At 48.9% G+C, this 72,089-nt stretch overlaps 2 protein-coding genes across 2 annotated transcripts; both read right to left on the reverse strand.

Annotated features, from left to right (window-relative positions):
• Window positions 1-6,206: 6,206 nt before the first annotated feature.
• LOC120844417 lies at window positions 6,207-37,774 on the reverse strand. The gene is made up of 5 exons (XM_040216207.1): window positions 37,759-37,774; window positions 37,429-37,651; window positions 34,740-34,905; window positions 21,653-21,780; window positions 6,207-6,390 (listed from the first exon to the last, which is right to left on the reverse strand). Exons 1-5 carry the CDS (start codon window positions 37,772-37,774, stop codon window positions 6,207-6,209), a joined length of 717 nt encoding a protein of 238 aa, XP_040072141.1.
• Window positions 37,775-53,157: 15,383 nt separating this feature from the next.
• LOC115308523 lies at window positions 53,158-54,105 on the reverse strand (the record flags this gene model as incomplete). The annotated part of the gene is made up of 1 exon (XM_029966470.2): window positions 53,158-54,105. A coding segment is annotated over one exon (948 nt), but the record flags the coding sequence as incomplete, so codon positions are not given.
• Between the last annotated feature and the right edge of the window lie 17,984 nt (window positions 54,106-72,089).

A 72,089-nucleotide genomic window follows, 5' to 3' on the forward strand; every position in this document is an offset into this window, starting at 1 on the left:
AAGACATTGCACTGTTTTCTTCAAACCAAGAAAGTTTTGGCGAGGTTCTCAATAGTGTTAAGCGTTTTTTTACGATTTCATTCGAAGTGTAGTAAACTGGGACAAATGCCTCGCTTTCTGGCATGGGGAGTGGTTTTCAACTAAACAGCGCGTTCGCGAATGTGACGCGGGTAACCGCTCCAGTAAAGTATTTCGGAAAAAGCTGACAAATGGAAAGGAAACGGTCTATCAATTGTTTTGCGTGGCACGGTTTCCAACTTTTTTTTTCCTTGAATGTCCCCGCGTAATTACCCACAAAATCGTACCGAGTGCTTGCCGCGTCTGTTGGTGACTCATCTTGGAAACGCATGACAACAACAAATTTTTTTCTAAGAGTTCGCGAGGGACGATGAAGCTTGTCAGACCTCTTTTTGCGTCAAATAGGTGATCGTTTGCTTTTTTTTTCGCTATGCTAATTAGCTTTTTCTGCGCACAGTGTGCAACGTGAAAATGGGGCGGGCTTTGCCCGAGTTTGTTATTTCTTCCTCGTGTGTGAAAGGGGGCATTCACGCGGTTACCTTCGAGAGGTGGTAGCATGGGGTCACCTTCTTGCAGCTTGTTTCCCTTCAAAATATTTAAATGGAGCGATACGTAGATACAATTCTCGAAGGATTTGTGCGACGTTGATTTTCCTGCGCCCATGTATAAGGCGCTGTTTAGCACGGGCCATGAACATGGTGTCCTTAAAAGCGCAAGAAAAATACTCGTGCTTCCCGGTGTTAACACATTTTTTTTTTAAACTACGCACACCTACGACACCGGTAAAAATATCCCTGGAAGAGAGGTAACTGCTCGTTCCGCGTGGCGTCCATTGTATCCTCTGGAAAAAAACGGGGACTCTTGAGCATGTCTTTCTAGAGTACTGGGACGGCGTTCGTCTTTGCGGCGTCTCCTAATGTACCCTAAAAAGTGACTTGCCGCTAATCTTCAAACGATTAGGTTTTGGACGATTGATAACAAGGATGTCATGCCTTTTGACCTGATCATGTTATTATGTTTACATAGTGTTACGTAGTCCAACTCAGTTTGTTTCAACACGTTTATTGCCAGACAACATCTGCTCTACATAAAGTTCGCTTATCTCTTTATGTAGGTAAAAACGAATGAAAGATTAGCCGGCGGCGCTGGTTATCACGGCAGGCGATAACGTGCGCTCCCCAATGGTGATACATGGCAAGGCCAGCGTAGAATACGAAATCGCTGATACACCCCCCCCCCCCACACACACACACACACTCACACAATTCTACAGTTTTTCGCACACCAACCGTTCTGGCTTCCGTCTCACGCGCGTGCTTCGCCTAGGCACCGGCGCGTCATCACATAGTCCTGACGATGGAGCTCTTTCAGGAAATGCAACATGAAATTCAGTCTCACACATATCACTGGCATGAGGCAACTCAGTGTCACCACGCGCTTCATCATCATGCTCATGCTTGAGTGAGGAATGCCGACGGTGGTCCTCGTGTAATTACCAAGCACGTCATTGCGGACTTTAACAATTTTTCCTGGGCGCCACTTCATGATCTCACCGCAGACAGTACGTACAAGAACATAATAACCAGCGCAAAACACACGTGGCAGGTCACGACACTTATTTGCTTGACACACCACCCTCTCCAATTTGGCCATAATTTAGGCTTCAAGACTTGGTTCCAAGATGGATAACCTTGTGCGAAACTTACGCTTCAAAAATAATTCTACTGGTGTTTTCCCAGTAAAGTTATGTCGAGTCGTTCGGTACCCAAAAATAAAGTTATCAACTTCGTGTTGAAGGCTCCTGTAACCTGTTTCTTTTGTCTTCTAACGACTGCTTCAGCAGCGACTGCTTTACAGTTTATACTGCGCGTTCTCCTGAACCATTAGACCGCGGATGATACGGCGGCGTGAGGGTGTGCTTAACACCGTTAGCTGACAAAAAATCTTCAAATTATTTTGCTCGGACTTGCGGCCCATTAGCTGTTACTACCTCACATGGTAAACCATGACTTGCAAACAATGACCGCACTGTTTCCACCGTCCTTTGAGCCGTGGTAGAGCTCATGATCTTTACCTCTACCGATTTCGAGTAGGAATCTACAGCCACAAAAAACATGTTGTGCTCTTTTTGAGCAAAGTCGAGATGTACTCTCTCCCAGCTGTTCGTACACCACCTCCAAGGGATCAAGGGTGCTGGTTGCCCCACTGATCTAACACTTTAACAGATGTCCCACTGTCTCACACTCTGTTTACGACAGCTGTCAATTCCTGGCCACCAGACCATGGAGCTGGCTAGTGCCTTCATTTTGGTAATACCAATATGCTGTTCGTGCAGCAAAGACACAACTTCCTTTTGCAAAGGCTGTGATACCACCACTCTGTTGGCCCAACTTAAGCAACCGTCATCTACAGAAAAATCAAAGCGCCTAACAAAGAAAGGCTGAAGCTGTTCGTTAACAGATCGGGGCCAACCGTTCCACGTCGTTTCGCGCACTGCACTTAAGATCGCGTCTTTCGGGGTTTCTCGTTCAATAACTTTGGCGGTTATCGGCAGTTCCCTAACAGTTAAAAAGTAAAAAAAATTCCTCATTGTCATCGGCGGTTTCAGACATCGGAAAACGGGACAAGCCATCGGCGTTGGTAATTTTTTTTTCCAGCTTTGTGCCGAATGCGGAACCGATAGTTGGACAAGTATATGACCCAACGGTGCACTCTAGCAGCCGCTACTGCACTGGTATGGTGTTTTGCACCGAAGATCACCGCAAGTGGCTGACTTTCTGTTACTACGGTGAAGGTTCGTTCAGACAGATACTTATGCAATTTTATTCAAAAGAGGATGACCAGCGCTTTCTTTTCAATGTGTGCATAGTTACGCTCTGCTAGAGTCATAGATCATGACGTAAACGCTATCGGCTTTTCTACGCCATCGACCACGTGTGACAAAACCGCACCTAAACCATACACAGAGGGGTCACACGTCATGTGTATTTCTTTTTTCACGTCATACAGCTCTAGAACCAAGTCGCGGCTGAGCAGCTCTTTACATCGTATAAAACACTCGTCACACTGGATCGACCAGTTCCATACGTTGCCCTTTCGGAGCAGCTGGTGGAGAGGCTCTAGCAAATTTGCGAGATTTGGCAAAAATTTTGCGTAGAAGTTTACGCGTCCTAAAGATGCATTCAGCCATGTCAGATTACTGGGTTTTGGCGCACCTCCAATGGCCTTCACCTTGTCTGCTGTAGGATGCAGACCCTGGTTATCTGGCTCGTGTCCCAGCTACTGAACGTGTTCTTGAAAACAATTGCATTTCGTTGCGTTCACCCTGACGCCGTGTTCACTCAGCGCCTTTACCACTTCCTCTGTGCGACTGTAGCACTCTGTTTGGTCTACGCCAGCAATCAGCACGTCGTCCAAGTAACAGGCAGCACCAGGAATGCATTGTAAAACCTTGTCCATCACGGCCTGTAACATGGCGGGTGCACCTTGCTACGCTATATGGTAACCGCTGGAACCTAGAAAAACCTAAAAAGGCCGGTGTGCGTGTTTACCGGGGGCAGCTGTTGCGCTCCCTCGTCCAACTCGAGCTGTAGGTAGGCCCTAGAGAGGTCCAAAACTGTAAACACGGTTCCACCAGCCAGGGTCGTAAAGATGTTCTCAGGAAGTCGTAAAGAAGAGTGGTTCACTTCAATGGCCTGGCTCACCGTTACTCTGTAGTCCCCACACATCCTTATTTCTTTGCAACCACTTTTCGGCACAATTACTAGAGCCCACGTCCTGTGCCTGACCCGGTAAATGACACCCGCCTTTCCTAAGTCTGCCAATTATTTTCCCCCTGCTCGCGCAAAGCATATGAAACTCGTCTCGCCTTTCGAAAAAACGGTATTTGCGTCGGCTTTTAACCTAAGGCTACCTTTGAAGCCCTTGATAGCTCCATACCCGGGTTCACACATGTCAGCATACTGCTCTTTTAGGCATTTTTGTGCCTTCACTGTTTCTGTGTTTCTTGCCGCTTGTACTATCGCGTGCAATATGAGTTGAAACAGTGATCCGGCCTGTACACGGTACTACCTGGGCCGCCTGCCGCATCGCTCCGTAAACACGGCGCACCTGAAGGCCAAGATAAATTCTCACTTGCGCTCACTGCGCCGCTGAGCTCTTCCGGCCGTCTGCTAGCGAAAATATTGGCCGACGGAACTACCATCACGATGCGCGTGCCGTGTAGCTCAATGTTCACGTTTTCAGCTGACATGCATCTCAGTGAATTTCAAGAAAGCGCCGAAGTAGAAAATGCGTTGTCACGCTCGTATCTCTTTGAGGGACGCTGCCTGACGAAGCTGCCTTGGCCTCCAAAAGGAGCCGATCTGAATATCATCAAACACATTTGGAGGCGCATCAAGGTAGCCATGTCACGGCGTCCCCTCCACCGCGCCACTGACCACAAATTGTGGAAAGCAATGAGAGGTGAATGGGAGTGGCTTCGGGCTGAGCCAGAGTTCGTTGCCGCGCCTTATGATTTCTTATCAAACATGATGAGAGCCGCAATCACATGTCAGGGGAAAATGACGCCGTATTAAATTATTTTGTAAGTTTCACTGAGCCTCAGGACCCCCTGAATCGAACTTCTGCCGATTGGAACAAAGCTGGATGCTACGGTTGCGACACACTGTTTCACTGGTGCCTCCTTGATCCCGACCTTCTTGTATATTGCACTTGAACTGCCACGCCGACTAATAACCTTTGGTGTCTTACCTTGTCCTCTGCAAATATTCTTTCGATGAAGTTTCAGGCTCCTTCTCCTAGCAAATATATGACTGGTTGTCCCACTATATTAAGACTAGGAATTTGTAAACAAAAAACTGGTGTCTTGTCAGCAACTTGTTTTGTTTGAAACAAACACGTGGGCCCATTAATAAACAAATCGTATTTTTGAACGATTTAATATTAATCAAAATGGCAACACCTTCTCAGTAACTTGTATGGTTACCGTTTTTCTAAAGAGCTGTGGACAATAAAAAAGGAAAAAAAAAAGTAAATCCCTTGGAGCCGGACTAAATCCGGCATACAGATTTTAGCCTATATATAACTATGTCTTACTTTGGGCTTGCACTTAATCAAACAAAAACAACCTGCAAGGTATTTTGATGTGGCTTTCAAAAACGGTAGTCGCAGCTGCAATTTAGGAAACTTCAACAATTTTTCTTCCCCAGTCAGCGTTTTTTCTACGTGATTCTGGGCGATAGAGTAAAATAGATCAATTCCAAAAGAGGGACAACAAGTGTAATCTTTAGCCCCCCCCCCCCCCCCCCCCCCCTTTTCCCCGCCCTACTACACACATGCCCGCTGTCGCACCCGCCGTCTCACTTGCAGACTGCCGGATGAGCGCAGTGGCGCAGCGAGCGCAAGGGAGATTTTATCTCGGCCCCAGTCTGTGCCGTGTGCGCGGAGCAAGGCGACAGGCGGCGCAGGTAGCACAGTGCGCTGGGCGGAGCGCTGTTTCAGCTCATATTGTCCGCGATGGTACTTTAAGCGCAACTTCGGTTAGATTCTGCACAGCGTCATGCAGGTCTATCTTAATTTTCGCGAGCCAGCCACGACCCAGAAGAGCCGGCATACTAGCACCGTTTTCCTGTCTAGCAACTACGAGTGGCAAGTGATACGTTTCATTTCCATAGCTAACTTCGACCTGCGCAACTCCCTTTACGCCAATGGAAGTACCATTGTACACTCCGAGATTAACATCTTCGTTCCGGCATGCCTTATTTGGGAAATGCTCGGCAACGCCTTTTTCTGACATTATAACATTATAATAATAACAGACGGTATCTAATTCCATCGCAGTTTCTTTACCGTTGAACGTAAGCCTAACAACGATGGGAGGCGGACTTCTAGCATTGTTCGCTTTACAATTCGCAAGCAAGTCTTTCTCTTCGAGTCTCTCCTGAACCTTGGGCACGACCTTTGTCTTGCACATTCCGGTTACGTGCCCTGGTTTGGAACACACAAAGCAGCGGCTATTCAAGAAAGGGCAACTTACAGGCGCATGTTGTCGGCCGCATCTATGACAAGCGTGAACATTTTGGTTGGTCTTTCTTGGCAGGTACCTTTCTGGCGGCTGACGTCTCGCTGCTTATTCCTAGTTGCTTTGTCGCGGCCGGCTTGCGTGACTTGCCGAAGCCCCGGTGCCTCTACACGACCTCGGAGCTTGTTGTGGCGGTGTCATCCAGCATGTCCTTGGTGTCCTTTTGTGCTGCTTCCATGGCAGTGACGATGTTGCAGGCTCGCTCGCATTGACCTCGTTGTCCGGCTGCGCAAGAAGACGGCACCAGATGGTGTCCGTCTTCCGGCAATCGGCCGGTCTCAAAGAGTGTCCTAATGGAAGTTTCCAAAGGAACACGTCGAAGCCTGTCTTTTCAGTGCCACGGTAAATTGTGGGATGCTTTCACTTGGCTCCTGGTGTCGCCGATAGAAGTGGTCCCTCTCGGTAACCACGGACGGTTTCGGAGCGTAGTGCTGCTGCAGTACCTTCGCCGCATCTTCGTACCTCACCTCGGTGGGCGTCTTCGGCAACAGCAGACTGCGTAGCGTCACGTAAGCCTTTTCTCCTAGTACTGTCAAGAAGACAGTCAACTTCTTACTGGCGTCAATTCTGTTGGCACTTGAAAACAGCTCGAACTTTTCGAGATAGATGTCGATGTTGCCTGTGTCCTGGCAGAACTCTGCCAGCTTTCCTAGGGAGGACGTCATTGCGTCTGGCTGGTCTGGCTTCACAATACCATCCTCGTCGCCATTTGTTACATAGGCCAACGCAGTCTGTTTCAACAAGTTTATTTCCAGACAGCATCTGCTGTACATACAGTTCGCGTATCTTTTTATATAGGTAAAAACGAATAAAAGATTACCCGGCGTCGCTGGTTATCACAGCAGGCGCTAAAGTGCGCTCCCCAATGCTGATACATGGCTAGGCCAGCGTACAATAGGAAATCGCTGATACAACACATAGTATCTGGAGTATTCCAATGGCCGTGCGCTATGCCGACAGCGATGCATGTGAGGCACGGGAGTACTTCCACGAAGGTGTAATAACAAACGTCGAAGATAGGAACACACAGCACTGCGTTTCTGAGTGACTCCTGAACATCCAAGTGCTGCTGTCGATGAGGCAATTTTAGAACTTGAGAGCTAGCCAAACGTTGGCTCGACTTTTTAACTTCCATTTACTTTTAGCTTGCCTCGCTTTATGCTTGTGTCCTTGCGTTTGATTTTACATGTTAAGAAACCGGTAGTAAAGAAAAAAAGAGTGTCGTGACATGCTGGAAAGACACTCGCTTAACGATCGAAATGGTTTGGGCTCGATTCCCATGCGGCGGAAGTGCTTTTTTACAGCGATGCCCTTTTTCTTGCAGTCAGAATCAATCAGAGCCGAGCCTCGCGGCCACGCTTTTATCCAGGCTTCATTTTTGGGCTTAACGAAATGCCGAAAACCCAGTGAAAGAACGTTTCACGTTAAAAAAAGAAAAAAATTCTGCTGTCAGACTTAGTTTTGTACTTTTTTTATGCCTTGTACAGATTAGTCATGACTGCAATTTACTTCAAGGAGAGTTAGTTTTAATTCCAGAGGGTGCTGTTTTTACGGAACGATACAAACTTGCGTTCAAGTATAAAGTTTGTATGTTGTTCTTCTCTTTGCTTTTTTTAAATTGTTTCTTCTACGCACTTGTTTATGTGACCCCCCCCCCCCCACACACACACACACACTTCCGTTGCATAATGCCTAAATGCGCAGTAGGCAGGATGTAAATGAGAATAAACGAAGAGAAAATAATAAAAGTAATTGACCGGGAACTTATAATGGAACGGTAAGGAGTGCCTACAGAAGTATCTCTTTAACACAACTACACTCCTCGTAAACTTTTTCTGGATCTGTTGCAAGGCTAGCGTGACTTTCGCAGTGCTCGAAAACGTCCACTTCGCACGCGAGCGGTGACAATGAGACGAGAGACGAAGCAACGTCCATTGCTCTGGCAGCAGCCGGGCTGAATCACTTTGGAGGCGGCGCTAGCCTTGGCAACGTAGCTTAAAACAGTATACATAGGGTTGAGCTTCTTGAGGACAACCAAGTGTGAAAGTCACTTTGGCGTACTCGAAGAAGCGCTCCGTGCATCCCGAAATAATAGGGTTGAATATAAATTTTGAAATCGTAGAACACGTGAAGGAGGTTTGGCGGTTTTTCGTGGGAAACCCACTGGACAAACCCTGAAGTTAGATCACCACACGTTAAACGTCAAGAAGAGACAGAAAGAGTTTTAGCTGAGTTGGAGTCAGGAAGCAAAGCGATACAGTATTATATTCTGCCTCGTGACATGTGGTGTACTTCCAACTGTTATATGACAAAAAACGAAAATTATATTTCCTTGAAGCGAGACAACTTCATTTCTCGACCGCAGAAAAGATCGGTAATCTAGAATACGCTGTCAACACCACCTCGATCAATCAAGGCCTGCGAGCGACCTCCCCCTCCGCCATAGAACGTCACCACTGTTTGATGGCACAAGTGAACCCGAGCCCGGTGCCAGAGGTCCTTCAATGCATTGATTGGACACGAGGCTTCGCCGAGCGCTGACGCAGCACCCGTTTCCAATTTGTGTTTTCTCTCAATCTCACCGTGATGACGTCAGAGGTTTAGTGCACAGGCTGTGATTATTCTAGATGGTGTCGGCCCTGTAGAGTATAGTCTTGCATATACAGGGTATTCCATATAAGTTGAGCCAAGATTTAGAAATATTCCGGTGCATTTTAGGAAGACCAAAGCAAACATATAATTTTGTTCATTGTTTCTAACGAGTCAATATATTTGTTGTGTTTTTTCCAATGAACTAATTAATTAAGACCAAGCAATTAACTTTTGAAATATTCAATTTTAAGCTAAAGCTCAAATGACAAAGTTGTAGAGCGTCCCCAGAAACATCGAATTCAGTGGTTTTATTTAAGAAACCTCTAACAAGGTTCGTTCTTCCGGGCTTCAAAAAAAAATGTCCGAATTATAAAAAAATGCGAATTTCTCAAACAGCTTTCAGTCAACAGGGCTCTATTTAGCATTCATGCATGGTATATTGAAGCCACGGCTGAGAGCACTGCAATACAACGTGCACATGCTCAAAGTAACACTTTTTTTATAATTAAAAAAAATATTTCGAAGCTCATAAAGGAAAGAAAAATTCTAGGTATCTTGATAAAAAAAACACACTTAATTGAATGCTTCTGGGGACGCTCTGCATATTTGTCACTGGAACGTTTGCTCTAAAGTAAATATTAAAAAGGTTAATTCATTAAGAAAAACTAATTATTTAATTGGCAAAAATAAAAAAATAGCCTGACGCTCCAAACAATGAAAATATTTATTCGCTTGGTTTCGTATTTCTAAAATGCACCAAAGATATGTGAACCTTAGCTCAAGTTACGTGGAATACCTTGTGTATTTGGTTACCAACACATGGGTTGCTCCTGTAACATTTTAGTGATTCTCTTCAAGATAACACATTTTCTTACCATTGATGTTTCGTACAAGTTCCATGACTGCAGGAAGACGTTTGGGCCCGTGATTTTGCACGTTGTACCAGAAATGCTATCTTCTATGTGTGTCCTAATTATGATGGCGTCGATGGGAGCAGTGCTGAAGACATGGACAAACGGGCCTTAGTATTAGAGACGGGAATCACAGATGGGTTAAGTGTTTAATGCTCCGTCACCTAGCGCTGTGTGGAACGGTTTTCGATTGTTCTTGAAAGGCTGACTAATCCTCACTAGGATACCTTATATTTATTGTGAAGGAGACAGAGGCTTGACGACCGGTTTTAATTATGCTTATATTTAAACTGACCCGGGCGCTGCCCCGAGGGGGCAGCGCGAGCTATCGGGGACGGTGGTGATGATGGCGATAATCAGGGTGATGGCTGCACGGGCCGATGGATAGGTCACATTGTATACGGAATCCCGCCCTTAATGTTACTCCCATTTATCATCCAAAAAGGTGACTGAAGCGCAACCGGCTGTTCAAGACGTGCGCGCGCGAGCTCCGCCGGCTACAACAATGAAACAAAAAGAAGAAAACAAGAGAAGCAGAACGGAGAACATCATGACGCGTCTATATTCTGTTCACTCTTAGGTTGAGAATGCAGCCGATGCCACAAGCACGAGAGCTCGAGGTTGCTGCTTTAAAGCGTTCTTCCGCAGAATGAACACTCGCGCTAGAAATGCACGTCTCAAAGCCAGGAGCGTGGGATACTTCGCGCTTGTAGGTATGGCGGCAGTCTCAGCTTAAGAGTGAACAGAATATAGAAAGCTTCGCCATCTGCAAAAAACTTCAGAAACAAGGCGAAAAAAAAAAACGGGTACAAAGAGCGAATATGTTGAAGCCGTGTCAATTTTACCATGCCGTATGGTGAATGCCGATGGTAGCTTTCAAACGCTTTCCAAAATCTGCGAGGGAGATAGTAATCAGCTCCGTTTGCCCCTAACCACACTCTTAAAAAAAAAAAAAAAAGGTGCTGTAGTACCCTTTTTAAGGGGGTAAGCGATTTGCACACAGGGCTAACCCTTTTTGGAGGTAACGCTAACCCCTGCAACGAGGGTGCGAACTTACCCCCTGGGTTAGGGTGCAACATTGCCTCCTTTTGGAGGTAACCTTAGTTCCTTTTGGGGTTAAAAGTGCATCCTTTCAAGGTCAGCCTTTACGTCGTTTAGGGGGCAACTTCAATCATATTGAGAGGTAAGACGACATAATTGAGGGCGCTGATTTTACCTATTTTTGGAGACAACAGCACCTGCTATAGAGGGCTGGCTTTCGCTCCATATATAGGGAACAGTTATCCCATATGGGGGGCAATAGTACACGCCCCTAGTTTCAACTTTACCCCATTATGGAGGGAACTATGATCCACCTTGGGGTTAAATGTACACGATGAAAAAAACAGCTCAGAAAACGCGGACTACCAAAAACAAACACGACAGGACAGGGCTGTTCTGTCGTGTTTGTTCTTCCTAGTCCGCGCTTTCAAAGGTGTTTTCCCCATCATGTATAACAGCGACCAACTGGCCCAGTTGACCACTTTATTACAGGTTAAATGTAGACTTGATGGAATCAATTTTACCCCCTAAAGAAAGGTACTATGGCCCTTTGCGGGCGTGATAGTACATGCTTCAATGGTGGGCCTTATAATAGATGAAGACGGCCTAGTTCTGAAAATAAATGGCAATGTTTTATTGTGGCTGTCACAAACAAAATGGCATAAAAATCAATGGCATGGCTAGACATCTTATAAAAGTTACAAGATGAAACCACTAAGCGCATTAAAGACATTTGGACCAACACTTTCGGGGCTCTATAGTTCGCGACAGTCAATAAAATTATCACAAAAAAGTACATAATCAATGTCTACCCGGAAAGTAACAGTGAATGCTTGGAACACCGCTTGAAATAGCGAAGCTTCACCGGGGTGAACTCAAATCACTGAGTATTGTACAAACCAGAATCAAAACGAAAGCACTGTGACATAACATAGATTCTGTGTCACACATATTGCAAACATCAATGCAAGCCGAGACACGACTAGCAATGACTTGTGTGTTGCAACTCAAGGACAGCAGTACCCCATGACCGTCCTATCCACAGTAGTCGAATGAAGGCTGGTGTAGAGAAAAACAGAGTCCGGGATTTGCTTTTCTAAGGGGGAAAGAAGAAAGGGCTTGTCTTTCCTGCTGCTAACGAGCTGCAACAAACTACAGCGAAGGCCAAAGAGATCTAACCCCCATCAAATGAATCGCAAAAATTGGTTTTGACTATCTTGTATTTAAACCGTGCAAGCCATTAAAAACCATCTCGTATTTTAACCTTGCAATCACAAATCAATGTGAACATGGAGCCACAACCCTCGAATGCTTTCAGGCACCGAGTATGAAGTAGACTGAAATAAATTAAGTATGCCAATGATGCACAAAGCAAAAAGCTGTGATTTTGGAAATTACAAAAAATGTGTCTATAAAGCAATATCATTCGCCTTCGGCAACGCTCAGAATAAACCATCCTGCCTTATGTGAAAAAAAGCTTTAAACAAACGACATAAAAAAAATTTCCTAAACCTGCATAAAAAGGCTTTTAAAAAAAAGAAACACTTTTTGGAATTTCTTTTAGGTTTGAAAGCAATGTGTTGCACGTAACTCCACATTTGAGTGTTTTAGATCAAATAAGTACTCTAATGCAATGAATCTGCGGCTGAACTGGTGATGGTAGTCATAGTTAAATATGAAGTAGAGGCAGAATGCAACCAGGACTGCCTCAGCAGGTGACGCGGCTTCGAGGTCTCCCTTTACTGCCACATAACTGGGCGCCACAGGATTAAGTATTCTTGAGCTGACAGCCACCGGGTAGATTCCGCTGCCTGCCTGGAACCAAAAAAAAGGTGAAAATCATGTGATGTGAACTTGAAAACTATCATCCCTAATTTAAAGAAACTCTGGAGAAATATTAGAATTTTCTAAGACGCATTTAGAGCATTTGATGGCCCACTGATTCCAGCATTATGAAGCATCAACCATACATACCAGACGTGAGCAGTTTAACTGTTGACTAACCACCATTGACTAAAATTATCACATGCCGGGTGGTAATCGTAGATTAGTAAGCACTTTGTATTCACTGGTAATGTTTAAATTTTTCACCACGATTTACTTAGGTGACTAAAAATCTTAGTCAAAGGGGTACAACTACTGTAGCAGGTTATTATATACAAGTGCTGATTGTTGGGCGAGTTGGTATCGCACGTTAAAAAAACATGATTACGCTTTAGGACAAGGACAGAGGAAGAACATACTTGAACACCCATGAGCGCCAACCCTAACTGCCGAAGTTCGGCAAATATGCAAATATTTTTGCCGAAGTGCTCTGCCAGATTAAAATTGAATGTATGTTTTATTTAGACATGAGAAGAACAGCACACAAGGAGAAAAACACAAAAAAAGAGCACACCGGAAAAGCGGCTTCTGTGTCTTACTCTACTTTATTTACTCAAAGTATACCCTCGATTTTCTCTGGAAAATGAACGAACACCACGCACACACACACACAAAAAAAGATAAAAATCAAGAACTTCATTTCAAGTGCCCAAATGCGAACCAGAACATCAAAATAATATATCTTACTACGCTTACCTGCAGTAAAGAGTGTTAAGAACTGTCACGAGATGCGTCCAAGGTAGCAGGCATGCAGTACCCTCGACGAAATAACCCTACAACGTTGACGCAGGAAAAAAGAAATATATTCAACCAACTTCAAATAATGCAAACTCGAGCTATCAGACTCGCCTACTGAATGATGAGACTTTTAAAAATGCCTGATCACACGCAAAAAAAAAAAAAAAGCCAGGACAACAATATACTTGCTAGTTTCTTTGCCGGCAATAGATTATTGATCTTATTCCGTAATATACTAGTATTGATGTTTGCGAAGCGCACGAATAATTTCTAACCGCCAAATGTCGAACTTCAGCAAATATGTAAATTCTTTTTGCCGAATTTATTTGCAAGATTAAAATCGAATGTATGTTTTATTTAGGCATGAGAAGAACAGCACACAAGGACGAAAACACAAAAAAGAACACCGGAAACGACACACTCAAGCGCCTTGTGTGTCTTAGTGTAATTGATTTACTCGAAGTATACCCTCAATTTTCTTTCGGAAATAAACAAATAGCACAACACAAAATAAACATAAAGATCAAGAGCCCCATCTCAAGTGCACAGGTGGGAAGAAAATCAAAATAAAATGTCGGACTACGGTTATGAGGTATCCACACGAAGGAGAAATCCGCCTCTTTCCTCCGCGGAGCGCGCGTCACGTGAGACATACGTCATCCCTTTTTGACGCCTCGCGGCGCCGTCCTCCTCCGTAACCGCTCATTCACACTGGAAGCGGATCCGCGTTCGCAACCGCTTTGCGAACGCGGATCCGCTTCCAGTGTGAATGAGCGGTAACGGAGGCGCGGAGGCTTCGTGCTGTCAGCACGAAAGCTCCGCCGGTGCACGCGGCGGAGCCGGGGACGGAATTTCCCGGGTTGTTGACGTCACGAGCTCCGTCCGCGGAGTTCTCCTTCGTGTGGATACCCCTTTACCGGCAATAAACAGTGTTAAGAACTGTCACGAGATGCGTCCAATGTAGCAGGCATCCAGTATTTTCGACGAAATTACCCTACAACGTTGCCGCAGGACGAAAGAAATATATTCAATCAACTTCAAATAATCCAAACTTGAGCCATATCTAACTCGCCTACTGAATGATCAGACATTTAGAAGTGCCTGATCACACGCAAAGAAAATGCCAAGGCAATAAATAGTCTTGCTGCCGGTAACAACTTCTTGACCTTATTCCGTAATATACTACTATTAATGTTTTTGAAGCGCACGAATAGTTAGCTTCGACATTTATATTCGGTATTTCAAGATAACGTGACATTTTACCAAAATATTCATTAAACTTCTTTAAATTAAAAAAATGGTGGTATTAAAGATCAGTGTTTAACACTGACTTTTACAAATATCAACGACGTTGAGAATTAATCGCGCCGGTTGGCCAGTGCCGCCAATGAATGCCTCATCGACTACTGCTCTGCGAAAAAACAAACAAAAAAGAACGCAACAACCACCTTATGAGATTTTCAAATATTTGATCAGACCGTCAAATTAACGTCCGATGCGACACACCAACAGCCCCAAAAAGAGAAAACCACCTACCCCCTCACGCCTTAAATGTAGGCGACCCCCGATTCACAAGGCGTCTTGACGCCCGGCTCCAGGCTCGCCGGGCCGCCGCTCTCCCCGTTCCTCCACCCGCACACAGATACACCGGGAAAAGCTCCTGGCTACGCCACTGGTTAGCGTATGTCAACCTTCTAAATATGAGCTAGTGCAAGCGACAGTCATTCCTGTTCTTGCTCTTTATGAACTTCGATGGTCTAAACCGTGTCTGCGTTCACGCCACACACAAATTTTATCGAACGCTCGATGCCTTCAAACGTGCCAACATGTCCGCCAACCCTTTGTCTAAGGAAGACGGGGGTCGCCATTCCGGGGCGGTCATAACCGGTGCCAACTGCCGCCCGCGCAGAACATTTCCTTACCTGCATACGATGCACACGACTTAGATCTTCGACTGAAGTCAATGCCGCGCTCTCGGTGACTTCGTAAGAAGAGACTGAGCCGATCAGAACAATAAAGAACGTCCCTGCGCTGGCACGCCTCCGTCGAACGTTCGAGAAGAAAGACCGTTATGATCGGAGCGGAGCGTCGGCGGGGAACGCGCTTGGCACCGGGCAGGCGCTCTCCCACGCCTGCACGAAGAATGACGCGTCATACGAGGAGACCAATTAGCGAACTCGTTTGCGCCTTTCCACGGCCAATCGCGGCGCCCAGGCTCTGGCAGCGCCCAAACAGATGCACCTTTTGTGAGGTAATATTTACCTCGTTGCTGCTCCTTCGAAGGGAACTTCACGTTGTAGCAACGCATTCTTAGTGTCTGCTGCGCCTGAGGAGGTAACCAGGGGAGCGCTCCCCCCCCTGTCCCGGAGGAGGGCGGTAAAGGCGGTCTGTTACCTCCTTTTGGTCCCCTTTTTTCTACGAGTGCAAATCGACCAGCGAAGATGGCATTTTTGGAACGACCCGGTGGAGGCGGTCCACAGTTCAATATGGCAGCTGCTACAAGTTGACTAGACGAGTGATCTTTCCGCGGACGACTCACTACTTTCACTGTCCAGCTGCGGAAGGAGCAGGCGACACAGGCTGGGCATAGGTAAGACTTTTTAAAACACAAAAAGGAAGCAAACTGTCGCTTGCATGGCCATTGCCTTGCCTTTTTTGCTTTGTTGTACAAAGAAATGACGGCAGTTTGCAGTGGTAAGAAGTAAACAACCAGTTGCGAAAAAAAAGACACGCCACCTGCTTCCATCAGGTTTTTTTGTCGTTCATTATTACAGCGAAGCTGTCTATAGTAAGGTTCTGGCAGGTCGTGTCCGGGGTTAGAACGAGCGCAGACTAACAATTTTGTGAAGTTAATTTGGCCTTCCTCGAATAAAAAACTCGAAGTAAATAACAAAAATAAAGCGTTGGACGCGCGTGCAAAATGGATTTTGTTTAGGCTTTCGCATTGGAAAAGTTAATGCTGCTGACACCGGCGCCGCACGCGCGCGCCTTCCCCACGCGTGACGTCTCTCTCCCCCTGACATTGTGCAATGTCGCGCGCACTTCGGCGGCCACCTGCTGAAGATCGCGCCACTGTTCTTATCAGTTGGACTTCAGACTTTACATGGGTCGCACTCGTGTCGTACGTTCCAAAGAGGGTCAGTCGGAGTACGAGGAGCGTCGGCGCGCCCAGAAACGATAATGGGCGTGCCTGCAACGTGAAATCGCCGTTGCCACTGCTCCCAGCCCGACGTAGCAAATCCCACCAGAGCGCCAGCTTCGCTGGACTTCCCTCTTCACGGGTTAGAAGGGCTCTCAATTTGTTTATGTTCTTCCTCTGAGATCACGAATGTTAGCGCTTACAATTTTTCTCGCTCCAGACCAACCTCGGTACTACGTAGGGGTCCTACCTAGCACCGGGATTATTACTGCTCTAAGGGTCTTAGAGCAGTAATAATCCCGCGTAAAGAACCGATGCGTTCGAACAGATGTGACTCGATGGTCCGCACGGTACGGCGACCTGAACCCTCATACGGATCGCCGAGTTAAAGGAACTGACGTAGCGATCATCTGTGTACTTCTTGCTGCTCCGTCGAATTCCGTGGATCAGTTTCGACGGCGTTGGAGTGCTCCACTGGGCGGGCGCTGAAACAAATTTAGCGGGAGGAGAAGGCCAACTTGAATTGGATCAGCAGCGCAAGACGAGCGCTCCGAAAAGGACACGTTTGAAGCACTCGGAATTCGCGAGTGGAGCAGGCCAGTAGATAGAGAAGGTGTGTCTCATCAAACTGCAAGTGTCGGAAGTGGCATGTCTGAAAATATTTGCGCTCTCACACTAAGAAAACAGTTTGCTAACTTTTTACGACATTACGAGACAGCCACATTTTCGTCCGTCTGCCACATTGAGGGAATCGCCGGGTTCTGCGACGGCTTGCTATTTTGGCCGTAACGTAGCTCGTTCGAAAGCAGTCTGGTCCAAAAGAACGTAGGATATGGGCTTACAATTGACTGATAATATAGTGCGGGTCCATACCACACGAGCGAATGAAGTTTTAACGAACAGCGGTCATTTGAGACAATCGACGTTTTAGCGAATGACTAGGGCGCCTGTCAACCCACCCGTCCTCTCCGTTCACACCGCTTCGCATCGACAGTTTTCGGCGGATGATTACAAATGTGTTAACCCACCTGGCCCACCCGTAAACGCCGCTTTTCAGCGTCTGATCGTTAGCTAAAGTGTCTTTTGATGAAACTTTGACGCTTGCTAAAACTTCGTTCGACTATCTGAGTGCGACCTGATAGCAGCAGGGTGTCTTTTTTAACGCTTGGCCTTGAGCACGTGCTCGTTGCCTTTGTCGTGCTTTGGATGCGTGCAAGCCCCAGTCTCACGAGGCACCGAGAGTTGTCGAACGTATGCGCAGAGCAAGTCGTCTGCTTCATGCGCAGGAGTTGCGGTGATGTCACAAAGATCCCGAGCTCAATTTGGCTCCGATTGAAGGATAGTGCGTAGACCTCAAAGCAAGCTGTCTTGAAGTCTACCCACTATCCTTCATTGAGAACCAATCGGAGCTCGACGTTCTGACGTCACCACAACCCCTGCAAAAGAAGCAGACGAACCTGTGCACCGTATAAGAATCTCACGCTCGAGGCAGGACAAGGGAATCTCTTCCCTGCCGTTGCCATCTTGTTTCTGGCTCGGCTCCGAACTCGTGTGCTGCTTTTGCACATCTCTGCCCTCTCTGGCTTGCCATTTTTTGAACGGATCGTACCAGAAGGGATGAACGATTTCTTAATTTGCAAACAAAGAATTGTCGTACGATTTTATTTCACACTTTTGAGTGCAGGGGAAAGCAATATGATTTGATTTTGTTAAAATAGGTAAAGGATTTTATTTTAGTAAAATGCTGAAAAATCTGCTTGACCAGGTATTTTTTTATGTTTAAGAAGAAGTAGATAATGCTTGCATGTCAGGTATAGCTGTCCCTTTGTTTTATTTAGTGTCTATTCCTTATCAACTTTTAAGTCATGCAGTCATAGATGGTCAAGCACTCTGTATTCCATAAAAAGCCAGTGCTGCTTTCTTTACTTAAAGGTGAATATAGTGTAACAACTAATTTATGTCCTAATTATACCGTTAGCCGGGCAGTGTTCGTGTATTAGCGTTCATCTCTTATATTTATTCTGAATCATTAAACTACAGGGGATGAAGGCTACTTTTATGAGCACTGTGTGCAAGGACTGTTAAACTCACAGTTGTGTTAAAATACGTCAGAAAGTAACAGAATGGCAGTTATTCTGCAAAAGAGTGAAATGAACTCTTTATAAGAAAGTGATTTTAACACCACGTAAGAGTTGTCGTATAACCTTCAGCGGAGTTGCTACGACACTCAATAGACAATACATATAAGCCTACTTATATGTATTACTTATTAACTACGGAACCCTCACGTAAGAGTTAATGGTAACTCTCCTCGGGAGTGACATTAACACGTTATATGAGAGTCACTTTAACACTTCGCAAGGGTTGCCAAGTTCCACTAACCCAGTATTTCCTTTACTCACATTCAGCGTGCGTACAACACAACCTGTAGAACTATAGGCTATTCCTTTAATAGTGTTAATTTAATAGTGTCTCGAAGAGTAATTTCTACTTTATACAAAAGTAACCCTGCCTCCGAACGGGTGACTTTCGTTACTCTTTTTTGAAGTGTAGCGCTCACTCTAATAAAAAAGGGTGGATTTTGGGACATGCCAGTTACACTGCGAAAAGAGTTACCTTGACACTTTTCTTGATTTAGAGTGACTTTCAAACCGTGAACTTTTTCTGGGACTAAATTTGGACTGCTTTTATAGGTGTGAGCATCCTCTCTTCACAAATGTTGACGCAGTGGTTTTCATTAAATATAAGGGATTACGATGCGATTTTATAGATTTAAAACTTTGGATATATTAACGCAAAAACAAGTTATGCTCCGGTTCAGTCGTCTGCACTATTTCCACTAAGTATTATTAACCCCAGTACCGTTCATTTGCCTAAACCAACAGAGCGTATTTTAACAAACGAATCTAAATTTTATGTAAACATGAAAAACTCCAGAATGGATATTGTTTTTTCAAGTCATGTTATGTCAAATCACCTGTCTGACCCGGCAGAAAAAAGCGCACTACTGTCGTCATCGTTGAAAAAGATGTCGGATTTTGTAGATACCTCGTACAAAAGCGACCATTGAAATCTCGCTAAGATCACAGCGCTCAAATGGGAGCTAGAAGAGAAATAGCTGGTACTTTATAAACCAAAAAGGCAGACATGTTTGCTGTATTGCTGAAACTGGAGAATAGGAAGAAATCATATACGATATTTTGGGGTTTACTTTAGGGATTTTACGGCCGAGTGAAGCAATACAAATGTGAAAAATTTTTAAAACTTTGAAGGACGCCGATTTTGTAGGGGCCGCCAAAAAGATCAACGGGGTCTTAAGTTGTTTTGCATTGAGCTTTTTGTGAAATACCACAAAGTAGATCTACCCCCCCCCCCCCCCCCATTAAAAGGGAACTTGCAGAAAACGGAGGATTCCTTTCTGCAGAACGCTCTAACTAGTGTCGATACATCAACGCCGTTGCCGTCGCGGTGCTCTAATGATCTAGTAAATGACTTGCAACCATTTCATAAAAAGTGCTGCACGGTGTTTTCGTTTGACATTAAATGTTTATACCACTCGTTTGGAATCAATGTCACACTAACAAGTGCTAGCAGTTTTTTGGAAGAACGTTTGATCAGGTTACACTCTCAGTCGAGCATATCCGATTTAATGTTTCTTAGAACCTCAGTGGCATTTCTAAACTCAACAGTGATAGAGCATGACAATCATAATTTTATCCGAGAACAAGGCGTCTGTATCGGATCAGCGGTAGCCCCTGTTCTCTTTTAAATGTATCTTGGGTTTCTGAAGTATTGTTGAAAAGGTACGTAGGGCGATGTATTACCGTGTTCTACAGACGTATCTCTAACGGAATCTCTAGAGAAGTCAGTTTTTTTTTTTTTAATTAAAAATCTGCTGGAATTGCCGAAGGACGGTTACATATATTACCTGGGTTTTCAGCTCAAAACAGAACCAGCACTTTTTTGGGAGTACGGCAAACCAGCCAAAAACCAGTTCTCCTCTTCGGTAGCAGCCACTCAAAGCTTGTGAAAATAGGGTTTATTAGAAACCTAATTAGTTCAGCAGAACAAACGTCCTGTGCTCATTTAATAGGTTCACCTCACCATCGTCTTAAACCATCCAGGATTTTTTTAGGAATATATTTGAAGACAGTTGTTTTGTCTGTTACCTCCAAAAAAGGCAACTCAGAAAATTAATAAACGTTCTAATCGGATAATTGTTACCTAATTACATAAAATTTTTCACAACGGTCAAATTTGGAGGTTTTACATGCCGAACAAACGACGGACATCTGGGACGCCCCAGTGGAGGACCGCGGTTTTATTTCGACCACCTGGGGATCTTTTGGCGTACATTCAAGAACTATGTTACGAAGCGCTATCCTACAGGTTTAATATTGGCACTGCCATTTTACGGCTTATAGGCAGAGACGCATGAATTACCTCAAATCAACAAGTACAGGTTGTGTGAAGAAACACAACGGAAAAAAATGTAGATTGTATATCACAGGTCGTATAGAAGATACCCTTCGATTGGGGCGTCGGTTATATTGAACAAACTAAACGTTGCATAAATGAGCACTTAACATCACACAAAATATGTATAAAAAGAAAGACAAGCTTCACTCGGGTGTATCCAAACGTGTAACTGAAATTAACAATGCTGTGACATTTTGGGGGTCTACACATGTAGAGTTACGCGAAAAAGATGATCACAGGTTTTGATAATAAAAAGTCCGTAACAATACTAAACCACGTGAACATTGTTAGCAAGCGTTCGTTTAGCTTGGACCTTGAACTACCACGGTTTCTTGGGCATTGAAAGGCTGTGACCATCGGAATCCGTTTGTTAGTTGTGGTCTGAGAAGTTAGGTTACGTGTTCTGTGGTCTGCATTGTGACGTCGAACTTAGGTGTACCAGTGTAGAAGTTTGGAAGGAAAGAGCAGTTAGGCGAAGGTTTGGGGGTAAGAGAGGAGGTGGGTGTCGCGACGTTTTTTGTGTTATTGATGTGTGACCAAAATTGTTTTTTAAGCTGTGTAAAGAGGGTGTTCGATGTTTCCCTCTCTGGTTGAGGAGGGGGGGGGGGAGGTTACGTGCCAAACCAACAGCTGCATCTGGATTCCTCTCTGGTTTATTTTCTCTTTGTCATGGTGCCTATGTAAATTCGTTTTGGAAAATAAATATATCAGCAGCCTTTGAGGCGTTTCAGTGTATGTGTCGTCTTTACCTGCAGTCTAACAACGTACCGAAGAAGTTCTTCCAGGTAGTCGTAGACTTGGCCATTCCTGGGGGCAAAGAGGCCAACGCCAAGGATGATGTATCCAAATTTCATGACGTCCCCGGCTCTATTCACTTCCTGGAGTTCTCTCAATCTCTAGACCAAACAGCAAAAAATGAAAGACGTTTACAACCTCGTGTAACGCCGAATGAGAGCGTAGCTCTTCAGGAGAAGGACGAGTAGGTACAGAGGGAAGGGTATGCCCCTCCTCCCTCCCCTTCGTCATGTGACCTTTGTGAGGTCGCGTGACCCTCGTGACGTCACGAGTCCCGCGCGTTCCCTTCGGGGACGTTTCCCATAATGCACCATACGCTTACGCCTACGGAGACGGCGACGCGGACACCGCTCAATCCGGAAACGGGCGCCTATGAGCTGAGCTCTAAAAACGGAGACATAATAATACCCTGAGCATTCTGCCTATACACCATACCTATAGTAAGAATTGTCTTTCTATTAGAAGATGTGAAATAATCTGGGTAATACTACCGCCGTCGAAAGCCACTTGATATAACTTTTATTCTGTGGAGTGAATCCCCAATTACTGGTAGGTTAAAATAAATCTACTAATTATGAACGAATATATAATCTCGTTTCTTTACCTTTTTTTATCGCACCTGATAAATTTCAATGGCAGAAGTCAAATCTGAAAGTCATTGCCCGTCATTTTCTATTCCGTTTGGTCTTCTCCTTTTCAAAATACTTATGGGTCATCTCCCCCTCCCCGATAGTCTCATCTTGCCTTCCGCTCCTAAGGTTTCTTTCCTCTGAAATCTACCGCAGACATAATTCGTTCTCTTTTCTTTTCTCACAGGTCCGACGGGACACACGATCATTCTATAGTGCTGTAGGCTAACGAAGACCTTAATAGACAAAATTAGATTTGGCCAGCTCCTTGATGAATCTATAAATCTCTATTTGCTTCAGGCAGGACATTGTAGTGCTGATGTCTATATTTTGCGACCAGTAGTGTGCATGCAGTGTGTTAGCCTAACCTGCTCGCTACAAGACATGGAGCGTGCAACTGACTCGTGTGTGCATTAATTTCTAAGCGGGTGTACTATTACGATTAACATGACTGTGAAGACCGCACCGCGCGGCCTGTGGTACTATCAATGCCCCCTGTCGAATACTGCGGAAAGCTTAGATGCAAGGAAATTCGAGACAGATAGACCCCTGCACTCTTTGCGACGCCCTTCACTTCCGGTTCGTCCGCAGGACAGACCATGGCCTCAGCGATGGACCCCGTAAATGTGACGTCGCCGATTCAAACAAACCGCTGCCAGGGCCCTTGTTATGGTAGAATGCGTTGAAGTTGATTTCGATCCGAAAGAACGATCGTTAAAAAAATGGACGTGGAATTTAAGCGTCTTAAAATAATAGATATAAGGGAGTCTACATTTCAAACTTACAACGACATACAATTGCTGAGAATGAACTTTTTCTGAAATATTTGTGACACCTTGTTGTTATCGAGAGGTCTCGACATGCCTGCTGCAGACGACAAACCTGACGAATGCTCACTGAATGACTGAAGTATGCCGACTGCAACAGTTTGAATCGTTTGCACAATGGTGCGATTTCGATCTTATAATTATTTGGAACATGGCAGCTGGGCTTAAAGAAACTCACCAGGTTCATAAAAACGAAGTGTATTTGCGTGCAATAGATACTGTACAACATAAATCAACTCACGCAAGGAGATCTGCTCGCAAAAAGACGAGAAAAAACATCTGTTTAGAACATGAGATCAAAACAGCGTCGGCCCAATTTTTTTTATTTTGCAGTTAACATGCGTTATAATGATGGAATGATAATTTTTATTCCAACATAAGTTGTTTGAAACCACCAACTTTTTTAGGCTCAAAGCATGGGTGCGTGCTATGTACCGTACTGCTTGTAATCATCAAACTGAGAAAACATCCTGTTCGTTCTTCAGTTTAAGGTAAGAGCCGAAATAGCCAAGGAGCTCAATTATATTATCGGTTAATTTGTATTGTCGTGTGCATGACCGAGAAGGAATTGCTTCTCCTTACAACTAGAAGATTCGCGTTCACTCTTACACCGATTGTAAAAAAATAAAGAGGCCAGAATGTCCTTGCCTAGCCTGTCTCGAACATTCTAGGTTGAATTTCCGAGATGCTGAGTGTAGCGGATAAGGAGTCGAGCGTGACCTTTGCCAGCTCCCTCAAATTACCACGACGACGAGGCAGATTCACTCTCGCCCCAGCCAGCTGTCACGTCAACGCAGCCACGTACGCTGCTGCTGTTTCGACGTAATCATTCCTCTCTTTCTGACGCAAGCTCGCCGATTAAACCTGTATTTTTAGTTTACACCCGTCGAGACTTTTTCATCGGAGACATTTCTGGTGGAGGTGCAGGGTAAAGGGGAAAATGTCCCTCCTTGGTGATGCACGCGGAAATATATACCGGGTAATATTTTTTATACGAAACAAATTTATTACAAAAAAAGTGAAAGCCGTTTACAAATCCCTGTAACGCCGAATTGGAGCGCAGCTCTTGAGGAGGAGGAGTAAAGGGCACAGAGGGGAGGGTAGACCCCTCCTCCTTCTCCTCCTCCTCCCCTCATTCTTTAATAGGCACCGGGGGGGGAGGTGTCACGTGACTTCGGGGAGGGGGGTCACGTGACCTCGGGGAGGCGTGACCTAGGGGTCACGTGACCTTGGGTGTCACATGGGGGTCACCTCAAGGTCACGTGACCCCCAAAGTGACCCCCACGTGACCTCAGGGGTCACGTGACCTTGGGGGTCACGTGACCTCAGAGGGGTCACGTGACCTGGGGGTCACCTTGGGGTCACGTGACCTTGAGATGACCTTGGGAGGGGTAACGTGACCTCGGGGGTCACGTGACCTTGGGGAGGAGACCACGTGACTTCGGGGGTCACGTGACCTCAGAGGGGTCACGTGACTTGGGGGTCACGTGACCTTTGGGGTCACGTGACCTTCAAAGGGTCACGTGGGGTCATCTTGGGGTCACGTGACCTTGAGATGACCTTGGGAGGGGTCACGTGATCCCAAGATGACCCCACGTGACCCCCAAGGTCACGTGACCTTGGGGGTCACGTGGGTCACGTGACCTTGAGATGACCTTGGGAGGGGTCACGTGACCTTGGGATGACCTTGGTTACGCCGACGCCGACGCCGACGCCGCTCAAGCCGGGAACGGGCCCCTAAGAGCTGCGCTCTAAAAATCCGTAAAAGATCCACTAATGCGGTTCATGCATGTGAGTTATACAGCCAGGGGAACAGTATGTGAGTGGCGAATTTTTGCAAAAAGTCGGCTAATTAATTAAAATTCATGAATTAACTTTTTAATTATTGCAAATAGACATATGGTTTGAATTAGAAACCAACTGGGCGTCATCGAAAACAGCTAAATCAACTATTTTAAGAACGTATTTAGGAGACACCAGCTGAACAAACTAAGCTACAAATGTAAGGAGGACGAGAGAGACACATTGAACCGCTGGACTACCAGCTGCATTTAATGAAACACTTCATATTCATTGACAGGCTAGGATCCATCATACCTAGCTTGCTTCACTTCTTTATTTTTTTCCTAACTTTTAAACTAAGGCATCCTCCTCGTCTGTCTAGTTGTGGGCGGTACTTCCCCTTCGCAAGAACGTCCTCTCTTCTCTGGTTAAGGTTGCGGGCATCTTCCAGCTCCGATTCCCACAAACCCTGTCTCCGGATGAATATGACACTTCAATGCTTCGCTCTCGGCAAAAGGGTTTATTCACTCACTCATTGCCTTGGGGGGTTTCGGGATCGGGGGACGGTCATCAGCGAGGCCGGGGGAGAGTCCGCTGCCCGAGCAGCTTCTCCGAGTCCAAGCGGTGGTCGTCCACACCGCGTCATGGGGACGTCGTCGTCCAGGGTCGCTGTCCGGTCCGTTTGTCGAGTCCGCCACTCGACGTAGTGCCCGCACTCCCTGCGCCAGCGTCCAGCGCCGTCCGAGCTCGCCTCCATGACCGGTCCCTTGTGAAGTCGGCAGCCCCAAGCCCTCTTCCTTTGTCGCCGTTCCCCTCTTAAGACCTTCCCAAGTCCTTGTCCCGCCGACCGTCCAATCGGGAACCTTGCCGCGAGCCGACCCTCCGACGTCAGCGCTGGGTGAGGGGGCGCTTGCCCCGTTCCTCCCGGAGAGCTCGGACGTTCCGCGACAGGACGGCGAGAGGAAACGGGAAGGTCACGGGGAACGAAGGAGCGCCCGACAGTACGGCGGTAGGGAGCGGCAAGGTCACGGAGAGCGGAGGAGCCAGGGAGAGGGTCCCCACACCTCCCCTCCCTCAAGGCTCGGACCCCGGGGGGCTTGAGGTTGCGTGGTCCCCAGGACCCTTGGCAGGGAGCTCGTTCAGCTGAGTGTCACCGATGACGACGAGCACCCTCGATGATGATGATGGCATCAAACCAAGCAGGTCAGCGGTGAACGTCCATTCACTGCGAAGCTCGTCACCGACGGACCACGGTCCATGAACTGGTCCGGAGCACCACAGCTCACAACACGGACTGGCACTCAGGCACACACAACACGCTGGCACTTAAAGTTCGCTTCCGTCCCTAATGTAACAGACAGCGAAATGCGCAAAAACGAATAGCGGCACGCTATATCAGACAGCGAGACGAAACCAAAATCTTTCGATCGTTGGACATGCCACGAAATAAAAACAAAACTTTTCATTTCAATACTAACGGGCAGGCAATCATCAAGAACGTCACGCTACACGTTCAAGAGGTACATAAGAGGAAAACTATTCCTTAACTAAAAAGTATGAGCACTCATTGTATACTCAAATCGTACATACGCCCACTATACAACATTTGCTCCTATCAAACTCAACCGCATTCTTTTAAAGCAGTAAGCAATCTATTAGAGCGTCAGAACCGCACACCTCTGACAACAATATTAATCTCCAACACACTCGCGAAGAACGCACAAAACCTCAAAAACTAAGAATAACCTCCCGTAAAACAGAAACGGTCACAAATCCAGTCCCGTTCGCAAGGTGCGACTCGGAAGGAACACGCTGCCAACAACCCATGACGGGCACTGATGCACTCGGTGTTCACGCTACCCGAGCTACAAACACGCTACAGCCAAGCTACGCAGCACGCCTTCATCAGAAGGGGTAATCACCTTACTGAGAGGCCGTTGTTCCGTGGTACCGGCCACTTACACCCGTACAAAGGGAACAGTACCTGGATCGTGCGAACAGCAGAGCTCATTGGACAGCCTATTTACACGGCTATGTCCGTAACGTTTGGGCATGTACCAGACGTTACCGCTTCACAGCTCGGAGGCGACCACCCAACAGGAGCGACGAGCGCGTAACGGCGGTCCGCATTGAACCCCTCACGGGCTCGACAACCGCGACAAGCGCAACGACGTACGCTAGACCTCCCCACCGACCAAACCCCGACACCGCATAACTAAAAAGTCTTCCAGCTGATGAAAAGGCCGGCCGGGATCGAGCAATGAAAGTACGCCGTCAACGCGTCTCGCGACTCTTCGACGTTCTCGAATCGAGCAACGTGTCCACACACAAACGCAGTAGGCTACGCACAAAGCTCGCCCCAGCCAATTCAACACGCCGCATGACTGAAAAGTCTTCTTGCGACTGTAAGGACAGGCAGGGTTCGAACAATGTAAGTATCCCACACGCGCACCTTTCAACTTCCGCGCAACGAGCGCGATACCAAAATGCCAAATAATCTAACCGGCCGGTCTTGGAAATGGACGAGCTAATAAACTATATTTGCTCTGCATAAACAGTTTCCGCAGCGTCGAAGTGTCTACAGCATTTACCGCCGCATTCCAACACCCGCTACCCATTCATGCAAAGGCTGCAGTTAGTACAGCGACGGGCTGACCCAACGCACAACAGTTATAGGCCACCGACGGCCATGCCGTTGCCATAATTTCTAGGCTTCCCGGGCACGTACCCGCCGACGTGAACCGTACGTTTTCCCGGGCCAACCGCGCATCTGTACAGGATAAAACTATGAACAACTCGTCACATCATCGCAAGACCGCCACTCCCCTCGTGCAGGTTTTCACTGCACGAGCCCAGCTCTTTTCCCACCAGCTGTCTTTTCTCCCCTAAATCTATAATTTCACTCCACCCCAAGTCTTTGCACGACCAATTACGCTCTCTACGCCCTCGCGTCCCAACGCGAACCAAAGCACGGCCGAGAACCGTACTGCATCCGGCGGCAGCGCAAAGCACGCGCTGACCGCTGCTCCTCCGGAAACGGAGAAAACGAAATTAAAGAGTAACTCCCGCCGCGAGGCTCAACCTTCGATATGGCGGTGTGAGGATCCGGAACCAACTGTGCGCAAAATCAGACGGAATCGACCTCACGACTCTACAACCAGATACGCACGGGTCATGCCCATCGGGTCAGACTGGACTCCACGGAGCATTACACACGCACAGCCACTGATAAAGTGAAAACGGAAACTCTGTGGCTTTCTGGATTCCAATATCTGCGCACCAGACATCGCGTATCCGGCACGATTTAGTGGGCTTAGCCCCTAAATGTAGCCTCTGGCCACAAGGTACTCGTTCAAAGCGATCTTGGTCGGAACCACAAGAGCGCATCCGTACCTTGAGACGCTGTCAACTAACGAAGCTCAAAACCGCGCCAACAGCTCAAGCAAGGCCAACTGGGAGCTAGCATGCGGTCAAACCGAGACGCTAGTCTCCTCACGGACAAAATGCAATGCGGGCATAATTTCCAAACACAGTCCATGCAACCGCCATCCGCAATGAGAGCGTTCTCCACCCAAAGCGATGCCTCTTTAACGCGTCCGATCAGTAACAAGCGTTACAAACCATTACATCGATACGCGAACAAAGGCGGTTAGGCGCGTCACATCCCCCGAAGCGTGAGCCGGCATCTTTCCCAGCGGACGCGGACGGCCGGAGGCGTAGGTGGGGTGACGCCCGACGCTACAGGCCTCGAGAGGTGCGGTAAGTTCGACGCGCACAGCGCTTTTGCGTAGCAGGATCAACCTGCCAGGGCATCGAACGGTGCGCTGAACAGCATACACTCAAAGCGCTTCTCGTAACGGGGATAGGCGAATTAGTGACAGGCTGGGGAAAAAGGGTTAATCCCTTAAAACAGCGGTCAAAGTCCGCGCCTCCTAGTCAGGCAGGCGATAATGTCAGGACCTCCGTGCGGCGCTCCCGCAACGAAACTTCGTGCGGCGCTCCCGCGACAAAGATGACCCCCAAAAAGAGCGCGAAACAGTGCCCCAATTCAACCGGAAACAGGTTAGGAATCGGAATGCCTGCCTGATCAAAAATCATGCCCCACGTTGCGGCGCCAGTTTATGCGGGCATCTTCCAGCTCCGATTCCCACAAACCCTGTCTCCGGATGAATATGACACTTCAATGCTTCGCTCTCGGCAAAAGGGTTTATTCACTCACTCATTGCCTTGGGGGGTTTCGGGATCGGGGGGCGGTCATCAGCGAGGCCGGGGGAGAGTCCGCTGCCCGAGCAGCTTCTCCGAGTCCCAGCGGTGGTCGTCCACACCGCGTCATGGGGACGTCGTCGTCCAGGGTCGCTGTCCGGTCCGTTTGTCGAGTCCGCCACTCGACGTAGTGCCCGCACTCCCTGCGCCAGCGTCCAGCGCCGTCCGAGCTCGCCTCCATGACCGGTCCCTTGTGAAGTCGGCAGCCCCAAGCCCTCTTCCTTTGTCTCCGTTCCCCTCTTAAGACCTTCCCAAGTCCTTGTCCCGCCGACCGTCCAATCGGGAACCTTGCTGCGAGCCGACCCTCCGACGTCAGCGCTGGGTGAGGGGGCGCTTGCCCCGTTCCTCCCGGAGAGCTCGGACGTTCCGCGACAGGACGGCGACAGGAAACGGGAAGGTCACGGGGAACGAAGGAGCGCCCGACAGTACGGCGGCAGGGAGCGGCAAGGTCACGGAGAGCGGAGGAGCCAGGGAGAGGGTCCCCACAAGGTCACAGATGGTGAACTAACACACATCTCCCCTTTCTCTTATATGTTTAGAGCTTTTAAAACCTCAAGTGCCCACCGGTTTCGATGGTGCCTTTGTAGGTGATGGTAACTTTTGTCTAGGTTCGCCTTGCACTTGCAATCACGGCAATGTAGGGCTAAGTGACTTTCTGCCGTCAAGTTCTTCACACTATTGGCATGTTCCCGAGTCCTATCACTTATACACCGCCCGGTCTGGCCGATGTAACAGCGGGCGCATGTCGGGGGTATGTGGTATATAACCTCCTTGTCGCACTAGTCATAAACGGTCCTGTGATTGACGCCACACCCCTTGCTGTTGCTGGTTTGCCCCTGATTGACCTTGCGGCACAACGAATAGGCCTTATTGGGCGCCGAACACAGCACTTGTACCTCGTGCCGATTTGTCATCTTTTTTAACCTATGTGTAGTCCCATGAATATAAGGGACAACCACAAACGGTCTTCTTTTCTTCTTTTGCTGTGTGGAAGGGTTGTTGCGTCCGCAAGTCGTCTTGATGGCGCTGCAAATTCTTTCGCACACGGAGGCAATTACATGTCGTGGGTAGCCCGCGTCTTCGAGTCTGGATATTTGCAACTCAAAGCTTCGGGAGATCTGATGCTCACAAGATTTCTTCTGGCTAGAAAACAGGGCTGTGACAGCTACTGCCTGCTTAACAGTTTTTTATTGTTGCGACGAGAAGGGGAGAAACCCTTTGCCTGAACGGGCTTGGTATCTCAAGCAAACATGATCTGCTCTGAACTCCAAAACCAAATCAAGAAACTTTATGGTCTTCCTGACTGGAAGCTCATGCGTGAAAGTGAGCCTCATGCATGACTGCTGAAAACTCCTCAGGATGTTGTTGAGGCGCCCGTCGATATATTCGTCGATTTCTGTAGTCCATAAAATGAAGAAATCATCTACATGCCTATATATCACCGCAATTCTTGAATCTTTAATGGTTTCTTGGATGTCACGCACGCACGCTCCGAGAAAAACTTTACACAGACCTGGGGCCACTTGGGATCCTATGTACACGCCGCTTCTCTGCACGTAGTGGCGATCTTGAAAGGCCACCACCGTGGCTGACATAGTGCAACACCAAGGTGTTGCACTATGTCACGTTTGCGTGCAATAGAGCGGTTCAAGAAACCACTGGGATTTCACCATTTCATCTGGAGCATGGCAGTAAGGTGACGGCGATGCTGGACGCCATGCTGCCCCACGACCTGACGGACGACGGCACCGACGACGGCCAGATGGTCAACCAACGGGCAGAAGAGGTACGCCCGCAAGCCCGCGTTCAGATAAAGCACCAATAATGTGTCGACGTTGGCCAATATACCTTCGTCGCCACGACGTGGAGTTCGAGTCCGGAGGCGGGGTGGGGTGTGAACGCCCATTCGCCGCCGCGGTCTCAGCGAGAAACTGTTGAAACGCTACTTTGGACCCTACAAGGTCATTCGCCGCCTTGGGGACTTAAACTACGAGTTGCTCCCCTGCGGAACCCGATCACCAGGACTCCGCAAGCCACGATCAGAAGTGGTCCACGTAGTTCGACTCAAACCGTTCTATGCGCTTTAGCATTGTGACGCTGTGTGTTATTTTGTCTCTTCCTATTAGTTTCTTTAGCCAGTTTTGCGTTACTTTCGAGTTGCATGGGGACGATGCACTTTTAAAGTGCTGGGGTGGGGGATATAGCGCGCGCAGAGCCGAAAAAACAACGCTCGGTCGCGGAATTCTAGAAGATTCGCGTTTATGCTTTCTCGGGACGTAACTTTTATCTTTTCATCCTAGTTTCTTGCTGTCGAAAGTGCTTGTGCATTTTCACCCCGAACACTCGATGCTCGGAGCTTCTGTGCCTAATTTTCGTGAAGCCGACGAGTAGATAAGGAGCTGCCCGTGACCTTGCGGAGTCAGTCTCGCTCCCGCTTGCTATAACGCCGCCAAATCGGCACGCGCTTTTCTGCTGTCTCGACGCTTCTTTTTTTTATTTTGTTGGACACAGGTTCGCCGATTAAACCTTCATTTTCAGTTTACATTTGTCGAGCTCTTTTGCATCCGTGATAATGTAAAGAAGCTATGTTACCTTTCAACAAACGCGCTGCGGGCAGCGCGTGTGTCACGATGCAAATCTTCGACACCGCGAGAATCGCTGCAGTCTGCAGACGAAAAGAGCAGACGAGTCTTTTTCATCGCAACTCTGCAGCCCTTCGCTCTCTCCCGGCACACTTCTGCTTCCAGCAACCATAGCAACGGTTTGTTTGAAGCTGAGCGCCATGTTGTGACGTCATCACTAACGGTGTCGATTTGTCGTACACACACGGCATTTCATGCGTGCCTGGCGGGGACAACATTTGTAATATTCGTTCAAGCTGCAAGGTGGTTCGTGGTTATCGCATAATAATAACTCGGAGCGACACCGAACCCACTGCGGTAAAGTTTGGGATTGATTAATGCTGCTTCATGTAGCTTTTAAGATTCTATGGAGCTGAATACACTTGCTACGCTTGCACCGCGACTAACTTCTTGCGATAGCGGATCTTGCGATCCTTCGCTCTCGCAAAATATCAGATGAAATAAATATTAGGCAGTTTCTATGTAGATTGTTCCGAAACCTCCACTAAGCGCTGTTTGCTAGCGTACATTCCTAGCGAAAAATGCTCTTGTTCATTGGGAAATAGTTTCGCAGTTCGGACCACCGTTCTTTGCTAGCAGATGATCCGGAGAGACAGAGTGGTGCAACGATCGCTGGAGACCATATATCTCGTCCGCAAAGTGCTTTAAAGGGGCAGTGCAATGATTTTAACACTGAACGAATGTGCAGCTTGTATTTTTTATATTGTTTACTTCGGCATAAGTAAGAGAAAAAGTGCCACCATACCCCAAAATACCTCTATTTCGCTGCGTAATCGCAAATTAAAAAACGCTTTTTTTCCCAACCTGCGGCCACATGGAGTCCGCAAATGGAACCTGTGGTGTGACGTCATTCGGAGTGTTTTTTTGTGACAGTGTTAGGCACTTGTAAGCTTGATTCAAGGTTAAGTTTAAAAAATCTTGTTGTTTAGGCATGCAGAAACGCTTCAAAAGCCTAATATTGGCTCTAAAAGATTTGTGGCGCCATCTACCACAAGTCAACCAAACCTGCCGTCGCCGTCATCCGTCGACGCCCGAGGCGCCTACGGCGGCTACACGAGCAACCCGGACGTTTTGTCTTTCCCTCGCTCGACGGAGTGCGTTGGTCGTGGCCCGTAGTATCGTGGTATCGTTATTGTTCCTGGTGTCTCGACCTCGACTTCGACTGCCCGCCGCGTCGCAAGCATCTTGCGCTCGACGTCGCTCAGGCCGTCCGCCCATGCCGCCATGTTGGTCGGGAATCGGCGGGAGAGCGGCGAGCCTGGCGAGCCGGCGAGCGCGGGGGAAACGGAAGCCAGAAGCACCCAACCGGAAACCAACGCCACTCCGAATGACGTCACAGGTGAAGCTGGTGCCGCTTCAATGTTGAGTTGAGGGGTGCCAGAGATACCAATTTCTTTTATTTTTTTTATTGAAAACTAGGGAAAGCAGGAAAGAATAGTTTTCGGTCCTTCGTGTTATGTGTGGCCGGGATCAATTCCCGCAATTAATTAGCCAAAGTTCGCAAATTGTTGCACCGCCCCTTTAACTTATACTTCACGGCAGAATGGCGAGGGGTCATTGAATGTACCGCAGGTGACGCAGAGCGGTGTTCGCACTCATACTGATCGTGATAGTATTAGTAACCTTTGCAATGAGCTAACAGGTTGTTGGTGTTCAGTTTGGAGGGGGGGTGGGGGTTGCAGTTACCTCTGTCACAACTTGCATTGAGGTGGTTATAGCGAAATAAAAGCAAGCACAGACGGCTCAGTGAGATTTTCCTTTTTTTCTTTTCTAAGAGTGGCAGACGGAAAAAGTGCTCGCATTTGACAGTAACCTATAGGCGTTTTAAATCACACTTGACCGCTCCAACCCCGAAACATTACGTAGTTTTAAACGACTACTACGTAAAGCACGGGACGCGCGCTGCGATATAAACAACGAGTTGACAGCATTTTTTTCCGTTTTTCACATACCACACCGGCAACGACCAAAACCTGATGAATAATGCTTCTGAGACACCGAACGATTCATTACCTCTGAAGGTAGCCTAAATTAGGTTTTCCTTAACTTAGGGGTGGAGCCAATGCGTGTGAAGAAACGCATTGAATGCGGTCAAATTAGAACGGGAGCATCCTCCCTCCTTGGTTAGGAGATGTTTCGGTGGCATCCTCTGAAGATTCCTACCAGTGACGTCACGACCGCTTCAGAACGAAAAGTTGATGGCGTGCGTCAAAATGAAAGCCAATTTTTTTTTTTATTGTACACGTATAGTGAGCGTCGGGCTATTATCGGAAAGGGAGAACGGGAACGCTTTTGCTGGGCGCCTGTTGCCACCAGACGTTTCCCGAAAATCCCAAAAAGCATCTCGGCAACCGCACATTGGAGCGCATGGCAGTGGGAAAGGTTCGGCCGTTCCGATGTACTCTCGGGTAAGCTCACAGGCTCCGTACATAGTGGAATTGGCTCATTTCCTTATTTCCGATCACAGCGAGTTCAGGATACAAAGAAAACAAAGCAAGCAGACCCCAAAGACGTTAAGTAGCTTCTGTTATCGAACCGCATATTTGGCGTTCTGAAATCGCAAAATACTAAACAAACATAAATCGCTCCGTTTATTTACGACTGTATCCCTTCAAGCGTCGTACATAGGACTACTCTGTTGTGTCGAAAAGGTTATGAGAGGCACTGCGCATTTTCAGAATGCGCTATTGTGATTCTCGACTAGCATGACACATTTTCACGGTGAAAGCATATCTGACTTCATGATAAGGTTTCTTTTCTGAATCATTCTCAGCAGCTAGAAGCTAGCATTGGTCTTGGTAACCTTAACAAAAATCACGTATTTATATTGCCTTGTTAATGTTTTGTATATTTCAGATCCGAATAAGAGTAACCTATTGTACGGCGTTTTTCCCAAAGGAGGCAGGTTGTGCGTTACCTTCAAAAGTTTATCGTAGTCTTGGACGGTACTTCTTTGGGTTACGAAATAGTCGTGCACTTGGAACTTAAGCAGTCCGTAGTGCCGGATGTTCATGTTCCATAAATCTCTAAATGTGTTCATACCAAGTGCTTTGTTGAGGTCGTCGTATGCTCCAAGGGCATTGCTGGGAGAAATGACATATATGTATGAACTCTAGTTCAACAGTACTCCATTGAGTTTCCACTTAAAGAACACCATTTTCAGTTAACAAAATATGCGGGTAAAAATTATCTGAAAATATACCGCCGCTTAACTAGGGCGGTAATTCTTTGCATTATATCCGCAGAACCAACCTCAAACGAAGCAACTCATGCACTCGTTTACAATTTATCTAACGAAACCAAACCCCTCACACATACCGGGTGTTTCAGCGAAGGGTTTCAAAAATCCCGTATAAAAGGGTGGCTGAAAAGAAACAAATGAAGCTATTTCCGAATGGACGTCAAGGAATGCAAAAAATACTAATCACCAAAGTAATTACCTAAAATATACTAATATACATTAATTACTGAAAATAAATACGGTTTCGAAAAGAATCTCGATGAGCATCATAGATAACCACTAAATCACCTCATTTTTATAAACATGTATTAAGGATGATGCAGCATTTTACAGTGTTCCAAAAAGAAAGAAAGAAAGCTCAGTTTGGACCCATGTTTAGGTTTGGGTTGTTCTGTTGGACGGTATCGTTGTGCCCAAGGTCCTGATCCCCAGTCGCCGAGACATGCAACGCGCATGCGCCGTACTTCCCTCCATCTTACGAGTGAGGCGAGGCGGTGGCTTCGCGCCGTGGCCATCAAAGAGCAGGATGGCAGGCGCAAAGTTCCGCTCCGCTAAGAAATGGGAACCTAGAAGCGCGTCCAAAGCGATTTTTTTTCTTTTCGTTGTCGGAAGGCTATCAAATCTTGCCCTTTTCTTTCTAAAATTAATTAATTTAGTGGCGTTCGATGATGCTTGGCAAGTTCCTATTTAAAGCTACAAGTTTATTTTTTCTGATTGAAAATTTAATTATAACCTGTCTAGTTAATTAGTCTTTTCTGGGCAGTCTTTGACGTCTGCCCTGGCTGGCAGACTCTTTCGGGAAAGGGTTTATTTTTTGCTCAAGTACTCTATTTTCAGGGATTTTGTAAAACCTGCGCTGAAACATCCGGTATAAGACCTTCAAGTAAAATACATCTGCATTTCGTTAATATTCTTGCGCTTTTTTTGTCACTAAGAAAGGCTGTTGGGGCTCAAAGACCAGATTATAACTGAAATTTACAAATTTATTTGTCACTACAAAACGTGCTCGTGCATTATTTGTACGCGACGCGAGTATTCCGTTTATGAGCTTGAAAAGCAGTGGACAACCCCAATAGTGATACTTTTGACCTTAAACTATGGTGCCTCGATCGCGTCTTTGACTGGTGTGTTTAGCGCCCTATTCCGCCCATACATCAAAAGTGGTCCCAATGTGGCAACAAATGACGCGAGTGTCATGCTGTTGCCTGTCGCGATCCTGGCGGTTGACCGTAGAAATGCTGGCAAAAAGAACGAGCGAACGCGAGTGTCGCTGTCGTCACGTCGTCGCTTTAGGCGTCCCAACTTCCGGCTGCCCTAGCTTCCGTGAACTGTCACAATGGAAAGCGACCTGCAGCGGAACAGTCGTCTGCCATCTTTACCACAACTGTTGGGACGCCGCCAGGGTCGCGACCGGCAACAACATGACACTTTTATGACGTCATCAGGCGGAAATCGAGGGACCACTTTTTTGGCCGCGGTAAACACACCAGTCGGAGACGCGTTCCAGGCACCATACTTAAACGGTTCGGAAGCGTCTGATAAACGTTTTTCACGCCGACAGGTGGCGCACGGTGGGAGGGATGTGAGCACTTGTCAGACAAGTTCAGCGGTTTCCAGCCTTTACACCACAGCAGAAGGATTAGCGTTTTCCGCACTTTACATCAAAGCATTTAACGACCAACTGTCATGAAAAACAAACTTATCCGCTTCCAAACCGAAATTGGTTGCACTCTCAAAGTATAATTTTCTTCCTCCGCCGCGGAGCTAGCGTTAACACGCCGTATCGCAAGAGCCGGGCGCTTTTGTACCGTGATGCGTATGCCGAGGAGGAACCCTCGGGATTTACCTCTCGTGTGAATACTCCTCTAAGCGCCGGATCATGTCACAAGCCGGTGAAACATGAAAGCTTTATAAGGGTGTCAGGGGAGAAAGTTAACGCCCACGGAATTTCTTCGTTGTCCTTGTACTAGTTTAATCCTTGATTTAAAGAAAGAAAGCTGAGTCTTTAAACATTTTTAACACCAGCTTTTCTAGAAACAAGAAACTGAATTGGTGTGTAGGTTTGTGATGACCCATAAAGAAACACTGGGCGTGTTGCATTATGGGATGTTACAGGTTACGGCTTCTTGAAATGCGGCTTCATGCACGAAACACGAAAAACATATCCAAAGAACGTTTCACATTTAAAAATAGTTTCTTGGTCCTTTGATGTGCTATTCCATTGACAACGAGACATTCACCACTCATCGTCTCTACGTGGACTAACACTGATTTTCATTCTTTTTAGAAACAACATAATAAACCATGCGGGCTAGAAACCTGCACCCACGAATGCCCTGGTATCCGCGTCGAAATAGAATAATACCCGTAGTTAATTCCTATTCCGAATTGGGTGGTTCCGCTGTCGTTCCGGGCAAATTCCAGAAACCACTGCAGCCCGACGGAGCTGCGGTCAAGAAAGGAGCCCCTCGCAGATTTGTAGAAGAAGTCCCAGAAAATGATGTCGCAGAGGCCTTCCTTGGGCGGCGCTACAGTCCGCCTCCAGCCACTCCCAAAGGTACATAAAATAGTCTTGTTCGGCAGTGTCCCTGCAAAATAAAATGCTATATAAGGAACGAAAGCAAATGAGCGGGTCACTTTTTAAACAAGGGCTCCACCTAATAGGGCCCTAGTTGTGGAGTACTATGGGCCTAACTGCTCCTAGGCGTCATTTACTGCCAAAGTACTTTTCTTAGCCTTTCCCAAGGCTCTTCCCCGATTCGCCCCATAATCACCAAAGTGCCATAGATGAGCCATAGATGCCGCGTATCAACCGGAGAAGCCGCAGCGAAGCCTAATTCAGGCATTTGTATAAGAATGTAGGCTCAAAGTTTAAGGGTGAAAAGAGAACAGCCAGATGTCGGGCCTATATCTGCCATTTCTTAGGGCACACTGTCCCGAAGGAGCTATAGGCGGCAACCGAAATACGAAGTAGTGAAACCTGAATCTGGTACTTGTTTGGCAGTTTAGTGTAGAGCACTGCACGGGCCGGAATTCTTAGGCCCGGCCCGACCCAGCCCGCTAGATACACTGCCCGGGCCCAGCCCGAGCCCGACAGAATATTGAATTTCTAAACCCGGCCCGTCCCAGGCCGGTAGAACCACGGCCCGGGCCGGAGCACGGCAGTTTTCTTTTATTTAAATATGAGCCTGAGCCGGGCCCGAGTTTGACAGATTATAAACATCAGCCCGAAAAAGTTTGCAGGCTTTAACATAAAAACTATCTAAGCATAAAGCGCGCACTCTCCCACATGCTGGTGGAGTGCATGCGTTTTCTTTTACACACCTAAAAACTTCCCAAATGCAAGACTTTTTTTTTTTTTTTTTTTTTTTTTTTGTACGGCGCCGTAGTAATTTTGCACTTGGCTTGCTTGCTTACATTTAAGCTAAAAGATCAAGGATCATACTTTTTGTTATCACCTACTTCGAAATTGTGGCACAGAACCGCTCAGGCACGGCCAGAAAAAATATTTTGTTCAAACCCGTACTCGGCCCGGGTTCGAGAAAATGCGTACTACCCGGCCTGAGCACTGCCCACAGGCCGGGCCGGTCTCGGGCCTTTGGGCTGGCCCGGGCCAGAGCAGTGCCCTAGTTTAGTGTCAGAATACTCAAATTTTGAAAACTAATATCATATTTGCTTATACCATAATAAATTGGAGATTTCAGAAACATATACCGCAAGACAAAAACCAGAAATATTGGCACAAATCATTGTGCTTCTCGCGTACATCCTCAGATTTCCGATCCTTCCAAAATGGAATATAAAAACGAAGGATATTAACATGCGTCGGAGTGCTAGTTTACTGCCTCGTGAAGGAGAAGAGAATCACAAAAATATTGGAAAGATGAGAAGAACATTTTTGAACGGAAAGGAGATAGAGAGATTTAGAAAACGCTCACAAACAAACACTGATATAAGAAGTTTAGCAGTTAGAAACTTCAGCCTCGTGTTCCGGGGAACGAAACCAACCGTCGGAGGGCCAAAAACTCATGCTTTTCGTTTAAGGTTCGTCAAAATATAAGGTACCAGAAAAAATCAGCCACCCACTTTAAGTCTTTATTTTGAACTTTCTCTTATTCACGTTCCGCCCAATGAAAAGCACGGCGGAAAAGCCGAAGTACGCACTTGATGTTACCACACCACAGTCTCCTTCCGCACACTAAATTTAAGGGTCGCCCACACTATCGAGAAAACGCGCGCGGCGCGCCGATCGCGTTGAAAATGCGTTCCGCAAAATCGGTTGAGCGGGAAGATAAAGGGCGCGTCTCTGCACGCGCTCGTGGCGCTGACTCTGCTGCGGCGACTTGTTGTTACTTCCCGCGATCGGCGTGCCACGCGCGTTTTCTCGCTAGTGTGGGTGGCCCTTTACCCCGCGAACGAGCATACGCGGTTTTGTGTTCCCCCGACCTCAACTAATAACGGCGCACGAATGACTGCTTCATCATCGCTCGCTCCCAGCTCGTTTTCGATGTTACTCTTTCATTAACGTGCCCCGATTGCGTTTCGGTGCTCCAGATAGGCATTTTGAAACACTTGCTCTGCGTAGTTTGCTCGGTGTATAGATAAATGCGGCGTCTAAAGCCAGTCACAAACGCGTCATTTTCCGAATGCCGTCTGCTATCGAGACGGCAACGCTAGCTTCGGTTCCAAGCTAAGCTCAACTCGACCGCGCTGCGCGAACTCCCCCCTCGCTTCTCTTGGCGTAACATTAATATAATGTCATGTCCGAGCGTACACCAAGCCTCGTCGAAACCACCAAGGGTTCGCCAGGCGAACGCATTCCGCTCTCAGCGTCGACCTCCACAGTGGCGCGCCCGACTTTGGCTACCGTTGACACATTGACGTCAGCAGAGAACACTCGGAAGATGGCGTCTACGGTTACTGGCTTCAGACGCTGGGTTCGCGCATTTCTCTATGCATTAGACGCCTCGTTACCTCGGTGGCGCTGACCATAGCAAAAATACTCCAAAATCCGGGAGACGTCATAATTAAAATAAGAGCAGTGACTTGACACAATAGAAAAAAAGAATTTCTTTAGATGTTTCGCTCCCATGCGGGAGGCATTTTCAGTAGTTCCAAAGCAAATGCAAGGTTCAACCTCAAGTCAACGCTATTTATCAAGAATGTCCGCATAAGCTTCGTGGAGAGGGCCGCGGTTTTCGTTACACACGTATGTGTCCCTGCGAGGTGTAACGAACGACCTTCGCGGCCGCACCTGGACGCGGAACGCCACTCCTTTTCCAACATTCCCGAGGACGCGACTTCCGCTGACAATCTCAAGCCGGGATTATTTTCCCCGCTGCCCGGGTACCGTCGACAAAAGAGCAAGACAAGCCGTCGTCGAAACCGGCTCAAGTTAGGTGCTGAAACGGAAATGAGTTTTCCTCGAGGCGTCCAAACAGGAACCAACGGCCACGGTGATCCCTGCTAAGCCGAAAGAGGGAGATAAGCCGTGAACGGGAACTGCCCGGATATCGGCGTCCAAGGTCTTCTCCGTCCCGACTAAAGAGGGCGACGGTATGCTCCGGGCGTTCGTGCTCTCTTAGAGTCAACAAAACGATTAACCTGTGTGTCCGTTTGGGCGTGCTCATAGGCGGTGCCCGGACGTTTGGGGATGAGTTTCTCGGTGTCACCTCGACCTAGAATCCAGGAGCAAGGCCAAATCTCAAGCGTCACTGAAGAAACGGCTGCCACTACAGGCCTTGAAGAACCGGAAGAGTACTTATCCTCTGTGTGTGCTTGTGCGTGCGAGTGGACGGTGCCTGACCAGTTGGGGAACGGCGTCCTGGTCTAGGGACGTAGCGAAGGGGGACCTTATAAAAAGAGCGATTTTAAGCGCTCTCTGTGTGTTCTCACGTTGTTCTCATGCCGAACGGCAGACTGTAGATGGTATGTAAATAAACAGTTTGAGAAGAGACACCCTGGCTCGCTACCAACTCCGCCCGATGTCCTGGGCGACGCATGGCTCCAGCGGAGATCGACTATATGAACAAGCCCCGAGTCTTTACAACTGGATAGCGGACGGTGGGATCGACAGCTATGACCATTGAGCGTCAGCAACAACGGATCTCATGGGCCGTGAGCCGAGTCTGGTGAGTGACAGCATCTTTTCTCTGTCGGCAGGCCTGCAAGATCGAGGTGTATTTTGCAGGGGCGTAAGGAACTACCGAAAAGGCAATTTTAAGGTTGTTGTTTGTCGGTAGTGCAGAGTTTTGCCACCCAGATAGGTCACAGACATGGTTCTGCAGCGTTTGCTAAAGTGTCAGTTGCTCGATTTGTGTGAGGAGCTCGGGGTAGATGCGAACACATCGATGAAAAAAACGGAGCTTGTTAAGGCTATCCAGGACGAAAATCTTGACATCGAGGAAATCGAAGAGATGTGGGAAAAAATCAAAAACAAAAAAGGAGACGAAGCAAAATTTAAGGAATTAGAACAAGAAAAACTTCGTCTCGAGGTGCAGCTAAGGAAAACGAGCGGAGGACGGGAAACGGAGGTAGAGGGCACCTGAAGTCTCTATGACATGACGAAGCTTATTCAGGCTTTCAAGGTGGGACAGGGCATGGGCCTCTCTCTACCTGGTTAACTTCGAGAGAGCTTGCGAGAGGGCCCGTTTTAATCGGGTATCTTTGGCCAGAAGGTTGCTGAGTGTTCTGCCATGCGAGGCAGCCGGGGTAATCGCGAGATTATCAACACTACGAGCGCGTGAAGAGCTGCCTGCTCAAGAAGTACCGGTTGTCGGCAGAAGCGTTCAGACAGAAGTTCAGGGGCGTGACCAAAAAGTCGGAGGCCAGTTATGCGGAGTTCGCATACGAACTTCGGTCGTGCCTTGTCGAGTGGATGAGGGTCGCCGAGTCGTATGACGACAAAGAGAAAGTACTAAAGACGGTCGCGCTCGAACAGTTCTATAAGACTCTCCCGGAAAGCATGCGAACCTGGATTCAAGATAAGTCAGGAGTAGACTCTGTTTATCGAGCCGCAGACCTTGCGGATGAGTACAATTCCCGTAGAGGCGGAAAAGAGGGAATGAGGAGAGCTTTTGAGAAGGAAAGGGGGGATGAGCGGAAGAAAGGGGGCTGGAAAAGACCAGAGACGCGAGAGGAGGAAGGAGGAGAATATCTCCACGACCTCCCGGGGCAACGGGTCAGACAGTCGGCAAAAGAAGAAACCCTTTGAGGCGAGGAGGCCGATAAGGTGCTTCAATAGACTACTTCCATAAAGCCCTGCATGCAACACGGCGCGCGTTGCACTCTGGGAACTAGTTGGCCAGGGAGGAGGGTGGCATGGTTTCGGTTTCGAGCGACACGTCGACAAGAGATTGTTTTCTGGTCCCGAGAGCGTCATTTGTGGTCTCTAAACTAACCTAAATAGCCAGACCTCGAAGCTTTAACGCAAGCCCGAGACGTATAGCTTGTCTTAACACATGCTTGTTGTATTTTTGTACTTGAGCCTTCCTGTTAGCGTTCCAATCGAGGTAAGTGGACGAGCCAGTGCTGGGAATTTCGACGCTGCGAAGCTCGGGGATCTTGCTTGTGTACGAATCAACAAGCTGTGTCAACCAATAAGTATGCATACATCGAGCTCGGGCCTTTACATTAGTGTTGTTGATCAGTAAGTTTGTTTGCTTCGTGCGCCCATAGATGAAATATAACTTTTTGCAATTACTGATTTTCTTAATATGCCTGAGTACGAGAGGTAAAACTCGGAGGCGCTATTGAAAAGCTAAATTTTAACACACTTATCTCTTATCTGTACTGACCTGCAGCACTGCACGAAGTGAAGTCCCCACCCGCTTGCATTCCACTAATATTCAACATCGCGTATGCGCATAAACTTATCCTGCAATCATAAAGGCAAATTCGCACAAGACCGTTTTAAGAAAGCAAAAGTCGAGCACTTGTGTGAAGAATGTCGCACCGTTCGCCGGAAGTGTGCTGGATGGGCATGAACCCCTATGCGCACCGCATAGGGGTTCATGCCCGTCCGGCGCACGGTGCGACATTTTTCACACAAGTGCTCGAACGAATTCAAAGCGCGTTTGACGGTTGCTAATGGCCATAATATTTGTTCTGTATTTGTTTTCTCCCTGCCCGAGTATGCCGAGATACACAGATCTTGGGCGTCGGTAAAAGCTCGTCCAAAAAGGCTTAGCGAGTAGGGGAAGCTTGTTAGGGCCTCCGTCGTAGCTAGCCGATCTCAGCGTTTGCGAAAAGTTAATCTTCTATCAGCATAAACTTTGAGTGGAAGATATATGATGACACGAGAAAGACATCATAGTAACTTTTGTGCAGTAGTGAGGTCGAACTTATTGCGTTTCCTTAAAAGTTCATGCGTAAACGCTGGGCTCAACTTTGATACCCCGTGAGGATGCGGCTTGCTTTTCGCCCAATGAAGCAACAAGAAACGGACGTTTGGCAAACAAGATACGTGTAAGGCTCAAGATGAACAAATTTCAGTTCTAGTTCACTGGTACTAGACGGGATCATTGAAATTGAGCTCAAACATGCACTCGTGGGGTGAGGTGACTAAGCCACGACTTACTACGTTTGCATACGCACGCACAATATCCGGTGTTTCGGGAACCAAGGAAAGTGTCCCGGTCTTCGTTTTGTATCGCTCGAGAATGATTGTATCGTACGTTCGTGAAAAGTCAGATACTCGAAAACGCAAGCGGCGCGTTCCGTCGCGGCGTGATAGCACGAGATGAAGTTGCTCAGTCGAAACCGAAACTGAGTGGCCAACTAGCTCCCAGAGTGCACTGCGTGGTATTTCGCCGCGATGGGGCGCGTCGGTTTTGGAAGAAGTCCATTGCCACGAAACTGGGCACATTGCCGCGGGATGTCAAAAACCAAAGGTGGTTTTCGCCTTAGCGAGTAAATGCGAGGAGAATGATGAGCTCCTGGGTCCGTATCTTTTCGACATGACAGTGAACGGAAAGTCGTGCCGCGTGTTTCGCGACAGTGGGGCTACCATGGACCTAGTTCACCCGTCCTACGTTACCGATACCCATTACAATGTGAAGTGTAGCTGGATCAAGTCGGGTGCTCGACGAGGGGAGCGTGTGTCTCCCTGTGGCCGATGTTCTGATTTCTGGACCATTCGGAGAGGTGCGTACTGAGGCGGCTGTTTCAGACAAGCTGCCGCCACAGTACCCCTACCTATTTTCGAACCGAACCGACAGGATTCTGACAGAACAGGGCAAGAGCCTCGGGGAGAGACTCGTTCAAGCGCTCCCGAGGGCTAGAGCTCGCGAGATTTCAACGCGGCTCAGTTATGACGAGGCTAGCCCAGGGAAACCGAAAGATCCGCCGACGGGGGTCTCGGAGCCAACCAGTTTCGGGGAAGCAGACGAAGACCGGGGGAGTGAGGAAAACGTCGCGGTCGGAAAAGAAACTCGCCAAGAGCAGCTAACCGAACTGGACGAGTTAATATTGCCCCCTACGTCGGGAAACTTTGAGAAACCCGTGTCCGTTACGAAGGAAATTCTTATCAAGAAGCAAAGGGCTGATCCTAGTCTAGAAAAGGTGTGGGAAACCTCCAAGGAGGGCGTGGCCAGGAAAAACGTTTCATTTCCTGTCCGTGATGGTGTGCTGTACCGACACTACCGAGATCGGTCGAGTCGCACGTTTAATCAGCTGGTAGTGCCGGAGAAATATCGAGCGGATGTGTTGCGCCTGTGGCACGGAGCGGGATGGTCCGGTCACTTGGGCAACAAAAAGACGAAAGATCGGCTCCTCGCGGAATTCTACTGGCCGGGATGCTTCGGAGATGCCGAGTCTCAGGTGCGGGCGTGCGATGTCTGTCAGAGAGTTGGCAAACCCAATGAAAAATGCAAAGCGCCCCTGAGACTTCTGCCGATAATCTCGGAGCCATTCAGGCGGGTGGTCATTGATGTGGTGGGTCCTCTTCCGGCTACTAAGGTCATGTGCACGGCGGCCAAGTTCCCCGAAGCGGTCCCAATGAAGGAACAGAGTTCAGTGGAGGTAGTGAATGCACTTCTGTCAATTTTTGCGAGGGTAGGCTTCCCCCAAGAGGTCCAGAGCGACCAAGGGAGCGTTTTCACAAGCGCTTTGACTACTGGCTTCCTCGAGAGGTAAGGTGTAAAGGGTATACACAGTTCAGTATATCACCCGCAGTCAAACAGTGTCGAGAGGTGTCACTCAGTTATGAAGCGGGTCCTGAGGGCGCTAACTTATGAGAGTGGGAGCGAATGGGACGCCTGCCTGCCGGCAATGTTGTTCGCGCTGCGCTCTGTGACTCACGAGGCAACCGGCTTCAGCCCGGCCGAACTAGTGTATGGACGGTGTTTGCGGACTCCCCTGCGGCTGCTCCGCGAAGCTTGGGAGACCAAGGGATCCGATCCGAGCGTGGTCCAATAGATTCTTGATCTGCTAGAGCGATTCCGAAGCACGAGAGAGATGGCGGAGATTAATATGCGCGAGGCCCAGAGCAGAGTGAAACGGTATTACGACCGAAACGCCCGTGTCCGGGTGTACCGGGCGGGCGATCAAGTCCTCTTGCTCCGTCCCTCACGCCAAAATAAGCTGCAGGTGCAGTGGGAGGGACCATTCAAGGTCACTCAAAAGCTGTCGGATACTACCTATGCAATCGAAACCAGAGGCAAGAGAAAGGAAATCAAAATCTATCACTGCAATCTGATGAAGCGTTACGTGAGCGAAACGGAAATGGTGAACTTAACACTAACGCCCCAGAGGAAGTTCAGACTGATGTTCCGCTACTTTGGGAGCCTGGAGCGCCGGTCGGAGTAAATGAAGTCATAACTCAGGCGGTTCGTTCGGAGGATCTTTTGGTCTCACAGCGGGCTGAATTGAGAGATCTTCTGGAAAAGTACGAGAACTTGTTCTCAATGTCTCCCGGACGAACCTCCCTTGCCACGCATGACATTGATCTAACATCAAACGTCGCAGTACGATCCCGTCCCTATCGCATGTCACCAAGGCAGCAGGCTATCTTAAATGACGAGGTGGAGCGCATGCTCCACTTAGGGGTAATCGCTCCGTGTGAAAGTGATTACTATTCCCCTATGATCATCGTAGAGGCTGCGGGAAGAGAACCCCGACCATGCATTGACTATCGCAAACTCAATGCAATCACCAGAGACCAGGCTTACCCGATTCCCAACGTAGAGGAAAGAGTTGAGACGGTTAGTGGGGCTAGATATGTCTCGACGTTAGACCTAGTACGCGGATACTGGCAGGTCCCGATGACGGAAAGAGCTAGCCATTACGCAGCCTTCGTGACCCCGACGGGCACATTCCGCCCGTTGGTTTTGAGCTTCGGTCTTAAAAACGCTCCGTTCTGTTTCTCGCGATTGATGGACAGAATTTTGCGTGGGGCTGAAAGCTACGCGCTACCGTATCTAGATGACATCGCCATTTTTTCGACAACTTGGGCAGATCACATGAACCACCTTTCTGACGTATCTGAAAGGTTGAGGAGCGCGGGTCTAACCGCGAAACCAAGTAAGTGTCAGCTGGCGAGAGGCGAGGTTAGGTACCTCGGCCATATCGTGGGTCAGGGGCTAAGAAGGCCGGACGAACTCAAGGTCGAGGCTGTTAGAGATTTCCCGCGACCTGAGAAAAAAACTGGCAGAAGGGCTTTTTTGGGGCTGACGGAGTATTGCCAACGCTATATCCCTCAGTTCTCAGAAAAGGCTAGCCCCTTAACAGATGCGCAGCGGAAGACCGAACCCGATAAGATGCGGTAGGGCGACAAAAAAGAACAGGCCTTCCAGGGGCTGAAAAATTCTCTCTGCTGTTCCCCCATACTTCGAGCCCCGGATTATAGTCGCTCGTTTATAGTACAGTGCGATGGCAGTAATCGCGGCTTGGGGGTGATTTTATGTCAGCAGGATGATGCGGGAGAGGAGAACCCCGTGCTGTACGCAAGCCGAAAACTCAGCAGCCGAGAGGAGGCTTACAGTGCGTCGGAAAAGGAATGCGCCAGCTTAATTTGGGCAACTCAAAAGCTCTCCTGTTACCTTTACGGAGCTCCGTTCGTTTTCGTCCTCGACCACTGCCCTTTGACATGGCTAACTCAAATGTCGAAAAAAAATGCCCGACTTATCGGTGGAGTTTGGCTTTGCAAGAATTAACCTTCACGGTTAAAGGGATTGTCCGGTCAAAACCGGAAGTACTTAAGTTTTCGCGCGCGTTACGTCGAGGGAGCCTTCAAGTAGACAAATAACATTTTTATTTTGATATATGATCTCCCGTTATTAACTAAACATTTCATGAGCGTATGTGCGAAAGTGCACCCCGAATTTCGCCAGTGTCAATGGCTGACATCCGTAGCTGCTGCATGACGTCACAAAACGCAAAGGTTTGTCGGATGGTCGAGTTAACAAGCGTTGGTCGATGAATGTCTTGTATTTTGTTTCGAATTATATAGTCTCCTAGGTCAGTGCTTCTCAAATGGGGGTCCGCGAAGGCCTTCTAGGAGTCCGCGAAGCTCTGCCTCATCAGTCAAACCCGGCAATATATATATATATATTTTTTTTTTCAGGTTGAAAAGAAATGCTTGTTTTCGGGCGAGTTTTTTCGTGTGAACGTCAATAAGAGAGGTCTACTTCACACTAGCCCTTAGTTATATCCCTTTATTAAATTATTATTACATTTAACCTATACCTTTCCTTTCCTCCCACCACAAACGGCATCCTCCATTATCTCCGCCGATTTAGAAGGGGTCCGCGAAACATCGATGGTTGAGAACCATTTTCCTAGGCTGTACCCTACTGAAATACGGTTCACACTGAAAGAATAAAAACACATAAAATACATGAGGGACAGACACACACAGTTCTTTCATGAAAGAATTGTGTGTGTCTGTCCCTCGTGTATTCTATGTGTTTTTATTCTTTCAGTGTGAACTGTACTCTATCCAACGCGCTCTGCTATGTGTACTGTGTGGGTCGCTACCTGATCGACGCCCGATCGGGACGTGCCTCGCTCGCTCCCCAAGAAGTCACCGACACAGTGCGTGTTCAAAAGAGTTTACTCAAACTCACGTCGTCTGCGAGCCGCTCGTCGCTGTCGTCCCAATGACCTCTTTGACCGGTCCCTTTCGAAGTCGGCAGCCCAAGACCCCTTCCTTTGTCTTCGTTCCCCTTTTAAGACCTTCCCAAGTCCTTGTCCCGCCGACCGTCCAATCGGGAACCTTGCTGCGACCGACCCTCCGACGTCAGCGCTGGGTGAGGGGGCGCTTGCCCCATCCCTCCCGGAGAGCTCGGACTTTCCGCGACTGGACGGCGACGTGAAACGGGAAGGTCACGGGGAACGAAGGAGCGCCCGGCAGCACGGCGACAGGGACCGGCGAGGTCACGGAGCGCGGAGGAGCCAGGGAGAGGGTCCCCACACCTCCCCTCCCTCAAGGCTCGGACCCCGGGGGGCCTGAGTCGGCGAAGGGTGGACGGTCCCCGGCCAGGAACTCCTCCAGCTCCGCCATCACCGTGTCCTCGGCGGGCGGAGGCGGAGGCGGGAGGGGTTCGGCCGGGCAGGCGAGTGGCGCCAGCGGGGGCGGCAGCGTGTCCGAGACCGCGGTGGCGGCGGTCGCGGCGGTAGAGGCAGCGGCGGTGGAGGCTGCAGAGGTGGCCCCCTCCTCAGGAAGCTCCCGGGCCGCCGGGGCCAGGAGGTCGGGCCGGTCCCTCTGGAGGAGCCGCAGCGCCGCCTCGACGCACGTGGGGGGGCCCACCGCCCTCAGCAGCTCCTGGTGGCGTGGGCTGGCCTCGTGGGTCTCGCGGTGAACCACCGGCACCCGGCAGAGCCAGCAGGGGTCCTGCAGGTCCGGGGCCAACTCGAAGGCGGGCAGCGTGTGCCCCAGGAAGGGCGGCGGGACCTCGACACCGGGCGTGTCGTGGACCGGTCTCGGCTGGTCCCGCCAACGCTGGCGGGACACGAAATGGAGGTCCCGCTGCCCGTCCCATGTCGTCCAGGTTGCCACGGTGTGGCATGGCCGCCGGCTCCAGGCCCGTCCCCCCTGCGGTGACGGTCCCTCTCTTCTCCTGGAAGGAAGTCGTGCGGGTCGAAGAGGCCTGCTCGAGCCTGGTCCTCCCCGCGCAGGCGGGCCCGACCCACTCTGCAGTGTGCCAGCGCGGTGGCTCGCGGAATCCGCGGAGCCCGCCTGGCGCTGTCCGGACCCAGCGTCCGACGCCCGATCGTGGGGCCACCTCCATGGTCGCCGACCTCGGGAGTCGGGCCGCCTCGACCCGGGGCGCCCACCCCGGGTACTTGGGGGAGCATTAGCGCCCCCGTTCTGGCCTGGCGGGCCTCCTGGGAGGGGTCGTCCCCGTCCAGCGCCGGCACGTGCTCGGCGTCCGGCGTCGTTCCAGAAAGGCATTCTGTGGGGAGGAAATTCAGTTAAAAACACAGAAATGGATTAAACCCTGCGCCGCAGATTGTAGTGACGGCAGAAACTCCTGTTAGAAGTGAGCTCGCCGACAGTGTCATGCACCGTCCGGCCAGCGCGCTCCATCCGTGCTCCGGACTGCGTCTGCCGTCCGGCCGAGACGGGGCTTTCCCCGTCCTCATCAGCCGCTTCTCGTCCATCGCCGTCCTGGTCGCGAAGGTAGTACACCTTTAAATCGGTCACGTGAACAGGGCCAGACTCCTCGGTTGTGTTCGGCCGAGTGAGTCTGTACGTAAGCCGCGACACTCGCGTACTTACCTCGTAGGGCCCATCCCACTTCGGAGCCAGCGATGCTGCGAATCCGCAAGCTGCATTACTCAGTGGGTGCATTCTCCTCAGAACCAGGTCTCCGACGTTGTACTCCAGGTGGCGATAGTTCTTGTCGTACTGCGCCGCCTGCTCGATCCTTGCGGCATCGAGGTTCTCTCTAGCGTCGTGCAACGCGCCCGTCAAGCGGCTTTTGAGCCCGGCCGCGTACGTAGAGAGTGGGCGACCCGATGCCCCGTCGCTGTTTCTTAACCCGTTCTCTAGTGGAGACGGGAGCTCCTTACCCAGGTTCAGGAACGCTGGTGTAAACCCGGTTGATCGGTTCACTGACGTCCGAATGGCGAAACCCATCTCGACGATGTGTTCGTCCCAGTCCCGGTGTCTCTCCGTCAGCGCGATCAGCATGCTCTTCAGGTTGCGATTCACTCTCTCAGTGATATTGGCCTGAGGATGGTACGGTGTCGTCCTCTTGTGCTTAATATTGAGGGCCAAGCAGGAGTCCACGAAGACTTTACTAGTGAAATAACTAGCATTATCGCTCACTAGACACTTGGGCGTTCCGAAACGCAGGAAAGTGTCTAACAACTTTTCCCAGATTCGCTCCGAGACCAGTTTTCTCAAGGGGTACAGCTCCACCCACTTCGAGAAATGGTCAGTGACCACCAAAAGGTACTGATTTCCCCGAGGACTCCTCGGCAGCGGGCCAACGATGTCGCACGCGACTATCTCCCACGGGTAGTGACTCTTCACCGGCTGCATCAACCCCGGAGGTTTCCCGCCTCTCGGTTTCGCCTTCTGGCAAGCTGGACAGCTACGACAGTACCGAAATACGTCCTGCCTCATTCCCGGCCAGGTCGCGACGCGACATAACTTTTGAAAAGTCTTGCTGCCGCTGCCATGACCGGCCAGAGCCGAGTCGTGGAAGTATCTGATAAACTTCCTGCGTAGCTTCCTAGGAATCACCACCCTGAAGGGAGGGTCGTTCCCCTCCTCTTCGTCGATCGCGGGGATATAGCGGAGCAATAACCCATCTTCGCCCAGCAGATACGAATCGAACGGCGCGCCGATTCGTTCGTCAGTGTTCCCGGTGTCAACCGCAATTTCCGCAAGTTTTCCCAACACCCGCTGACAAAATCCATCTGCTCCCTGGGCCTCGAAAAGCTCTGCCTTGCTTACCACTTCCCCCCAAGCCACGATCCTTTGCTCCCTCGTAGAGTGACCCACCGCTGCTACGAACTCCGGCTGCTTCCCCTCCTCCCAGCCATTCTCTCGCTTTCCCGCGATCGCGGGGGGCATCTCCCCCGCGCACGGAGGTATTCTCCCTCCTCTCCCGCGATCTTCGCCCCCCAACGGTCGCGTCTCCTCCTCCCGACCACCGTCCTGGGGCGCCCGAGAGAGCGCGTCCGCAACCTTGTTGCTCGAGCCCTTTCGGTATTCGACAGTGTAGGAGTAGCGCTGCAGGGTCAGAGCCCAGCGAGCCAGCCTTCCCGCTGGCTCCTTCAACCTCTGGATCCATGTTAGCGCAGCGTGATCCGTCTGTATGACAAAAGTCGTACCGTCTAGATAGAGATCGAACTTTTTCAAAGCGAACATGACGGCCAGCCCCTCCTTCTCCGTTACGCTGTAGTTGCGCTCGGGCGGTGTAAGCGTTGGGCTCGCGAAAGCCACAGGGCGCAACTGCCCATCGTGCTCCTGTAACAACACCGCTCCGACACCGTAGTCGCTCGCGTCCGTCTGTACGACGAAATGCCGGTTTAGAACTGGTAAATGTAAGCTCGCTGTATCAGCTATTGCCTTCGCGAGAGACGCGAAAGCCGCGTCGTGCTCCCTCCCCCAGATCCACCTTGAGTTTTTCCGCAGCAATTGGTTCAATGGCTATGCTAGCTCCGCGCATCCCGGAATGAACTGCCGATAAAAACCGACCATCCCTAGAAACCTTTGAAGGCTCTTTACGTCACGCGGCGCTGGATAATTGAGGATGGCCCCCAACTTATCGTCGTTCGGCTTCAACGTACCGTTGTCAACGATAAAGCCTAAGAGATTAACCCTCGAGGCTGCGAGCTGTACCTTATCTGGGTTGATCGTCAACCCAGCCTCCCACATTCTACTCAGAACGATCTCGAGATGAGTTAGGTGCTCTTCGAACGAGTTCGAGAATACTACGACATCGTCCATGTAAGCCATGGCAAAGTTAAACTTCGCGTCCCCCAGCACGATGTCCATCAGCCGCTGAAAACTAGACGGCGAATTCGATAATCCGAACGGCAGGCGGGTAAACTCAAACAACCCCCTGTGACAAGTGAACGCTGTCTTTTGGACGTCGTCTGGTGCTACTTGGATCTGCAGGAAGCCTCTGCTGCAGTCCAGCGTGGTAAAGACCTTCGCGCTACCCAGCGAGTACATGATGGACTCAATAGATGGAAAAGGATACGCGTCCCTTTTGGTCATCTCATTGAGTCGGCGGTAGTCTACGCAAAGAAGGGCTCTCCCGTCTTTCTTCGGCGCTAGCACTACCGGAAATGCCCACGGGCTTTGCGACGGCCGTACGGCCCCCGTGTCCAACATTTCATTGAGAGCCTTATCTAGGAGAGCTCGCTTGTGCACACTCAGCGGTCTGGGGTTACAACCCCACGGCCTAGCGTCTCCCGTATCTATCTCATGTTGTAAAACATGCGTGACTCCCGGCCTCTCAGTAAACAAAGCTGCGTGTCTAGACAAAGCGTCCGCTAACGATCGCCTTTGTTCGGCCGGCCCGTCGAAAGAAGCCACGATCTGTTCAACGTTATGTGGTACGGCCCGCGCAGCTAACACCTGCTCCTCGCGCAGCCTAGCGAGCGAACATTCCGATCCCTTCCCCAAACTAGGTGGGGCTACAAAGGGGATGAGAGGGGTCAGCGGGTTGTAGTGGTACCCGTTATTCTTTAGGTCTAGAATGATCCCCTCTCGGCAAACGAAGTCCTGTCCCAAAAATAACTGGGATTGACATGCCCGGCAGGTAAACAAAGCGCTGCCTCCTTCGCTTGCCGTCGAGGCCGAGGTGAAGGCGAACTGCGCATTGCGCCTCGGCCGATCCTGCCGCTAAACGCAACGGAGTTGCAACTTCGCGCATGCACAGGTTTCTTTTGCGGCAGTCCGTGTACACGGAGTCTCCGATGAGAGAGAGGGTTGAGCCGGTGTCGACTAATGCTAGATAATCTTTACCACCGATCTCTACCCGCACGTACGGACCCCTTTCAGGTGTCGAGTCCTGAGCCCGACATGCCGACGGCGCGAACGCTGCCCGATCGCTGCCCGCGACTTCCGCCCCGTCGGCGAACTGACCCGGGGCCTCGGCAGCGGCCGGCAACCTTGAATCGGGCAACCCGATTACAGGCGCCGGCCCCGCGCGTTTTCCGAGTATCCGGATTCGGCCGCTGCCCACGTGCATTGCCGCCTGATGTGCCCAGGCTGGTGGCACCTGAAGCACCTGACTTGGGCGCGGTCGTCGCGTGCTACAGTTGATCTGTCGCTAACGGCACGCGGCGCGCCGCCTCGCCGAGCGCTGTTGTCGCTGCCGCGAGCGTCGTAACGCGTCACGTCTCCGCGGTATTCGACCGCGCCGCCCCCCCTACGGGGTTGCGCCCCGGCTGAGTGTGCGCTGGCTACCCTGCGCCTTTGCTCGAAGCCGAATGGGTCGAGGGCCCGAGGTGGAATGGCTCCGCCATTCCCGCGATCCGCGACGGCCACGTACGCCGTCTGCGACTCGACGTAACCGTCCGCGGCGCGTCCCGTCCACGCGCAACCCGGCTCCAAGGACTCCTTGGCTCTTGGAGGGGGCCGATACTGCAGCTCAGCGAGCAATCCCGCTTGAACCGTGCGCGCCTCTCTCGCCAGTGCTTCGAGGTCTGCGAAATCGCGTCCTCGAAGATACGCCTTAAATCTGGGGTGGCACTGGCGGATCGCCCTCGCTACTTTCTCCGCGTTAGGCGCGGAGGGTTCGGCCCGCGAGTAGAGCTCCTGGAGTGCACGGACGTACTCCACGAGGCTCTCATCCGGGTGCTGAGTGCGGCTCGCCAGCTCGTCGCGAATCCGCATCTCGTAGTCGGGAGGAAGGAATTCCTCCCGAAACCGCGCCCGGAAGTCCGCCATTGATTGGAACGGCGTTTGCAGCCGTCTCCAACGCGCGGCGTCGCCCGTCAGTGCAATCGGCACGATCTGCAGCAGGGCTGTTGCGTCCGATGCCCCCAAAGCGGTTACGTACGCGTCTAAATCCTGCAGGAAATCGTGCACCGATTTCCCGTCGGAGTACCCCGAGTACGTCGGCGTAGGCACGCTCAACCGCGGGCGGGGCATCGGCAAAGGCGCGGCACTCGCGACGCTTGGGGCTGTCCCCATCTGCCGCGACATCGCGTCCATCATCCGCGTCATTGCGCGCATCAGTTCACCGGCGTCTAGCACGCCTTCCGTCGCTGGTGAAGCTGGGGGCGAAGTCCCAGTCTCCGGGGGCGCGCGTGAGCCCGAGTCTCCGCTAATCGGAGCAGCCCCCGCGCTATCTCGCCCAGGCTCGTCCTCCGACGAACCGTCTTTACTCGCGCCGGTGGTCGACCTGGTGTCGACCATTGTCACTTTCTACCAACTCGAACACAATTCGCAAAATTCGAGCACGCTAACCTCCAAAATCCGCGAAAACGCAAAGTGCGCGACCTCTCAGGGAGGAGCGAAAGCAACGGCCAACCGATCGGGCTCCCACGTGGCGCCAGATTATGTGGGTCGCTACCTGATCGACGCCCGATCGGGACGTGCCTCGCTCGCTCCCCAAGAAGTCACCGACACAGTGCGTGTTCAAAAGAGTTTACTCAAACTCACGTCGTCTGCGAGCCGCTCGTCGCTGTCGTCCCAATGACCTCTTTGACCGGTCCCTTTCGAAGTCGGCAGCCCAAGACCCCTTCCTTTGTCTTCGTTCCCCTTTTAAGACCTTCCCAAGTCCTTGTCCCGCCGACCGTCCAATCGGGAACCTTGCTGCGACCGACCCTCCGACGTCAGCGCTGGGTGAGGGGGCGCTTGCCCCATCCCTCCCGGAGAGCTCGGACTTTCCGCGACTGGACGGCGACGTGAAACGGGAAGGTCACGGGGAACGAAGGAGCGCCCGGCAGCACGGCGACAGGGACCGGCGAGGTCACGGAGCGCGGAGGAGCCAGGGAGAGGGTCCCCACAACTGAAATACGGTTGTTTACTTTGAAGTTCCCAAGCGTGTGCCAAAAAAGTCACGCCTTTTAGCAGGACATTACTCGAGAACAGCCATAAGCTTTGAGCAAACGTATGCCGTTCCGCGCAAACACAACTGCGACGGCCACCGATTGAATTAGGAGCGCTTGCAAAGCAAAGGATGCAGATTTCGCCTCTGAAGCGGCAACTGTAGGTACACGAAGCAGTATGTGGGTACACATATCGGCGGATCCACAGGATTGGTGATGAGGCTGCGGGTCTTTCCCTCAGAGGCAATGACCGCGGGTCGAAGACAACCGGCGAATCGTTCAAATGCATACCGTCACTTGACTTGGACGAGCTTGGTGAATCGTAGCCACGCTCTATTTGCACATGCGTGTCAAACAGAATTTGGCTGCACGCGTGCTAAATACAACTTCTCGACAACTTCTGGTATCGTTTCCAGATGGTCTAGTTGTTGGTTTCGGTTTCACTGCATAGACAAATTGATTGATCCGATTTGGGCGAGGAGTGGATAGACGTAGTTTAATATCGTTGGCACAGCATCACACGTCAGCTTACGAGCCTTCTGTCCGCTTAGAGCTCAGCTCGTAGCTCTCTTCTGTGAGATGATTGCTGCATAAGCGGGATCTCGATCTTGTCGGGAGCCCATGTCCCTACGCGCGGCGACGATTCATTCTGCTCGTCACTGCACGTCTCGCGGAAAAGTGTGGAACGTCATATCTTGGCTCGCATTTGCTGCCTGGTGGTTGTGGCACCGAACCGCGCAACAAAAATCTCACCCAACCACGAAACAAGTCGAGCAGAACAACAAGAACGAAGCACGCTGAGGCGTTCACTCGCGGGTAAACGACGAGACAGAAAGTCTCGCTTTGTGTTTTGTGACGTCAGAGCTCCCATGTTGCCACCGAAAACAGCGTTTACGCTAGAGTGCGATTGGAGCAGTATAAATTCAATTACTCATGCAGAGGGTCGTATAAAATTCAGATATTGTACGCCCAATACGTCTCGAGGCAAGAACAAAGATATTCAATTGTTTTCTCAAATACAAAATTTGACCGGACAATCCCTTTAGGTACAAGAGGGGGGCGGCTAACTCCAACGTAGACGGACTTAGCAGGTTGTTTTGAGATTATTTGTTCTGGATGTTGCCCTGTGAGTTGGGCCAAATTTTAAGAGTTTCATTGCGTTTTATTTCACTTTCTGTAATCTTCACACATGTCAGCGATTTCGCTTTGTGCAATGTTGCCTTATGGCGGGCTTTTCCTGGTGGTGTCAATGGCAAAAAAAGTGATAGGTTTATTGCCGCAGAAAAAGGCCTGGCGGTTGGGAAGAGGGTGCTGCCGCTCGCTGGATTTGGTTGTAGCGGTTCGTGTCTCTCTTGATGTGTTGGCTGCTCACAACGATTTCGAAGCTGACCTCTACAGGAAAGCAGCTGACACTCCTCCCCTTCCAAGATCTGCCATTGCGTGGAGGAGCTGTAACGAACGACCTTCGCGGTCGCACCTGGACGCGGAACGCCACTCCTTTTCCAACATTCCCGAGGACGCGACTTTCCCTGACAATCTCAAGCCGGGATTATTTTCCCCGCTGCCTGGGTACCGTCGACAAAAGAGCAAGACAAGCCGTCGTCGGTACCGGCTCAAGTTAAGTGCTGAAACGGAAATGCGTTCTCCCCGAGGCGTCCAAGCAGGAACCAACGGCCACGGTGATCCCTGCTAAGCCGAAAGAGGAAGATAAGCCGTGAACCGGAACTGCCCGGATATCGGCGTCCAAGGTCTTTTCCGTCTTGACTAAGGAGGGGGACGGTATCCTCCGGGCGTTCGTGCTCTCTTAGAGTCAACAAAACGATTAACCTGTGTGTCCGTTGTGTCCGTTTGGGCATGCTCATAGGCGGTGCCCGGACGTTTGGGGTTGAGCTTCTCGATGTCACCTCGACCTAAAATCCAGGAGCAAGGCCAAATCTCAAGCGTCACTGAAGAAACTGCTGCCACTACAGGCCTTGAGGAACCGGAAGAGCACTTATCCTCTGTGTGTGCTTGTGCGTGCGAGTGGGCGGTGCCTGACCAGTTGGGGAACGGCGTCCTGGCCTAGAGACGTAGGGAAAAGGGACCTTATAAAAAGAGCGGTTTTACGCGCTCTCTGTGTGTTCTCACGTTGTTCTCATGCCGAACGGCAGACTGTACATAGTATGTAGATAAACAGTTTGAGGGGAGACACCCTGGCTCGCTACCAACTCTGTCCGATGTCCTGGGCGACGAATGGCTCCAGCGGAGATCGACTACATGGACAAGCCCCGAGTCTTTACAGAGGACACATCCGTGTGTAACAGGGACACAGGGACACATCCGTGTGTAACAAAAACCGCGGCCCTCTCCACAAAGCTTATACGGACATTCATGATAAATAGTGTTGACTTGAGGTTGAATCTTGCATTTGCTTTGTAACTACTGAAGATGCCTCCCGCATGGGAGGCAAAACGTCTAATGAAATTGTTTTTTTTTCTGTTGTGTCAAGTCGGTGCACTGACCATAGCAGACGGACTCTATGATGCGGAATGAGACGGCGGAGTGGCGAAGTGGGAATCGTGTATAGCATACCGCTATCGTGTGGTAGGCAGTATGTCGAACAGTCCGGTAGATGCGTCAACAATAGACTAAGGGAGCATGCATTATCTGTGAGATCGTCCCCTCCCGGTCACTTGGCAATTCATTCCGACAGGTGTGGGTGCGCCCCTAAGTTTGAAGATACAACAATAATGTTGCGACACCACAGCAGAAGGACGAGGGAAATAACGGAGGCATTTTACATATCACAATGTGGGCAGAGCACGTGCGTCAGCGACCCCTCTGTGGCCCTCTATAAAAAAAGAGATAGAATATCTCGGCCAATGGGAGCGTGGTGTGTGGTGACATGGGTGTGGTAGATTGTTGGGGTATTTTCGCAGGCTTCATACAAAGCAGGTGCATAGGCGACATCCGGCCGATACAGAGCAGACGCCTATGAGACAGACATCTGACCGATGCCTGGCCGACAATCCGACCACAGCCATATTCGCACGATATTCCGCCGATACTAGCGGTACACAAATATCTACCACATGCCGGGACCTGGTGCAAAACTGCACTTTCGGGCGATATTGGAGCCGGGCTTTGGCCCACATTGCCACAACATTGGCGAACTATCACCGTGCTGCTTCGGGGACTCGTCGGCGTAGCTTATTTGTTTAGTAATTTTATTGGGACCTCGGCCACTTTGTACAACTTAACAAGAAACGTACTGTGGTCATTACACCTTTATGAGGAGTTGTACCTTGGTTTTACACCTTTATAAAATGATGTGTTGCAGTATCGCACCTTTTAGTAAATGTGTTAGAAAAATCACAGAATGTTTTAAGGTTGTAAGATTTACACATTTTTTCCAATATGTATAGCTTCACCTATAAAGGTGTTAGTTATGGGACAGGCCATTTACACCTATAAAGATGTGAAAATGTTGAGTGTTTGAGGCACGTGAACAAAAGCGTTCGGAACCACATACTTATTATAACGCACACTCGAGGTAGAACTGGCGCTAGTGTTTAGTTACAATTTGAAGCAGACAGAAACAAGAAAATTTTTTCCTGCGCATTTATCACGAATAATTCGCACGTACTAGATCCGAACATTTCTGACACTGAAGCAAAAATATTGGTATGCCAAGACGTTTCCTTTATAATTCACGGCATTAAAAAAGTTATAAAATTTGCAGCTTGATACAAAAATGTATTTGCACTGTCGGACATTGTTAGCACGAACACTCTGTTGGCGCTTTTCAGCGTGGGGGATGTACGTGCCAAATGAAGGAAGGTAATCTGGACGACTAAGAGAGAAGGCAAGAACTACGCAGTAACACTGAATCAGAAGCTCCCTGTGCATGGACACGATCAAAATAAATTGAAGGCCACATAATATAGTCTCACTTGAAATAAATATGTTATCCGTCATTTTCTTCTCGTGCATATCTGCGAAGATGCTTGTTCTGCTTTCGGCACATCACCCACATGTTCGACATTTTTGAAAAAAAGTGAGAAGTAAAAAGCATGTGACTGATAAAAGCGGCCCGCCACAAGAAAATAGAAAAATAGCCACGTTTGAAAACCCAAATACATTATTCATTTCGTTTCTAATGTTTTTAAACGCTCATTAAGATCAACAGCGGTGTCATTTTCGTATATGTACAGGACTGCCATATTAAGAATATATCTATGCGTCACCTGAATGCTGACTAAACGTGAACGGGCTATACATTCCCTTCAATCGTTGTTTTACTTAGATTCGTCGCTCGTGTTTAGACATCATCTACGGAACGCATGTTTGGGCCTGACATAAAGGAAAGTAAAACATCGTACACTGACTATATGAAAAAAGTTGTAACTAAACTAGTTACAAATTTACAATATTAATTGTTATGCATTCGTAAGTTAAATCAAACGTTTAACTTGTTTATTTATGTTAACAGCAAAATTTACGACAAACATGACGTTGTGAGAGCAAAAGGAGGAGTGTGTTTTCCGCACAGCACAACCCTAACTTCACTCCAATTCCCTCGCACGGCGGCACGTGGCGCTACCAGTTTGGTGCGGGGCCTTCAAGATCGAGAGGTTGGCCCGGATTTTGACTGCTACGGTGATACTGGCTGGCAAGACTGGCAGACAGGGCGCTAGGACAGACGGGGCAAGCTGCTAAGAGAGATGAGGTCCTCATGAATGTTACGTCATTGGTGATCAAGGAGGGGAAACTTGCGTTGCGGCGAATTATACCCTGGTGAGTACAAATTCAATAAAAGCGAGTCGTTTCTGTTGTGATAAGCAGTGTCACTGCTCGCTTCAAATCAATGATTCACACCACTGGGACGATCCCTTACGGCTTGCCCTTTGCCGTAGTTGGTTGCTTGGCGTTTACCAGCCTTGTTGTTACAGTTTTCGAGCTAATCAGCATCTGGTACAGAAAGGCTGAACAGATCGGCTGATATTGGCACATATGTTCGTAGTCTCCGGCTGAACAACAACTCGGCAGTGCTGAACCCATTCTCCAAAGTTGCGGCTCTGTATGCCAAAAGTGCTCTTTAGGAATCAGATTAATTTCGGCACAGCAATTGCTCTGCGCATATATAATTGGAGCTTGAGATGACGTACTTAAAGACGCAGTCTCTAGCAAAACACAAACAAATCAAAGCGAAACTGTGATTCCTTTTCTGTCACAGCTGTCACGGGAATTTTAAAACGTTTGACTTAGACTTCAGGATGACGGTCTCTGGCTCTCTGGCTCACCGTACCGCACAGCCAAATCCTCACCGCGGCCTTCGGAGCTGAAATGCAAAAGATACTAGCCACCCGGCTGCTCGTTGAACGCCGCAAAATTATAGTGGCGTCCACGTAATGGCACCTCGGCACTACCAGACAGCCTGTCACCAACGTAGACCTCACCTGGAAGCGCCGTCTGCGCGCGCTGTATCCTTATGACGCTGCTGCGTTCGTCAGAGGCTTCAACACCGAACACGAATCCTAGGGATACTAGCAGCCGCGATGCCCGGAAAACATCTGCTCGAGGCAGTGTTCCAGAGTTGCCACTCCAGAACTGGAGTGATTCCGGAATCCTTCTGCACTTTCGCGACCGCGCAATAGAATTGGAATGGAATGGTATCAGTGCTTGTGGGAATGAAATGGGAATGGAATTAGATTTTTTTTTACCCGGAATGAAGTAAGAATTGAATAGGCTCGCTTCTGGTGCGAACTGTGTCGATTTTCATCTAGGGCCTACGGGCTGATGGCGCAATTCGTTAGAGCATGGTAAGTGCGCCCCTGAAACAGCATCATTGCAGTAGAGGTCATTGACGCCTTGATTTTCTCACTGGCTTATGCACCTCCGAGGATGAAAATTGCATGAACCAGTGAAACAACCGAAATTTAAGAGTTGTAGACGAAAAACGTGTCATTCCTGTCGCCGCGAGACGCGACAACGCGGCTGTTGTAATCATGCGGGACTAGCATGTAGCTTTTAACCCGCAGGCTGTCGAAGCGAACTGGAGACCAGAGTAAAGCCGTTATTTTTAACTGCGAGGCGTGAGCTGTCTTTCCCTGCAGTAGTTCACGAGAAAAGGCGAGAGCAACACCGGGTCTCTGCGGGGCACGTATTCTATGATGTAGTCGTAGCTCACAATCCTGAGATGCAGACGTTGTAGCCTTGGTCTGAGGTCAACGACTAATTTGCATGTAAAGAGAGGCATGAGGGGCTTATAGTAAGTTCCAATGGGAGAACTTAGGCCGATTAGATAGTCATTGAACTTCTCACATGCCCGCGTGATAACGAGGGCCTCTTTTTCTATATAACATCATTTCTATGCTTCTGTCAGAGCTTTCGACGCATAGGCGTCGACTCGCTGGCATTTTTTCTTTTGACGCTGCATCATAACCGCTCCTAAACCTAAACGTGATGCATCAGTCTACAGGACTGTCTCTTTTGTTGGATAGTAAAGCGCGACCACAGGACGTGATGTAAGGCGCTTTCTAATATGTTCAAAAGCAAGTTGTTGCACGCTGTACCAACTGAAAAGAACACTTTTGTGAAGCAGATCTCTCAAGGGTCCTGCTTTGATCACCGGGTTCGGTATGAACCGTGCGATGAAATCCACCATTCCCAGGAAACTCTTGAGTTCTGCGAAGTTTTTTGGTGTAGGCCTATCTACAATGGTCGCTATCTTTTCCTGGTCTGCGATGACAACATTTTTGTTGATCACGTTCCAGAAACTTAAATTTTTCGTGGGAGAACACGCACTTTTCACGATTTGCAGCGATCCCTTTCCCCTTCACTCTCCCCAAGACTTCACGCAGGCTTCTGTCGTGCTTTTTCTTAAACTTGTTCACACAAGAATGTCATCTACACTCTAAGAAAAAGGGAGCACCCGCCCTAGTAATCATGCGTTTTGACGGCTGTAACTACCCCACAGGCTTACTTAACTACCCACGGGGCTCGAGCCATTGAGCGTTACCACCCTGTTGGCAAGTGACAAGCATGGGGTAGTCACGTCTTATAAACTCTTGAATTGAACATTCAAGTACATGCCGCCGTTCAATAGTAAAAGTCACTTCAAAAATCTCAAAAAGTACTTGAAACTTGTTTTCTTTGTGCGTTGGTTACCATTTATTCAAATTTGAGCCGGTCGCAACAGGCGTGTGGCTGAGTTCGCCTAAACTGGCAGAAAACAAACATGCCAAAGAGTACAGGCAACCTTGGTAGGCACCTACTAAAACCCGAGGCAGATAAAAAGTATCGCGGTTGTCCGTTTTGGTTCCGTCGCGGGTTTTACCATGTACTGCTAGTAAACAGTTGGCAGCTGGCGTCGTGCTCGAGGAATTTACCAAATCTCTAGAAAAGCACAGGAAGGTACGCACGGGCGTGAGTTGATTGGAATGTTCGCCGGACGAGGTACTCTTGTCATCTTTTATTGTGCGGTTCAGCAAAGAGCGTGCTCTCATTAAAGGTGTGATCGGTCAGTTCTGCGTGCAGATCAGTTGCGAATGGCCTCCTCGGTTCAGCCGAACTTGCACGCCTGTCATACCCATTTTTTTTGCTTTCAAGTGCAGTGAAGTATTAAGCATTGAACACCACGACTGAGGCCCGACAGGACGAACGTACACAGATATCTGGGATCATGCCTGTGTATTTGAGTATTTCTCTGTCTTGGGACATATGATTCGCCTTCAGTGGCTCATTTGGCACATTTCATCAAGCATACTCGATAAAAAATGCTTCAAGCAAGTGTGTGTCATTCAAGGTGCAGTACTTCTAGGGGGACTAGGATTTCAGGCCTTTCGGCACGCGTTCCTTTTACCTATATGAAGGATTCCAAGTAAATTTCCAAAAATAAGGCGTTGGCAACCATACACGTGCTATTCGGTTTAGATTTTTTTTTAAAGTATTGAGGAGTTTCAGCGAATATAGGGGGCGCTCCGATCGATCCAACATGGCGGACAAGAGGGGGATAGATTTGCGACGCCCGTAGACCGGTAGCGTATAAATAAAACAAAGCGTGTCGTTCTCTGTTTGTTGCCGTGTGCGAGACGATCATCGTTTCAACCAAGACCTACCGTGATGCTACAGATGAAGTGTTCAAGTCAATCGAAGGCAAGAAATCTTGCCATAGTCAAGATATGTGTGCAAGTGTTCGACGTGAGCTCTCACGCTGGTGCAGCTGTCATCAAGTTGAACCGAATGTACGCGGGTCCAAAGAAAAATACATATCAACATTGTTCGCGCGTTTAAACTATTACGCGTACTTTATCTAAGACTAAACTTATCGGTCTGCGGCTACAAACATTTTCGTTGACGTTGCTTGGATGATGTAACCATTCAGGCCTCGCATTAAGTTGCGAACTTTTCGGTTGTTCTAGTTAATTGTGCTAAAAAGCGGTTGGATGGAAAGTATAACAACTAAAGCATACAAGGGACGATTGAGGTCTTTATCCTGCGTTCTATGTATCGAAACATCGGTATCCTTGGTGTTATATTGCGATCAGCTGGTCGCCGATCGTTCTGTTTTTACGCATAATGTAAACAAGCCCCGGAAGCGCCAATCTTATTTCAATGCGCTTGTGCACCTCAACAAGCCTCGTTTTGGCTCTTTTGCAAAGCTTTATTGTAATAGCAATGGTATCATCGGTCATTCGAGTTGTATGTTCCACGGTGATATCTGCTGACAAACAAGTCTGTATTAAATGCGAGAAGGAAACCAAGGTACAGCTTTTTCACCTGTTTCCTTTTTACAGAACAGGGGAAAGCTTCTAAAACAAGAGCAAACTAAGCTGATATTTGAGTGTGCTCAAGAGTGAATGCCAAAGGTGCGTATGCTAAGTGGTAGGTGTACGCAGGTGATTTTCTGTTTGCCTCTGCATTGTAAATTGGAAGATATGTATCAGCAGAAGACACGTGTCCTTTTGAAAATGTATTTTATTAGGGCAAAAATAGGTTTTCATACACAACCGAAGGGCTCGCAACACCATTTAATGCGAGACCTGAACGGTTACATCATCTAAGCAACATCAACGAAAATTTTTGTAGCCGCAGACCGATAAATTTAGGTTTAGATAAGTATGCATCATAGTTTCAGTCTCAAACACGCAACATTATTGATATGTGCCTTTCTTGATAACTGCACCAACGTGAGAGAGCCCACGTCGTCGAACACTTGCACACATATCTTGACTTTGGTATGGCAAGATTTCTTGCTTGAAGTGAAGATCATCTCGCTACGACTAGCTACGACCACCCACCGCAGCGATGCAGGCGTCGAAGGAGCGCAACGCAGTCAGTCGCCGTCACCCGACGCTGCTCGTTCGGCATTCATGGCTTTCCGCCCAGGTGCTTCGTTTGTACTTGGCACCGAGTGTTATTTTCTCTGCTTGTGTGTGCTCAGTGGCTAGATATGGGCCTTAAGAGCAGTTCTTCAGGCTCAATAGCGTTCGCCGAAGAACTTCTGAAAAAAATGCCACCCAGGAAAACAAGCACGAAAACGCAACGCACCAGCTTGGCGGACTATGCACTGGGCGCGGAAATCGGGCCCTGCGGATAATACACCAAATGCAAACTATCTAAACAAAACAAAAACATTTTTAGGTTCAAATTAGCTTCTACGGTCTATACGCCTGGACACTGGTGCCTGTTATTATGGATTGTATATTCACTGCAGTTTGTTGTGGCTTGAGACTGCCTTCCTGTAATGATGCAGAGGGGTCCACTGAACTTTGAAATAAAGATATTTAAGCACATCTAGATGCAATGTCCCTTGAAGCCAGATGGTCAGGGAAAAGTTGTGCCATTACCTAATTTGCCAACAGCACACCAATGGTCACGATCAAAACTCACCGAGTCAATGGGCAGTTTTTCACCACAATATTTCCGTGTAATTACCACTTTGGTCCATTAAAATCTTGAGGCTGTAGCCTATAGCACATCCGTTCTGGATCTGCAAAGCTTATGCTGTAGACATGCATCATCACATGAGCATGTTTCTTATCAATCTTAAACGTAAAACGCTAGTTATGCAACGAACTTCCCATATCACCACATTTTTAGAAAATTGAATGGTCCCACCTGTCACACTGTTAGCTTTGGAAGTAAACCAATTCACAATACCACCAGTGGCATACATCGTGCCAAGCATTAGTGCCGCATGTGGCACAATAATGTCCTAAATAGGGAAGCAAACGTAATTGATCGTGTTGATTAAAGCACTTAAGTACGGGAGAAATTATCAATCAAAAGGTCACTCGAAAGGGAAGTTTTCTTGCTGAAGGAATATGACTTTTTATTGGGCGTTCCGCAATGTAAGGTCGAAGACATTCACTCCGTGATCGGCACAGAAGCATATGCTTAGCAGTCGGTCGTGCGCGCTAAAAACAAAAACAAAGGTGGATTAGAAACGCGATAGATTCGCCTTTGCACGGAGTACTTACACTCAAAATTGTGTCAACATAAAGCGACTATGGCCACCTTGCTAGCAGCAATCTTAAAATTTATCCGTGTAGTCGTCGCACCCGTGCACCAACCGAAAGCGTTGCTGCAAGCCCTTCCGCCGTCAACTTTGAGTCGCTGTTGAGTCTGAAGAACTGCTCTATGAGGTCCATAACCATCCACTGAGCACATACACAAGCACAGGAAATAATACTCGGTTCCAAGTACAAGCGAAGAACCCGGGGCGGAAAGCCCTGAATGCCAAACGACCTGCGTCGGGCGACGGCGACTGACTGCGTAGTACACAGGTTGCGCTCCTTCGACACCTGCATCGCTGCGGCGGGTGGTCGTAGCTAGTCGTAGCAGATCGTGTCACCTCTGTTGCTCGTACTGAAACACTACAGCCGCGTAATATTCTTGCTGCCCAAGTTTATAAGCCTACGTTCGCGGCCAACGCATATACACAAAGCCAACGCCCAGCGAACCTATCCCCCTCGTTCTCTTTCGGCGACCGGCCGCCAGGGCGGTGACACCGTCGCTGAAACTCCTCAATCGCTGGAGAAGCCAGCAGGTGCAGCGCAGAGAACTATATTCTCGGCGTTCTTTGATGCTTGAGGCCGGTTCAGACACTTGAGTTTGAATGCGTTTGACAGCGTTGCGTCGAGAACCGAAAGCGACTCACCGGCACATCTGTGCTTCGTATGAAGCGTGGAATCCAATTTAAGGAATCGTCTTGGCACACGATATAAGCAGCAGGGATGTCCTGGTTTCTCGCTGCCGCAACGCAGTCAAACGCAACTGTCTGAACCAGGCTTCAGATAATTTAGCGTACGTATTTCGCGTTCGCTGTAGGTGAAGGCACTGGCCCGAAAACGCCAATTCTGCACTGTCCTCTTGGCGCGAGGGCGAGTGCATAGAACGCATATTTAAAAGACACGCGCTTGAGCAGAAACAATTGTAGCGAAAAAAAGAAAACTGAAAACGCTTCGGGGAGGACCGGCGGACGGGCTTCGCTAGAATCGAGCGCGCGCTCACTGTACTCAACATTTACTCAACCGCCGCTGAAGTCATTCGGATATGTAAAAAGAGAAAAGAAAATGCATCAGCGTGTTCAGAAAGTTGTAATTGCAGAAATTGGTTTCGATAATTAATACAATTAATTAAACAGGCTTCTGTATGCTCGAAGTGTAGGCAAGCGAGAAAACGAAACTGATCAAAACGTGGCGTGTAGCGACTATTCAATTTGATTTATAAGCTGCAGTTCACTTTTTCAATGGATTACATAAGAGATACGAGCGCTTTCCTAAGGGCAGTAGAGAAAAAATAATATAGACGGGTAAATCTTGCACAGTCTTTTCGTGTTTATGCAAAATATGACAGTGGTCTTCCGCCCTTATTGGTCACAGAAAATACAGCAGTATATAAGCTGGTGGTGTCGACTCGTCGTGTATATAGGAATGTAGAGTGTCAATATCTCATGTTGTACCTTGGGCTGTTTGTGAACGCGTTCATGTATAATATTGTATGGTGTCTGTATGCCGCTTATGTGTGAAGCGTGGTGTGGAATATGTAGTACGTGCATGGTCAGGCGAGGCGCTTAAAAGCAAAGACTGTTGGTTTCTTTTTTCTTAGTTTGAGCGCTGTCCGTTAGGTGGCGCGTGTCGCCGCCAAATTCAAGGAGTCGCGCGTTTATGTATCTAATTATTTGAGTGAAAAACATGGAGGCGCTCCATAGCTCCACGAAGCAGCCACAAAGGGTTCGGTTCTCGCCCTCTCGTCCCAGTGGGATCAGTGGATCAGTCCCATAGCCAGTTGAATGGGTGTTCCGTGCGGTGAATAGTGTGTGCACAGACGCGGTGGGGATTACTAGGGACCTGAAAGTGGATAACGAATGCTAACAGGTGAGCACGAGCGTTGAACGATCGAAACCGACGCCGCTTGAATCGGTGATGCCTCGCCTCGCCGCTGTCAACCGAAAACGCCGGATCACTTGCGGCAAGCACAGCAAGCAGATTCTCTGTTCAATAAAGACGTCATTTTATTTGTCGCTATACGATTCCTTCTTTGAATGTTTTCTGGTCGCGAAGTAACTGCAGCCGGCCGCGCGAAAGCAGTCGCGGACAAACCACCTCGAATGCCCCCAATCACATCGCGGCCACTACTCGTAATAGGTGCGGTGCCGGTGCTTCCAGGCGCATTTTGGAGTGTTTTAGTGCGCACGGAAGGCAGCGAACGGGCATGCGCACTTGAGAATCGCATTTTAGCAGAAAGCAGTCCAGCTCGCTAGGCCTTACTCGTATTGCTCCACAGTCGCTTGCCAGCCGCCATGTTGCTTTTGGGGGTGCTCACTGTGACTACCTGTTGATTTTATGCCGCGTGACTACGCATGGGGTCGTTAGTATTACTAAGGCGGGGTAGCGATATCTGTGACGGCTCCTGACTACCCAACTGTAGTACCCTACGACTACCCTTTTGTTGAGAGTGTATGTGACACAACAATACCGCCATATTCTCCCAAGGGTGATGGGGCATTCTTCGAAAATGCTCGGGAAGCACAGGGGATGCCGAACTGGAGGCGGTTAAACTTGAAGAGGCCAAATGGAGGGATGAAGGTGTTCAGTAGTGTTGATTGGGAGTGCAGTTTTAATTGATAAAAGCCTGAGTTAACACCCAAAGGGAAAAGTACTTAGCTCGTCCCAAAGTAGTCAGAACTGGCTACAAACCTGGAAGTTCCATTCCTGCTGCACGCTCCTATTCAAAATGGTGTATTTCACACAGGGGCGTATGTCACCATCCTTTTCGTTACCACCACGATTTGAAGCACAAATTCGCAGGCTGACTGACAGCGGCAATTAGTCCTTAGTTTTCAACTTTTCATAGTTGAGGCTCCACAGCTTTCTACAAAGGAACTGAGACACGTCGCGGTGACGTGGCTGCCACGGGCTGCCCTCAAGCTTGATTTTGTAAGCGTAGGGTTCTCCTCCCGAGTCTATGAATACTTCTGGGAACTCGTTGACTGGGTCGAAACATGTCTTTTCTCCGGCTCTACTCATTCGACGATAGATACCAAAACGTTCGAAGAGGTGCAAATGCAGGAGAAGCTCGTTCAAGTTCTTTGTTATGCAGAGGCTCCGCAAGACACTTTTCTCGTTGTAGTCTACTGTTGCTTGTATGATCCTCCCGATAGCCAGCCGCTGCTTCGCTCTTTCAAGAAGGAGCACGTCGGGTTTCTGGAAAATTGTCCCCTTGTCCATCCTTGCCAGTAAACGTGTTGGAATCATGGTAACATCCGCCCGTATACCTAGCCGCCTCGGTGGCTCCGAGGCCAGAGCGCCGGCCTACGGATCCCCAGGTGGTGGGTTCGAATCCCGACCGAGGTGCCCACAATATGACGGAGGCTTATTGCGGAAAAGGCGCCGTGTAACCGAGCTTTTGGTTGCACGCCAAAAGGTCCCCAGGTGGTCGAAATTAATCCTCAGTCCTCCGCTGGGGCGTGCCAGATGCCCGTCGTAGGTTTGGCACGTAAAACCCCCAAACTTGACTTGACTTCGCCCCTATACCTAAGCGAAACTCGACGTTTTCATCGCCAACGACGACGTTAGATTCACGCGGTTATTTCTTGTACATAGTGTTGACTACTCCTGCTAAGGAAGAGTCAGACTCCGTCGACGTGCCTTCATTCAGCTTGGTGACTTGCCGGAGTTGGCTTTACAGGCTGATGCAAAAAGACCTTACACGGGAGATTGCTGCCTTGTGTGCTCGACTGTATTCCCACCCCGAAAGCATAACCGGAATGCTCGTTGCTGATCCACCGACGGCCTTTTTTGACTCTTTGGGTAAACCTTCTTAGCACTTTGTTGTGGCTCCCGTAGCCTCTCCACATGCTCTTTCTCAGCAGGCCCCCTCTCGAGAAACTCCTGATAGTCTCTTGTTGCCGGTCAACAGTTTCCGTTGGCTTCGTCAGTAATATCGCTCGCTCCAAAACAAGCTCACGTTCAATCTGTAGTTTGGCGTAGAGTCTTTGTCTCGCACACCGACTATAGTCGGTGACAGGTTAAGGAAAAAGTGGAAGCTCCTCCCACCTCTTTCGACTTTAGGAGATCGAACCTCTGGATAGGAGAACACTCGTCATCTGGAACATTCGACCTAGAATGTTCGAGACAGACAAGGCAAGGCCATTCTGGCCTTCTTATTTATTACTCTCGGACTAAGAGTATACACAAATCTCCTCGGTGTAAGGAGAACCGTTCCTTCCCGATCATGCACACGGCAATATAGCTTACATGATGTTATATTATCCAGCTCCTTCGCCATTTGGAATCTTACTTAAACTCAAAAAAATAATATTTAGATTTTTTTCTTCGTGCGATAATTACAAGCAGGTACAAAACACGCGCCCATATTTTCGAGCCTGAACAACGAGGTTTGGGGTCTCAAACCGCTCATATGATTAAAATATTATCTCATTCGTTACAACGCGTGCCAACAGTAAAATAAAAAAAAAGGCCCGACGCTACTTTGATATCATGTTCTAACCAGTGTTTTTTGCGCTTTATTTCTAGCAGATCTCCCTGCATGTGATGATTATCGTTAGACTGTATTGCCCCGCATGCAAATTCAGTAAGCTTTGATAAACCTAGTTAGTTTTCTTAGGCCTCCCATGTTCCCAATTATTGCTCGATTATTGCTAATTCGAAATCGTATCATGGTGTAAACTATTCACACTTTTGCAGACGGCATACTTCAGTCATTCCATATGCGTCCCTCCTGCGTTTCTCGTCTGCAGGAGGCATCTCCAGACATATTGACCCCCTAGCAATGGTTTGGTTGGAGCGGCGACGTCACATTTAAGGGGTGAACTGAGATCCGAACGCTTTTACTTCTTTTTACAGCGGTACATGTTGTGGGCTCTACCAATCACTGGAAATGACGTTCGTTGTTATGTTATTGTAGTAGTTGTCGTTGTTGATCTTTCAGGTGGTGATGTAGGGCGTCCGTCGGGGACGTTGCCTAATCCTCGAAAAAGATCTCCCGCCGCCCTCGGGAATCGAACTATTGTCTGCTGCGTGCGAACCGGGGGGCTTTGCCAGTGGGCTAAGCCACACCGTTAAATACCCTGTGCGTACGAGGATATTGTTGTAGCCGAATAGAACTGCACGCGCTCTTTGTAACAAAAAAAAAATTGCAAAATGTTCTTGTAGCACTGGCAATGCCTGGGGCTCGCGTCGGTAACGCGCTTTCAATGTCTTCGGACCAAACAAAAAAAAAACAAAGCGTTTTGGAAAAGGTATGGTAAGACATCCATTTTATTTTGAACGCTTTTGTTCACACACAGCAAGGTGCGTGAACGCGATGCCAATGCTCAAGGACTTTGTTGTGACCTGTCGCGGATATCGCTATGAGTGTAATGTCCGAAGCTTGTGAGAGGGCATTTTCCTGCACGAACTACTAGCATTGAATGTGCTACGGCGGCATATTGTTATCGACTATATCTTTTCAATTTTTCTAGAAAGCGTGTGCAGTGTGCATCAGGTACTACACAAGCCCTGAGTTTAAATATGGTTGTTAACGCTTTGGCGTATCTCTGTGGTAAGAACTATGTTTTTAGCTCACCGGACCCAGGTGCGATTCCGGCCGGTGGCGGACAATATTTTTCGAGGATTTGGCAACATCGAAGACGGACAGCCTATGCCCTACTACGCCAACTACAACATCGACAACGGCCGTGATTTCCGGTGGTGAGAAGAGCCCACACCAGCTATGGACGTAATATGGCGAGGACTACGAAATAAAAGTGGCGCGAACGACCTTCTAGCACCTGGCACAATGCGCTGGCACGGCCTTTATAGATCCCCCTTCTTCTCTAGCCTCTTGTACTGTCCTCTGCTTTCTGCTGCAGAAATTAAGGTCATAATACTATCCAGGTGCTTCAGCGAATATTTCCAACCACTTTCTATCAATAAAGTGGTAGAGAAAAAAGACGAAAAAACTCTCAATGAAATAAACTGCCAGATACGACGGATGCCACAGAGAGTGCACACGCATAATAATTAGCTTAATATTTAAATCCACTTGATAATCATCTTTTTAAGCCGTGCACATAAACATATGGTTTTACTTGGACACTGCTGAGAGTGATTGAAATTCCCTAAATTAGTCGATATCAGGAAAATCTAAAAAAACGAAATAACATATCAAGCGTGGGTGTGCAATGAATGTTCCACCTCTGCAGCAGACACAAAGCTGGCGATGCGGAAACGCGGATAATAAAAATATCATTCGTGTTTTCGAGTAAGTATGTCACACACGTATTTTCGTGTATGCCACTATTCGCAAATGTTTCCAGCAATAGCACGCAGTCCTTAAGACAAAAACGATCTGCCATGTTTCTAGAGTGTCATGGGTCAATTGAGAATTTCAGTTTCTCGTGTTAAGCAACAGGTTTCTCTTATATGTAGCATTTTTTTTGGTTTTGAGGAGTTTTAATATATATTCTATTAGCATCTGAATGAATTAACCGCAAGCTCAGTTGATGGGCGGGACAGTTCGGCCGCAAACGTAGAACGGACACGTCCGCCAAAACGGTCTTCGTGGCACCTCTCA

This window comes from Ixodes scapularis, unplaced genomic scaffold (genome assembly GCF_016920785.2).
Source record: "Ixodes scapularis isolate PalLabHiFi unplaced genomic scaffold, ASM1692078v2 PGA_scaffold1__304_contigs__length_218370807, whole genome shotgun sequence".
In the NCBI taxonomy this organism is placed as follows: domain Eukaryota; kingdom Metazoa; phylum Arthropoda; class Arachnida; order Ixodida; family Ixodidae; genus Ixodes; species Ixodes scapularis.

What these genes read in the sequence shown, in the direction of transcription:
- LOC120844417 (XM_040216207.1), bottom strand. An exon ending in GGAATAGGAATTAACTACGG is followed by an intron (nt 34,906 to 37,428) that starts GTATTATTCTAT and finishes CATTTCTCCCAG; the next exon opens with CAATGCCCTTGGAGCATACG. An exon ending in TACCTGGAAGAACTTCTTCG is followed by an intron (nt 6,391 to 21,652) that starts GTACGTTGTTAG and finishes AACTTCCATTAG; the next exon opens with GACACTCTTTGAGACCGGCC.